Here is a 55,693-nt window from a genome sequence, read left to right on the forward strand (position 1 = left end):
TGGTGCCTGCATGTTTTGCTGCTCATAACTGAAATAACTTTTAAAAAATTATAATTATATATACAGAACGAGAGGAAGAAGAAGAATTAAAATAAAATACACTAAAATACAAATAAATGAGATGCATCACTCTATTTCTTTTACTGTTTTTCAACATAAATTATCACATTTTTAATTTATGTGTCACCACAAATCAATAAATAAATGAAATAAAACAATATTTTTCATACATTGTAAAAATAAAAAAGTTGAGCCAACTTAAAATTTAAGGCAACCAGCTTCAGCAGATTTTTGAGTTTCCTTTTTTTTTTTTTACAGTGTAAGAGTTAACAGAATAACCATTTTTGTTGTAGCATTTCTTTTTCTGTTAAAAATATGTGCAGTTTTAATGTATATAATTGTGAAAACTGTACAAAAATGTAAATTTACTGGTTGTATTATATAACATCACATAAATAAACATTAGATTGGGTTGCACCAACAAAAGTCATTTCTAAGGGCCAAATCGGCTAGAAATAAAAAAGATAAAAACAGCACATTCACAGTATAAATCAAATAATACAAAAACCATGGTTATTTTTTTTAATCCGTGTTTTAAATATGTTTGTGTGTCTAACAAAAACGTTTAGTTTTTCAAGATGCAAGATTTTTCGATTTGCATCTAAACTTAAGTTTTCAATTCTTTTTACACTGCAGCATTTCTCTAACGCAGCTTTCTCTGGTGCCATGCTAATGTCTGGCTTTGTAATATTCAGAAAGGTTAAAGAACATGCAGCAACCTGTCACAGAAATGGGCACATTTTCAGCCTCATTTAACATCTGGATACACAAGTCATGCCTCCATCTTTCCTGTTTCACACTCATCACAAGCACAGAGATAGGTTCTGACAGAGAGCACTCAGAATAACCACTGTTGTAATTTTCCATTCCTGAGCAACTTTTTTTTCTTTTTTTTGCAGTATTGTACAGCTAGATGTGAGGAAAATAGTTTGTTTTGACAGGTTGTTTAGACAGGTTCCGTTGGTTTGTTGCTTTTGCTGCACGTGTCCTCATTTTACAAAGAAGTGTTATGCATGTAAATAAGTTTATGCATGTTACAAACAAATTCAGTGTTCAGGCAAGAGCCATTTAGTCATCCTCTTTTATACTTATGTTGCCCGTTCATTAACGTTAGATCATTTCTCCAACTTTATAAAACATTCATTTCAAAACATTCAAACTTAAATTGTTAGATTTTTATTTTATGCTGTCCTGAGTTGTTCAAGACGGTTAGAAGCTTCCATGAAAGGATGTTGACTCATCAGGTGGAGGCCAGCCTAGAAATTAGTCACTAGTTCACACATTTTACCAAGCAGCAAGAGTGTCATGGTACAGTATGTTTATTTTCCTTAACCAAATAGCCTAATCAATTTATATTTCAGTTAAACTTTGATGGTTGCATACTTGTAAATTTAATTTAATTATGGCTTTAAACTGTCTTGGTTAATTTGTATAATCTTAGATTTTTCTGGAGTCTGAATGAATTGAATATTGACAGCAGTGACTCTTGGCATTTAACTTGAAATTTTGTGGTTACAAGCACATCATGCATCAATGAACAGCTTTGCATCTGATTATGTGCAGCTTATGTTACATCAGGAATGTTTTATGCCACTGTTTTTGTTTTTTAAATCTCAGTGTGTGTGTCTACACTAGGACACACTCGTTGTAACTTGTTTGCATCTATTACTACCCCTTGCTACTTCCTTGTGGATGCTGCTGCGACACTTTTTCTGTCATATTTCTTTTTGTCATTCACATAATCACTATCTTATGATTCTCAAAGTTCAGAGTAAGTAAATCTGCCATTTGTTTCATGCCAATTGCATTTTTGGTATTCACGCGTTCAATTTCTTGTATGATCATTGTACAATACTCATGTGTGCATGTATATCAACAGTGCCGTCATCAACCATGTGGATCCATCTGTAGATGATGCCAGGAATAGATTCTTGAGAAGAAACAAGAACCAGACCATCAGGTGGCCTGAGGAACTTCAAATTAGAGCGCTCTCTATCAGATAAACCCCAACCCTGGACATCTGACTTACCATTAAAGCACAGAAGGTGAGGCCTTCTGTAGATAAGGACTATTTTGATCATTGTACATGTGTGACTTTTAAATGGCTGTTCAATTAAGTTGTTCGTTTTTTTGACATGGACATGATATAACTCACAAAAAGTTGCTTTCTTGATCTTTGAGATACAGTGGTGCTATGCTCCACTGGATTTTCTGTTATGATCCCAGTTGTAGGATCTCGAAAATTCCAAGGACTGTGTCTTAGGCTAAAGAATACTGCTGTTAAAGACTAAACTGTGTTAAGTCCATATTGGGGATTATCTGTAATCAGTGAATTCCTCTCCTAATTTGTGCTGTGTTTCCAGACTTTTGGCGTTCAAAAAGTTTAATCCTATTTGCTCCACTACACTGACGTATTTTCATGGCTTTCATTTCTGGTTGGTCTGATTGGACTACACAAGTGGATAGTGCGAATCTCATACACACAAAGTAGTTTCATTGGCGGCAAAAAATGACCCTTCTGACAGAAAGGAACTAGCTGAAAGGAGCTGGTAAGGATTTCTAATTTGTGTAAATTTTTGGAGAATATATTACAGTAGTTGTGTAGTATTTTGACAAAAACACATTTTACGGTAGTAGATTTGCTGTAATATTAAGGAAACTTATGCTTAAGTAATTTGATTAAGTAATTAAATAATAGAGTTGCCATCCATTTAGAGTTAGTAAAAATAGTGAATTCAACTAATGTAGTTGCATTTATTTATTTTAAAATGATAATTTTTTAAAATACATTTTTAATTTGACATCCGTTTACATTTTTAAGACACTTCTGTGGTGTTCTTGTGTTTTCTCAATTGCATGCTCATGTTAGATGCCAACATATATATATAATGGGGCATCGCATATAATTTGTTTTTGTTATGTACTATTTTCTATTTTATAATCCTAACAGAAAACTGTATTTATTATTATTTTTATTAAATTATTTTTTAAATGATAATTACATATATTTATTATAAATGATCTAATCTAATATAATCTAAGAGAAAACCTTTTTGCATTTTTACAAATATATATATATTTGTAAAAATGCAATATAAATATCCCCAAAATATGGTTAAGTAAGTGCACACACAGTATCTTTACATATAGATTAGTCCATGTCTCCACAAGGCTGACTTTTTGTGAGGTACCAGGCAGAGACTGCTAAAGCAGAAAAGTGAAATCATTAAGCCCAGATGGGTTTGACCAATGATTGAGTGAACTCTTAATTAGCTGAAGTACCTCTGACCTGACCAGAAATAAGCAAAGAATCAGCTCAGATACAAAGACAAAGGCAAACAGTTCTGCCACACACACACACACACATTCAGAGCTAATTCAAGCAAGAATGCTCATAATTAGGGCAGCTGTTCTCATTCTTCAAATTATTTAGGAAGAAAAAAAAATCTGACTTCTTTGAAATGGTGACAGGGCAGGATCCTATCTACGGGGTTTAATGTCATGATCAGCAATGTGGAAATAAAAGCTCCCAATTCAGTTTGAAACTTTTTTTGCTAAGTTAATTTCATTATAAAAGCTTGCTCTACTATGGAAACTAGAGCCTCTGTTTTTTTATCCGTGTTCAAAAAGTGCTAGATAACGTCATTAGCTTATTTACAAGAGATGCAAGACATTATTTTGCTTTGTGACACAGCGATCTGTTCTCGTAGCTTCACGTGTCTGAATAAAACGCAATAAAGCTTGTTGCATCTTGTCATTGTAATTGTTGCTCCAGTAAGATAGCCCTGCAAATGTTTTCCAAGAACAGATGACTTTAAATGCCATCAGATTTCATCTCCACGTGCGAATGGTTTGCCGTTGTGTGCTTGGCTCATTGGTGGTTGGGATGACCTTTCAGACTGCGATGCTTCAGGACTCTGTCCGTGTGCACACACAACTCTTGCTTTGTATACCAGCTTCAGGAGATGATGAGGCTCGAGGCGCTGTACTCTGTCAAAACCTAGACAACAAAAAAAGAGCTTTTGTTCTGTGAAAAAAAAGAGGCCGGTTTGTTTCTGAGAAACAGTTTGTATTGGTTTGCTGGCAGGTTTATGGAGTTGTGTCAGTTGTTCATTCAGAGGTTTTGGGTTTGTAATGAAGCAAGATGAAACAGTTGACATGCAAAGTGCTGTTCAGTAATATATAAGCCTTTAGAACATACTCTATACTTAGTTAAAAAAAACTTTTCTAACTTTGAGTATTCCAGTAGCCGAAAAAGTCGCCCTGAGACATATACTGCACTTAATGTCCTCTTGGGCTGTAATGGAAATATGCGGTCTTATGGAAAACATGAGAAGCCGATACATATGATTATTAGTTCTTTTATGATTGCCCATTTTAGGAAATGTGTACCATTCAGAAACTGTTGTTTTACTTTTCTTGTTTTGAATTGCATTGTGGAGCATATTGTGTTAATATACAGTAATGCCTTTGTAAAATGACTGAGGATTTAATGAATATGGCAAGATCATAAACTGAAATAATTTTTAATGACATGCTGAACTTTAGAGAATGTATTATAAGCTAACCCTTACTTAATCCTCTATGCTACAGTATACTGTATATAGAAACATTTAAATTGCTAGCTATTTATAAAAACAACATCTACAACAAATTGTATAGTTGCTATAAAGAAGCCAATAATATTATGCTGTTTTAAGAATATTTTAGCATGTTTTTTTTAATAACACTATACAACTTTGATAAATTGTTGGATAATGTTGGCTTTTGAACAAAATCATCTATTTGTTTACATAAAATGAAAAAAATATTTGATATTATGCCAAATGGCAGTTCTGTACTATAGTCCAGTTTCAGTAATGCATTTCCTAAATGTGTAGGCTACTTTTTAGACTGTGGCATCAGATAAGCTATTTCAGTTATTTGTTTATTTGGAAGTTTGCAATAATTCTATTTATGCATGTTTTACACAACTGTCATGTGTTTCAAGGAACTGCACACAGCTAAATTCTATGGAAAGATGTAGAAAACAGTTTTTTGACAGCTTGTCGCAGAGTTGCCATATAGCATTTTTTTCTCTCCAATTTATACTTTTTAAATTATTTTAATAAATTTTATCTATCGTTGATAAAAAGATCTAATATATATAGCTCACTTTTGCCTATGAACTTACATTGTCCTCATTATTCACTTTCTGCAGATCTGCTGGATAATCTTAGACTTGTGAGCAGTGTATTATTCACTTTCATAAGAGTTACTAATTGCCTTTTATTTCTATATGAGTCTGACTGTAAAGTCATCATTCATTCTGTTTTTGGCCTGTGTGGACTCTCCGATCTCTGACACCGTGACAAATATTTGTGCTCTGAACACCCACATTATGGTACACTGTGTATTCAGTTTTGCCCTGGCCCACCAACTGTCATAACACGTGTATCTCGGAGTTTTATTGAAATTATATCAGACTTGACTTGGGACAGTAGGCCAGCTGCACACATAAGCAGTATTGTCTGTCATTTAAGCAAGTGCAAGTTTTGTCAATGGTCCAGTGTTGCTCCAACATCCTGGTCCGACTGTGGTACATTATTGCTAATGCCTCTTGCCACAGGCCCAAAAACACATTGCACGAATATGGCTGGAGAAAAGCTGCTCTTTTGTCTCAGACCCCTCCTCTTGAGCTGCATGTCTTCATCATGGCCCATTATGCGTAATGTGAATGTCTCTTCACTAAGGGCAAATGCAAATTCAGACTCCTCAGGTTTGCATTTACACACACACACACACACACACACACACACAAAGCAATACATACTTTGTGAGTTTATTTATTACAAACTAGACTTGCATATTCATTTTCATGCTTTCAGTGGCTCCAAAAGTATTTGGACCAATAAGCCATGCTTAATAATGTTTGAATGTCATTGCATTGGATAACAAAATATCAAACCAAGCATCTGCGACCATTAAAATGTTGAATATTTTTGCAATCCCTTTTAACCAAATTAACCAAAAGTCTGGCGTAGTTCACTTCTTATCTATGAACATTTTGTCCAGCCAGAAAGTGTCTAAATACAGTACTTTTTGTCTTTTATTTTAATAGTATATCTGTTGTTTTATAATGTAAATGTCTTGTGAATTTGCTTGTGAAGTGTTCTTATGCTTTCTATTTTTGTTTGACACACTCACGTTTTCATTGATGTATATGCACATGCATCAAACAATCTTGCACACATTTGTAAATGCACACATTTTCCTTTCCTCAAATGCTCTCTCATACATACAAAGTGTCTGTTGTCTTAAATGCGCTGGATGTTGGTCATGCACATTTTGTGTGGTTCAGATCATTCTACTCCCCACTTTCACCACTACATAAGTTGTCTGAACTTTGACCCCTTAAATGATATTTTACGGCCTTTAGGTGGACATAAAAGTTCAAATTTGCTATTAACATGGCTACAGATTTATTGTCAGTTATTGTCAGCAAAGTTTAGTGTTTTCCTTTTTCTTTTCTTTTCTTATAGGCCAGATGATATGTGAAAATAATGTTCACTTTTTCATAAAAGCATGAAACTTGGATGCTTTTATGTCTCTCTGTGATGTTACCACAAGGCATCACTTACTTACAGATCTCAAGCTTCTGGAGGGGATGTCGATTCGTAAGAGTGAGGAGGAAGTAGGAGGGTACTGAGCCTGTGAATGTTCTGTACGCAAACATAAATGTATTGAACTTGATGCAAGCGGCAACTGCTAGCCAGTGCAGGGAGATAAAGAAAGGAGTGAAGTGTGCCCTTTTGAGTTCATTGTAGACCAGTCGTGCTACTGCATTCTGAAACATTTGTCAAGGTTTGACTGTGCATGATGGAAGTCCAGTTAAAAGAGCATTGCAATGGTCCAACCTAGAAATGAGAAGGGCCTGGGCAAGAAGTTGTTCAGCATGCTCTGTTTGGAAGGGCCTGATCCTCCTGATGTTGCGCAATGCAAACATGCATGATTGAGCTGTCTTTACAATATGGCCCTTGAAGGTCAGCTGGTTACCGAATAATAATTTTTGATGAACCTAGCAGGATGATGAAATCATGCTGTAGAGTCGGAGTGGCAGGGAAAACGAGAAGCTCAGTCTTTGCCAGGTTGAGCTGCAGGTGATATTCCTTCATCCATGCCAAGATTTTTGTCAGGCAGCCTGAGATACATGCAGCTACTATTGGATTGTCTGGTTGAAATGAATGATAGAGCTGTGTGCCATCAATGGTAGAATGGTAGGAGATACCATGTGTTTGTATAATGGGTTCCAGTGATGTAGTATATATGGTGAAGAACTGATCCCCAAGGAAACCCTGTGGCCAGTTGATGTTCTTTGGATACCTCTCCTCCCCAGGAAACCCTGAAAGACCTACCTATGAGATATGATTCAAACCAGTGGAGTGCAGATCCGGTGATGGTAGACAGGAGAATATGATGATTTACAGTATCAAACGTGGCAGATAAATCCAGTAGAATAAGAACTGATGATTTGGAATCAGCTTTCTCTATCTGCAGGGCTACAGTGACCGACAGCAAAGCAGTCTCAGTTGAATGGCCGCTGCTGAAACGGAGAGGATGACACTACAGAGGAAAGATGGAAGAGTGAAAGGGAGCGTAGGTTTTGCCTAAAAGTGGTAGAGGAATTGGTGGCACACAGGTAGTTATATGTAGGTTAAAGGATTAGTTCACTTTTAAAAAAAACTTTTGCTGATAATTTACTCACCCCCATGTCATCCAAGATGTCCATGTCTTTCTTTCTTCAGTCGAAAAGAAATTAAGGTTTTTGATGAAAACATTTCTCCATATAATGGACTTCAATGGGACCCAAACGGTTCAAGGTCCAAATGACCGTTTCAGTGCAGCTTCAAAGGGCTTTAAACGATACCAGACGATGAATAAGGGTCTTATCTAGCGAAACGATCGGTCATTTAAAAAATAAATAAAAAAGTTTAAGTTTTATAAGCACAAATGCTCGCCTTGCTCTGTTCTGTGATGTGCGTTCGTGACGTCACGTAATACGCAATTACGTTGAAAAGGTCACGCTTCATGTAGGCGGAAGTACCGAGTCAGTGTTTACAAATGCCCATTTCGTGTGCGTATCCTGGGTGTTTTAATATTAAAAAGCCTAAAAGAAAATTTTGGATTTCACGTCAACCGTGACCTTTTCAACGTCATTGCGTATTACGTGACGTCATGAACGCGCATCACAGAACAGAGCAAGGCCAATTAAGTCAAGCTGGTTGCCTGATTTGTTAGTGCTTGTGGTGGTAAGCCATTTGAGATCAAATGAAGCTAGGAGTGGAAGTGGAAGTATGCAGTGCAAGGCTTCTCCAGATGGATTTCAAAGTCACCGAAGACTACAAGTGGACTGTCATCCACAGAGAATGAGGACAGAAGCCCATACAACTCCTCTATAAAGGATTATATATGACCAGGAAGGTGATAAATATTACAATATAAAATTTAACAGGAGCTGTTACCATAATACCATGAAACTCAAAATAATTTTTATTGCATAGGAAAGAGTGGGTTGAGTATTTCCAATTATTAGAAATGAGAAGACCAGTTCTCTCACACGCCCGGCCTGATGGGGCGTGTGAGAGAAAGGGAAGTTGTTAGAGAGAACAGCAGGGATTGCGTAGTCTTCTGGACAAATCCAGGTCTCAGTCAAGCCCAAGATATTAAGAGTAGACTGAGAAGCAATGGCCAGAATGAAGTTTGTTGACAGCTGACGGACAATTCCAGAGACCCACAGAAAATGACAGAGGTGCAGCAGAAGAGGTGCAGATAGGACACAGTTTAGCAAGATTGCATTGCTGTCTGCGTGTGATGTTAGAGCATTGTTGAGAGAGAACAAAAATGTATTGGAAACATACTACCTCCTACCTGACTCTATCTGAGAGGTAAGGAAAAATACACTTACTTAAGATGATATTTTTTTATATCTCTGAAATAAATGATTGTATTCTTGCAAACAATCTTTTATTGTACTACTGAATAAAATATTAGTTAAGCTGGTGTGTGGTGGGTGTTCTGGTGGGTGTTCTGGCACAATATGACTGATGTACCCAGAAAAGCGCTATATAAATGTAACGACGAATTAATAGTTAATTAATTAAAACTACCTTTTATTGTGCTATTGCATAAAATATTAGTTAATTATCAAATAAAGGGAAAAAAAGGACTTTTGTAAATGCTGTTATACTGTGATGCGCAGATACTGTTATTTCCTTCTCACATTGCTGATTTCACCATTAACTCTTCACCTGAACAGTTTATGTTTCAAAACATAGGGGTAGACATTCCCTTTTCTGTGTTATCATGGTTGGTTCAGGAGATATGACACAAAATACATCATTTAGTTATGGCGGAAAGTAAAATTGTCGCCATGGGGCAGGCGATGGCTCCATTTCTGAAAATGTTTAGGTCCGCAAACTATACAAGTGTACCAAGTTTCATGCTTTTATGAAATAGGGAACATATAACCTCAAATTTTGCACATATCACCTAGACTATTAAGAAGAAAATATATTCTTCCTCAGGCCAACCGAGATGTAGATGAGTTTGTTTCTTCATTAGAACAGATTTGGAGAAATTTTGTTTTACATCACTTGCTTACAAATGGATCCTAATACACACCACTCCAGTCCATTGATTACCATTTTGTAAAGTGAAACGCTGCATGTTTGTAAGAAACAAATCCATCAAGAATATTGCTTTCTCCAGTTAAAAATAACTATGTAATTGATTATAAATTGTTTTACTGCTATGGGCAGCAATGTTGTGATATTTCATTATTTAAAGGGGTGGTTGAGACAACAACAAACAAAAAACAGGCCTACCATTAAAAGCTGTGTTTGAACAGGTTCTGCACAATCCTCTTCGCTAATATCCTCTGCATCTCAATCGGGCTCAAATTGATAAGCAATATAGACGACGCCATTGTTTACAATACAACTGGAGCACGTGCTGCTGAGGTTTAAAGCAGGACGTTCTGACACGCGCTAGAGGCGGTTTAGCCAATCACAACACACTAGACCAGCTAACCAGTCTGAGCCAATCGTGTATTTCTGAGGGAGGGGCTTTATAAAAGCAGGAAATGATCAGCGCGTTTATCAGAGAAGGGACAGAGCATTGTGAAATAAAGGTAAATTATGTGAAAAATAATGTGCTTTTTTATGTTTTTTTATTTTTTAAATGAAGCATTAACGCATGTTAAACTGCACCCCATAAACAAAATCAAGCCTAGAAAAAAACCAGTCAACCACCCCTTTAATTCATTCATTCATAAAAGATGATGAATCAAAAAACAAGTCTGTTACATTCTAGCAAATCACACGTCTCAGACTGACAGGATCTCCTTTACTTCTTGTATAACAGCTGAATAGTTGCTAGAGGAGCATGTTCGAGAAACGGATGTCATATACTAGTACAGATCTTAAAAGAATAGTTCACCCCAAAATGAAAATTTTGTCATCATTTACTCACCCGCACATCGTTCCAAAACTGTAAAAGTTTCTATCTAATGTTGAACACAAAAGAAGATATTTTGAAGAGTTTTGAAGAACCAAACAGTTCTTGGTCCCCATTGACTTCCATATAGGGAGAGAAATATATGGAAGTCAATGGGGATCATCAGCTGTTTGATTACCAGCATTTTTCAAAACATTTTCTTTTATGTTCAACATAAGAAAGAAACTCATATGGGTTTGGAACGACATGTGGGTGAGTAAATAATGACAACATTTTCATTTTGGAGTGAACTATTCCTTTAAGCTCAGCTTCACTGTATTTATTTTTTTTTGTCTAAATATCAAGACATTACTGATGCTACCCCAAACTATGTACGTCTTCTATGTTTGATAACCATTTGCTAGTTTGCTGTTGTAGAAGGATGTCATACCCTTTTGCAGGAAAATGCTCTAAGGAGTTGATTCATCTCATTATAGATGTTTCAATAGATCTTCAAAAAGATTGAAATCAAGACTTACAACAAAGCCCTTTTGAGTTGCATTGCATTTCTTGCATGCAATTACAGTTTATATATGTAGGCTATACAGTTTATATACAGTAAGTGAGTTCAGTGATGTTTGTGAAATATAAACCAATATCATTCTCAATAACCAATAATATAACAACTTTTACAAATGTCAAATTTTACTTTAATAATTCAAAGAATTTGCACATTCAAGACCTCCTGTCCCAAAGGCAACTTATCAAAGCCACAGGTATTTTTAGACATGATCAAGCTAGACTTTATCAGACCCTCTTCTGATTCTAGGGGGTAAGTGGATCAGAAGCAGTCTGTTTTAGTATGGCTTTTAAGGGGCATGGCATTATGAGTGAGCATTTGCGTAAAGACACAGTATTGGCAGTATGAGACTGTAGCTCTGGTGAAAAAAAAAAATCCTATTGAAGCATTTAGCCAGTGCTTGAAGTAAATCATTTTATTTTATTATTTTATTTTATATAAGCTGAAATGCAATGTAGGATTAAATTTAGCAACAACATATTTTAGGTTATATTAAAAAATAAATAATAAAAAAATGAATAATTACATTTGTGTTTATAATAATTTTAAAGGATTTCATTATTGCTTTATGTATAGTGTTACTGCATGTATTTTATTGAACAGCACCCAACATACCCGGCACTTTAGCGACCTCGAGTCACCGATAAAATGTCACCAACTCCTCAAGAACACAGTTGACTATTGACTATTACCTCCCTCAGCCATTCTCTTATGGGAAGATGATAAAACTGTTTATGAATTTATGAATCTCTCCATAGACGCAGTAGCTGTAGGCATTTAGACAATACTGCTTCTCTTCAGCAGGAACGGTTTATTGAACCCTAACGTTTTAGGGCAAAGAAGGATAGTACAAGTGAGAGTAAAGAAAAGCACAAAGACTTCTCCTTATGTTATAAGAAAAAGAGCAGCATTCTTATAAGCCCTGACTAAAGTTTTTATGGTCTAGATGACACTGCTGTCTACAGAATCCACACGTGACTCATTTTATGATGTCTGGCTACCTTGGAACGCATACATAAACACACACAGGATCAGTAGAACCTATTGTTTCCCTGCATTCATTTGGTGCAAAAAAGAAAAAAGAAAAAAAAAAGTCACGTAATGTTGAAAGCAATGACTATTGATACTTGTAATTATTTTGCATTTGCCCACAGTCTTAATCTATCCATAAAAATCCTAGAATTATTTATTTTGCTGCAGGGACTATAAAAAACAATCCTTAGATTGTGGTGAAAAATATATAGTTTACCAGAAGGGAATTTACCATTTTCAGTGTATGTGCCATTATGTACATAATAGCAATAGGCTACATTACAATGTATTGTATGTACAATGTATTGTACAATACATGTACAATGTATGCATTAATAATAAATCATGCAGCTTGTTAATTTCCTATGGTTTTCTGTTTTTGAAAGCATCCCTTAAGTTAAATAGTGTGACATGTAATATTGATTCATAATTAGAATGGACACTAAAATTTACAAGGCCGAGATTGTTTCTCCACTAAACCAGGTTCACTGAGTAGTTTCAGTATCAGTATCTACACATGACTGATGATGCCACTAATGTGAGCTCTTCATCACAGGGATGTCTGAATCACCCCTCTGTTTGACTTCTAAAAAACTATTTAGCTTTTTAAGGCATCCAGAGGACTATGAAAACATTTAGAAGGGGGGAGGAGGGTTGAAAATAAAGAATGTAAATAAAATGACATGAAAATAAAGCTTTTTTAAAAAAAAATATAATTAAGATCAATAGGATTAGTTTTTTTTTATAAAACTGATGTGAAAAAGTAGAAGCCTATTTATGAAATATTGTGTGTCATCAAGCAGCACGCAGACTCAACCAGAGTAAAACAAGCAAAGTTTTACAAAAGTAAAATATTTCATTGTGTTTGGGGCAAATATCTGCACTCCTTGAATGCCGAATTTGTGGGCTGTAGCTAACTGCTGTAATCAATGTAAAAAAAAAATAGTTGTTTCAGCTTAAAATAATTAGTTACCCCACTGACTAATTTTTAGTTTAGTCATCTAAAATATTCCAGTTGTCCCATAAATTAACATTGAGTGCTTAAAATTTCAAGTTGACTAAACTAAAAATTTTAAGTCAGCGGGGTAACAAATTATTTTTGAAACTTTTTGAAACAATTTTTTTTACAGTGTATTCTCTAACCTTTTTTTTGAGTTTTGAAAGTTGGTGTGGACTCGATTAACTTGCCATATCGAGTTGCCATTTTTTTTCAGTGACATACTGTAGCTGTAATGCGAGAGGGGATTGTATCGCTTCTATCTTTTTTAGCCATTTAAATATCATTTAAAAGCAGAGCATGGCACTTCTTCTGTTCATCTGTGAATACTATGTCATGTAAATTAGAAAGATGCTGTTTGTTTTTGCACGATCATTTATTTTAACATATCAGGAGATAAGATTAGATTAGACTAAACAACAGGTCTGTGGTTTAACAGATTCAAATTATGAAATGAAAAGTACCTGAGGCACTTCCAAGAAATAGATCTTAATCTTTGATCAAACAGATCCCATGCTTATTATGAGCAGATCATAACAATTTTAATTTGTGTTTGGATCAGTTGGATATCTACTGTATGCATGTATGTGCTTTGTGCAAATGTGCAAAAGACACAAAAAATGGGGTAACACTTTATTTTGATGGTACCTTTTGAGCATTCTGTTGACTATAAGTAACTGTGCACCTACAAGTCAACTAACTCTCATTATAGAGTAGTAGTAGACTGCCTGCTTAATATCTGCTAACTCTTTATCGTGATGGTCTCCCAACAGACATTCTACTTACTATAAGTAAGTTTGCAAGTACATGTCAACTTGTACATGTACAACCCTAACCCTACCAGTCTACTAATACTTTACTAACATGTTGGTGCAATGTTGTTTATAATCAACAGAATGTGTTGAAGGGACCATCAAAATAAAGTGAAACCAAAAATGGTTATGTAAATGTTCAACAATTTTTGAAACAAAATTTAACATGTCATTTTTATGGTTGTTAGCATTTAAAAATTTTTCTATAAGCTCTTTTTTTTGTATTTCTGTGCAGATGTTTGAATCCAAAATGAGCTACTTAAACATTTTGAGAAGTGGTTGCTTGAGGATTATTGTTTTCATAACATATTGTATACCCAACAGCTCTTTATATACAGAAAACAGAAGGCGCTGCCTCTAAATGCCTTTGTCGGTCCTAAACCAGTGGTTCAACCGGATATGAATTGTACGTCTGTGAGATTGTTTGTGCGCACTTACATATGTGTGCACAATATTTCAACCTTTAAAAGCAAAGGCCCATCAGGCAACAAAGTTCTCTTTCCTTTCTTTCCCCCTTCAACATTTCAGAGATAACTCCATCTTAAACTGTCTTGTTTTTAGACTAACAGTGGCAGTGATTGTATGCCGGATGCTGAGAACAAACAATGTTTTATGCAGGATGAGTGGAACTAAAGATGAAACGTTAGTTAGCCGTAAGCCAGTTTTAGTTTAGACACCAGTAACCCATCGTTTCAATGGGCCTTTTGTGGAAATGGACTGGTGACGTCAAATGAACTCTATAAAGGCATAAATTCATCGTTTTGGTAAAAAAAACAATATGAGAACAGCAATCCCCTCCCAGCCCCTTAAATACATTTTCAGTCTTTTCTTTGGCATTGATATCTTCAACTGGCCGAGACGACTGGTCAATTTTTGCACATCATAAACTGAATCCACAAAGGGAATATTTTTTAAGCTAACAAATAATCTTGTTTAACATGTTGGAGATGCTTGAGTACAGTCACAACCAGGTGAGATGAAACTTGATCTAGAACAGACATAGTTCATATTATGTTTAAACTTATTGCTGGATTGATTGAATTAGTTATTGACTGTTTCTTCAATCGTCTTTCCTTAAATTTCCTTTCTCAGACTCATAGCTAAGCCTGCGCATTTTTTCCTTTTAAGCATGCTTGAAATACTTGTACACAGAGCACTTCTAAAAGTATTTAATGTATGCAGTGCATTTCGTCCAAATGTGAGCTTCGTTTCTACAAAAAATAGGAAGCATAATAGAAATGAATCGCTACAGAACACATACAGTAGCACATGTCTGAATGCCTTGCTGAACACATTGGCATCACCTCTCTGTTTGTGACTCAGGTGCAGACTCACCTGGAGAGCCCCTCCAAGTACCACATCCAGCAGACCCAGAGGCAGCAGGTGAAACATTACCTGTCCAGTGCACTGGGAGCCAAGCTAAGCCCACAGGCTAGCACAGGGCCCATCCCCAGCCAGTCCACGGAGCACGGCATGCCCCCTGGACCAGGAGCCAGCGCTCCTAATAGCCCTATGGCTCTTCTCACCCTCAACTGTGAGAAAGAGGTAATGCAAAGCTGGTATCACCAGTTATGTCAATCAGAGTTTCAAATAACATTTGACCAAATTATGTTGTCAAAATATGGTGAATGCAGTGACAAGATTCCAATGCAGCTTAGTTTTCCTAAAATGTATGTGAATAATGCCCATGGACAAATAATGAAAAAGGTAAGGGAAAACAAGAATCCCTCTTCGTATAATTTGTATTTTACCAAAGCATGAAGCTTTGGATATTTTTCTTATTAAAATATTTATAATATATATATATATATATATATATATACACACACATACATTCATACATATATTAAGATGAATTTCCAGGAATTTTTGGATGGTATTGTACGTCACTCGATCAAGGCTGAAAATTAGTATTAAGTAACTGCATGTCGAGGCCTGTTAGACATCAGAAAAGCAAGTTATGTAAGTTGCACAAAGTTGCAAAAAGTTTCTTAGTATTTCTTCTGAGAGTATCTGCCTTGTCTGTGAACAATTGATGACGGCATAGTAGAGCCTTTGATCTAAAGTACATCAGTGCTGCAACGGTTTCTAGGAAAGTAAAAATTGGCAGCTGGGAAAAAAAGCACAGATGTTCTTAGAAATTATTCATGTATGTGTCATATTATCATCTTTCATTGTTTTAATAATCAATCATCTTATCGGTTAAGCATTTTTATAATTTTTTATCCAGGTCATGACTTTATTACTAACTGAGGTGATGTAAACATATTATGCTCTTGTTTTATATAATATTTGAATTGTTACAGATGGACGATGTAATTGAAGACATCATAAGTTTGGAGTCAAGCTACAACGATGACATTCTAGGATTCATGGATGCAGGACTTCAAATGACTAATACGGTAAAAAGCCTAATATATGATCAGGATTGTAGTGTATCATGCACATTTATGTTCAAGGTTCATATAAGCACCTGAACAGTCAGCACATGAACTCAAATCTTTGTGGGTATGGCTAATCATTTTCCTAGATTCCAGTTTCTGCAAACCTGTTGGACATGTACAACAATCATGCTCTTCCTCCAGCTGGGGTTACCATTAACAACTCCTGCCCATCTAACCTACCGCACGTCAAAAGGGAATTATCCGGTAAAATTACATTATATTACCTATAATTAATGTTTATGAAAACTTTTGGTTACCATGCCAAAACCCACCATTCTTAGGAATAGTAAAAGTATCCATATTGTGTGCAGTTCCGAATGCACAATATCAATGAAATATATATTGTATTAAATAGTTACCCCAGCACCTGGCATGATGCACATAATGGACAAGCCTGGATCATGTGGCAACTTTGACACTTATCAAAGGCCCGAAGGCTTTCCAGTAGGTATGTTTCCCTTTCCTCAGCCTCTGAAGGCCCCAAGCATGAATAAAGAGATTTGTGAGAATGTACATTTATATCCAGAACATATTATTTGATTACATAAAGTGTCAACAAGTTTCACATTTTAAATTACATTCACATACAAAATAAGAACAAATATTTTCAAGCAAAATGCACAGTGAAAAATTGCCTGTGTATTTGATAAAGACAGTATTTGCACACAATATGGGCACTTGATTGATAAACACACGTGCACATTTGAACTTAATTTTTTAATTTTTTAGTTTTTAAATACTGACATTTTTACATTGAATTGAACATTTTCTAATACAGCGATACATTAGAATATACTGGCACACTAAGGATGAAAATTTTAACTCATGTTGTACATTTTTAAACAGTGAAGCTAAGTAATTATGAAGAAAGTTTTTTCAGTTAATATAATTGTGTGTTTCAGAAGCAGAGGTCAGAGCCTTGGCCAAAGAGAGACAAAAGAAAGACAACCACAACCTCAGTGAGTCTATGCATGAACATGTTGTTGTTTATTTTAAATGTTAAGTATAATATCAGAGAATATAATATTAATAATAATAATAATGTCTAAACTTTATTGGCTTTTCCATCCATGCAGTTGAAAGAAGGCGGCGTTTTAATATAAATGACAGAATTAAGGAGCTGGGGACATTAATTCCCAAGTCAAATGATCCGTAAGTCTAAAAAATATAAACATTGGTTTACAATTATATATATAATATATACTGTATTTATATATGCAGCCAATTTTATACCACTATAAATTTAGTAGTTACACAGATCTGTATCTCGTTTTTACAGAGACATGAGATGGAATAAGGGCACCATCCTGAAAGCTTCAGTGGATTATATTAGGAAACTGCAGAAAGAGCAGCAAAAAGCAAAAGAGCTGGAAAACAGACAAAAGAGACTAGAACATGCCAACAGACATCTCCTGCTTCGTATTCAGGTGAACCAAATAATAAGCAATAGCTCACAATACACACTGTGATTGGTTAAAATTTCTTGGCAACTAGTCACATGATCAGCTTTTTGTGGAGAAATATGTTTCGACATGCACTTTGACAAAACGCTTTTTTAATTAGATGGATGAACACCAAGCGTAACATTGCTTTGAAAGCATATAAATTATGCTCAGTGCTTTAGCTGCATGAAATTCAAGAGTTACACTCGAGTAATTGATTATGGGGAATTTCCCTCATTTTGACACATGGCATTTGGTTCACAATACCCCTACTGTTTACATACACAACTTTTCACGCACACATACATTTCTTAGTAATGTACTACTCCATGTTATGGTAAAGTGTGTGTATTTGTCATTTCTGGTTGTATCCAGGAGCTTGAGATGCAAGCCCGTGCTCATGGACTCGCCGTTGTAGCCTCTCCTAGCCTTTATTCAACTGACCTGGTGGCTCGAGCCATCAAACAAGAGCCTGGTATGGGGGACTGCACGTCTGATTTATACCCACATCTCCCCAGTCCTGACCTGTCCCGTCCCACCACTCTGGACCTCAACAACGGCACCATCAGCTACAATGACAGCCCCACAGAAGAAGAAGAACCGGGGGTCTACGACAGCCCCAACAAGGCCTCCACCAAGCTGGAGGACATGCTCATGGACAACACCCTGTCTCCAGTGGGCAGCAGTGACCCCCTGCTGTCCTCCGGCTCCCCCATCTCATCCAGCAGCAGCGGCAGCAGCAGTATGGATGAACATGAAAATGGCTGTTAGCATTGTGAACAAACTTTGATGAACCAAAGTTAGATGATTAGATGTTTCTTTGTATAAAGATATGTTACCTGAGAGTACCAATGTTACATTCAGACGGTTTCCTTTCAATCCAGATCACTTGTAACATGAAGAGCAAAATTACGTATAGTACTTATCTCGTATTTTAGAATATTATATATTTTTTCATTCATCATGTTGGAATTTATTAGTTAAGATTCACTGATTTTAACAGTTTGTTGATTTATGAAGGATTTCTCTAGAACAATATGAAGAATAGCTAGAATAAAACCCCCTAAAGTGTGATTTCTGCAGTTGGCTTGATGTTGTCCACAAATGCAACTTAATTTCTTGGGGTGTAGGTTTTCCAGGGGTGGAGTAAACAGTAACACATGTCTAGGCGTGCACAATTCAATTCACTTCTACTGTACAACTGTTAATTAACACCAAGAGCAACCTCAAAAACACAACTACAGACATATCTGTAGGAGAAACATTCACAGAGGTCTGGTAATTGTAGAAGCAATCTAATTTAGGACATCCAATCTTTAGCTATAACTCACTGAAATATTTTACTTTGTTCCTCATCCCACCATGAGAAAGCTGGAATTCTGAACACTTTAAGGTGATGATACACAGGGCAACTTTCTGAGCAATGTTGCCGAGCGATGTTGCTTGGACACTTTCCCATTGAGAATGAGCAACAAATCTGAATGGAATAGAAGAGAGAATAGATTTGAGCAATGAATGTTGATCAATCCTAAAATTAATTTTTCTTCTTTTCTAAACCTTTTTTTTTTTTTTTTTAAGCCTGGCTTGATTTATCAGTACATTATGTTCTTTTGCACAGCATGGTGGGTATTATTCTTCAGGCACTGTTTTTAATCAGTAATCAGTGATTACTGAATGTTCGATCACTTAGTGTTGGACAGTTTGGACAAGATAGATACTAACATTATCAGTAGAAGTATCAAAAATGATGTCAAAATCGTGATTGATAAAATCATACAAATTTTTATCACAATGATATGGGGATAGTGACTAATGACTTGCTACTGAACAGCTAAAGTACAATTCTCTTACAAGTCTGTTCTATATTCTTGTCTCTTCTACCTCATGTTATAGTTATCAGATGTCTACTGCAATTTTGTATAAGTCAATAAGGTCTCAAAAATGATTAAAAAAAGTTTTATTCATGCAGCAAATCATTGAAGAAGACAGGAGTGAAAATTTATATTAGATTATCTGATTCACATCTAGTGGTATTATTGTATTAATATCTATTATTCTTGTGTTTTTTAAGACTTATGAAGACATAAAAAGAGAAGAGAACATTCGTTGAATACCAGACCAATGGTGTCATGTATTCCACACAAATATGTGGTGTGTGTGATGGTTTTCATGATGCTGTGAAACATAATTCATCTTTCTCATCATAAGAGAGATTTTGTTAATAAGTGAATTGTTTATTATAAACTTGCATGCACTACATCCCACACATCAGCCAGACTTTTTTACATGTTAATAAATGATTTCATTATTAACCGAAATGTCCCTTTATCAAATATGAAATGATGGGAAATAAACCCTTAAACACAACTAAAGACAAATCTTCACATACCAAGTCAGCCTTCTTCTATTCACGGCCATTTACAAAAATGGCAATCATAGTAATGAGAAGCAATTGTTTTAAATGTAAAACACTTAAATGCCCATAATGTATACAAAATAAAAAGGAAACAAAAGCTGTCATAGAATAATACATGTGTATAAATTGTTAAAGCTAAGAGGCTCCCCTATACGTAAACATTGGCTGAGGTCTCATTGAAGTGAACCAGTGCTCAGTTCATCGCACCACTTCTCGTATGCCCGGAACAGAGTGCCTTCATCAGTGTCGTTGAAGATTTCTATGTGAGGAATGTGGAAAGAATATTTACTTTTTCGAAATCATGTGACTAACACTTTACACAATGTTAAAAATCATTTTTGGGTGCTTTAAAATCTTCTCTTTTTAATAACCTCAAGTCATGAATTTTGTACTTTTAAGATTTGCTTATACTTGCATTATAACGTGTGTGTGTGTGTATAATTCACAAAATAATTATTGATAATTATTGAGAAAAACTCAACATTTGTTTGTGCAGATAACATGTTAAAACATGTTTTTTAAATCCTTGCTTCAGCCTTTACAGCAGCCTCTACTTCAGACTCTACAGAGTCCGGGTCATATTTTCTCAGTCCTCAAGGTTTTCGAGGATGAAGGAATGTCTAACAACCTGACAATGCTGGCATCTAACAATGTGACTTGGGAAGTTATGCCAAAACATTGTGCCAAATTTGAGTTAAATGGCATTGTTTGATGTCAACAACAAAAAACATGGCCTGCCTCCCTTTTAATAGTTGATAAGCCAGTTTACCCTAACCATGCACAATTATATAGTTGGTTGTATTTAATGTTTTACATTTACCACTCTTAATCAGACCTAGACTAGCCTTTAAAGCATGTTAACCTTAAGATTGAAATATATTACCTGCTCTTCCGAGGCCTGTTGGTAAAGGCATTCTCACGAGCCCTCCAGAGTGTTGTAGTCTGTCACATAGAGATTTCTGAACCAAAGCAAAGGTGCAGTCTTGATGCCACACCGGCAGCTCCAGTCCCAGCATGCAACAGACGATCCTGAACTTCTCCTGCTCTGTGAGCAACCCCATCTCACACGCCACATACACCATGTAGGCCATATCGATATTTACTGCCTCACCGTGGAATAAAGCTGGTAGGACTTTCTAAGAATGAAAAAAAAGATAATTAAGTATTTCACATGCGGTTATTGCTGCATTTTGCATGTACTGTATACAGTGCAAAGGCTTTTTAACTTGGGAGAGACGCATTCAAATCTGAGAACAGTTTTCAGACAGTCAACATTCCTAAAATAATGTATCACTCACAAGCAAAGAATATTAAAAGCCTTGAGGCGAAACAGATCAATCATCAGTGAAAGACTGTAATTTTTAACCCCACCCAACCCTTTGGAAATAATAGAATATGCAGCTGATGAAGTGAAGATACCATCTCTAGTTCTGGGCTGATCAGGTGACCGAAGTCAACCAGTCTGTCAAGATCATCCTCCCACAGGTTTGGGGCCAATTCTTCTAACATGGTTTCTATGGCGAGACGTGTAGAAACAGAAGCAGGGTCAATGCGGTCGTCTTCTAAAACCAAACCGGACTGGAATTTGGAGTCTAAAAGAAACTGTCCCTGCGTTTCTAGAAGTTCAAACAGCCCTCTGTGCTTCATGAGAGCCATCTAGAACAATAAAACACAAATATAAACATAAACATAAATAAAAAAGACAAATAATAATAAAAACACAGCCTTGAAAAAAAAAAATTCTGCTCATTTGCAAAAAAAGCTTAATATTACATAATTCGATGATGCTGAGTTCGAAAATATCATCAATATATGTTCCAATACTCCATTTAATGTCAGAACATAAACACAAGTTTTTAAATAAAAAAACTTTTTTTTTTTTTTTTACTAAATCTGTCACTGTTTGGATTAAGTAAAACATCCACAGATGTAGCTGAAAAAAAACAGAGGCCTTGTTTACTTTTTCCTCCATCACTGGCCATAATTCGAACCTTGAAATCAGGATTAGACATAAAAAATATCTTTAGAATTATTCATACATGTGAGAATTGACTGATATTTATAAGCAAATAGTTCTAACCTGGTTCAGAGATAAGATAAGAATGATGTCTTAGTGGTAGTTTTTCTAGTGATTAAGGGATAATACAAGACTTCTTCACCTTGGTTGTCGAAAGCAAAAAATGCTATGTAATGCACATCCTATTTTGTGAAAAAAAACAGGCAGTATTTTTGGAATCGGCACCCCAAAATTAGAAAGAAACAAGTATTGGATTTCATTCGGCAAATATGATGCAGAGTGGTGTAATGATAAAACTTATAATAATAAATATTGCAAAAAAGGAAAAGAAAATTGTACCTTCAGCATTTCTGCAAGACCATTAGATATGTGTCTGCGAGAAATTGTCTGTATAAACGACCTGTCCAAGAAGGCAGCAACAGGTGCGATGTAGGTGCCTAGCTTATTTTTGCAATTTGCGAAATTCACGCCCGTCTTTGCTCCGACGCTAGCATCGATGTATGACAAAAGGGTGGTGGGAACACGAATGTATGGAGTGCGTCTTCTGTAGAGGGACGCTGCGAGACCCACGATATCCAGGCAGACCCCACCTCCGATGGCGATGATGGGCTCAGTGCGCCGATCGATGCCAAACTGGTGGACTTCCTCCAGGATCTTCAGGGCCATTTCCATGGACTTGTTCTCCTCCGTCGTGGGCAGGGGCAGGATCTGGTACAGGACGTGTCTGGCCTCGAGGTAGTCGGTGACCTGAGAACCATAGAGATTGTATACTACCTCATCCATGACTAAGAAGCGTTTTAAGGGCTTGGTGCTGGACCGTACGGCCTCAAGCTGCTGAGTGTCTCTGATGTGGCCCAAAAGCAGAGTGTCATTGCTGGGGTCAAGTAGGTTTTTGGTCTGAGTAACTGTATATGTGAAGGTGATGGGGGTGACCACTGTCCAGGTGGTGCCACTAGAGGAGGTGCTTTCGTAACTGCAACATATAAAGCTCATGACTCATTTTGTAGCTTGTTTTTGATTAAAAAAAAACTTTTATTAGTATTCATACTAATACAAATCTTTAAGCAGTCTGGCTAAAAATATTTTATATTTTCTAATAATTTCTTATATCTTTTTCTAATATTTTGGTGTAAAAGGCCCCATGGATGCATAGCAACACAAACTACTACAGCACTTTGCTGTAATACTGATACAACCTGCTTTGCATAAGCGGATGATTGTATTGGACATGTAAAGTGAGCTCATATTTGACTCCTCCTGTCTTACTGGAGGAATAGCCTATAGTATGGAAAAAAGAAATAGCCTATAGTATGAATGAACAAAAATTATAGCTCTATTAGTATATCCATTTACTAATAGCAAAATGATACAGAAGTTGTCATAAATTTCTTTAATGATCTTAAATTCATTAACATTTTTGCTCAAATATTGTTAATCCATCCAAATTAAACGTATTCGTTTTAAATATATAATACATTACATTTACATACATTATACAGTACATCAGATAAAAACACATCCTTAAGACCTGCAAATTCACGTATTTGATGTTTCTAAGTGGGTCAAATAAACTGATTACAGATGGGTGCAGTTTCTCAGGACAGTATGAGTTATTTGAAATCCATATGACCTTTAAAAATCATGACCCTAATGCATGTAGATTCAGCCTGACTTTAATAAAAACTACTTCCTTCCATTGTTTCCATAAACACACTTCATTGTTTCCATATAAAACACACCTCACATCATATTTTTAGAAATAAAATAAAGTTTTATATAAATGTTCGCAATACTTATTGATTTATACGCACATTTTGGCAGCTGACACTCGTCCTTTTATTCCTTGCTTCACATTTTGCCCAGCTTTGCGTTTCCACGTCCCCTTCACCTGCACCAGGCTGAATACGGTTTCCTTCTGTCGGTTGAGGTTTTCCATCGTCGGGTTCTCCAGAAATGGCTGGCTAGGAACAGCTGGCTGGCAAATTTCGGGTGTATTAACTGTTAAAGGTTCCTCAGGTCTCTCCATAAGTGAAGCGTCAATAAATAATGTCATGAGGTGCATCAGCAGGAATCTGGGAGGAGCTTGCGCGGAAAACTTATGAAAGATTCTCTCTCTCCAAAACCGTGATGTCTCACTGAATTTGAACTTACATAACTCACGTTCGCTTAAGGAACAGTTATATATGATGATCACGCATGCGCAAAACGCCCCGAGGCGGGTGGGTTATGAAATATTACTGGACGTTTCATGAGAGCTAAATGTTGGCCAGGTGCTGTTTTGTAAATGGATTATGCCATCGATTATGAAGTCAAGTGTATTTATTTATTTTTTCTTAAGCGGAGCACCAAAGTGCACTGTATGTGCTCCATTCCGAGAGCATTATGTCAATATCAATGTTTAAAAAACGCGACGAATTTTATTTGATGATAGATTCAAAGATAATGCATAGAGTGTGCAATGTTTCTGCTACTGTGTATTTTCATAGATGACAGTCATAAGGTTTACCCATCCTCTTTTTATCTCAGTTATTGGAGTTTTATTTCACACACACACACACACACACACACACACACACACACACACACATACACACACACACACACACACACACACACACACACACAAACAAATAAATGATTATTAATGGATACACCAAAATTAATCTAATACAAATAAAACAATAACAAAATAAGTAAAATAAGGTAAATACCACTGAAGTCATTGGTGTTTAAAGAGAAGCTGGTTCAACAGGTTTGACTGTTTGATAAGAGATCACGTGTACACAAAAAAGCGCAAGACCTCAGTTTTAACCTTTGCTACATATTCAAAAATGAAAAATTATGAATTATGATTTTTAGAATTACTGTATATTAGTACCATTTTTTAATTTTAAGTAGATATAATTTGTAATAATGCTGTCAGGAAATGTTATGATTTTGAGATGGAATGAGATCTTATGGAGTTTTAGTCAGTTACATTACATTACAGTTACAAAATATTTTGACTTTTGAACTTTGCATACCGCATGGCAAGTCCAGTTTAAAGTCACTTTGATGATTCCTTTACATCAAAAGGAAAAATTCAATGCCTGCAAATGCAATGCCTTATTTTGCAATGCCTTTACCATATTGCAAAATAATTTTACACTTTATCTTTGCATGCCCCATGTCAAGCTATACAACATACTTTGGAACTTTGGAATCACGTGCATGTTCTTTTTTTTTTCTTTCTCTTCCAGGGGGGTTGGTGGAGGCAGGCATGGAGGGGGGGAGGGGCAAAGTGTGAGATTCCTTTAGCAATATTTCATCCGATTTAAGACCTGAATAAAACAAGTTAATTTTTATTAAATTTTTTATTTTTTAATTATTAAAAAAAAAAGAAAGAAAAGAAGAAAGAAAGGAAGAAAGAAAGAAAGAAAAAAACATACAGTCAGTCATATTGCAAAATAATTTGACTTTTTATCTGTGCATGTCCCATGTTAAGCTATCCAATATTCAATACTTTGGAACTTTGGAATCACTATCATGTTTGCTTGTTTGTGAGGTTTCTTAATATTAATTAACATTTAATACTTGAATAAAGCAAGTTAATATTACAAACATTTCAAAAATGTAAGGCACATTCTCTCCACAAACATAAAATAAGTCGTTTTCAGAAGCGTTAATGATCAGTCTAAAATAATAAAATAATAAAATAACTTTCATTACATTATAAGTATACATGGGTTCAATAGTGACTCCCTGTGATTGTTTTGAAAAAGTAAAGATAAAAAGATTTAATGCATATCAATTCGTTTTTAAATGTTGTACATTAATGATATATTGATTTTTTGAAGTGATACAGCTTAATAATAATTCAGCTTTTAATACTGTTTTTATTTTCGAACACCCTTGTCAAGACAGGTAGCCAATCAAGGCAAACCCACAGCCCAGTGTGACAGTTAGCCTATAAGAAAACTATTTTGCAGTCATTTACATATTTGACACATTGAAACTTCATAAAACATAAGGTGCAAGTGTAATGCGTTACTTGCGCAATGGTTAGAGCTCAAACGGATGGGTTCGAGGGGCGTGTGGACTATAAGGGTCAAACAGCCTGCAGCAGCCCTCGAAACTCAACTCTCGCGCAGTTACGCAGTCTGTGCACGCACACGTGAGAAACGGAGCGGTGCACTGAGGGCGAATTCGTTACCTTGTGTAAGTTTGTGACGTGATCATTTGCATAAGGCTTATGCTTGTAAGCTCGGCTAACCGGGCTTGTGCAACGGGGAACACGGCCAACACAACCCTCCCAATTGTAGCTCCGAAGATTCGCAATGCAGGCAGAAAAAGGTAGGAATGAATGTTTACGTGCGTCACTTTGTATTCCCAAACTTTTTTACAGCTCTAAATGACAAGTCAAACTGCACATTTTCTGAAGTAACGTCAGTTCTGTTTGTTGTAGCAGATCTAAAACATGTTCAATACAAAGTCTTACAGCTATTACTTAGAATTTACACACAGCCAAAAATAACTTTAAACGCCACGAGTGCAATTCCAGTCAGGGTTAGTGTGTTACTAAACTCGGTCAGTGGTATCAAGTTGACAGAGCAATATCAACATTGGTCGTGCAGCAAAACAACAAGACGCATAGAAACAGAAATACTTCATGTTTAGCCTACTAAATCTTTCATGTGTTGTGTGTTTATTTATGGAAAATTAGAGGTTTGTGTAGAAACACACGTCGTTGAATTGAAGGGAAGGTGTTGGAGCGATTTGGGGGGATTTTCTGTGGTTCAGAAATATTCATTTTAATGTTAGGCCTACTCTGTCAAATCTATTAATTTTTGGACAGGTTTTGCAGACTAAACTTTATTATCTTGCTCAGAGGAATCTGAGCTGTATTGTAGAAACATCCCATGTAGGCTATTTCAAGTGGTAATTTCATTTAGGAAATATATCTTTAGGTAACCCTTTATTTTAAGATGTCCTTGTTACACATTACATGTAGTTACTATAATAATAACAATTAATTATGCATAATTGCATGCAGGTAACCCTACTCCTAACCATATAGTAAGTACATGTAGTTAATTAATATTACTCAGTACTTAAATGAATAATTACACTGTAACAACGACACCTTAAAATACAGTGTAACCTTACTTTATTTTTAAAATCAGTATAGAGTTTCTGTAAAAGCCTACAACTGAGGCACATCTAAATTTTTATAAAATCTTTATTGCTTTTTTTAAAACAGCAACAAATACACTAATGTTCAATAACAGGTAGATTTATAGTTATTAATGAAAAAAGAAGAAACCAGCTTTATGCAAAATGATACGATCACGCTTGATAAACAACCCTGCAAGTTAGTGGATGTTTTCTCACCTTGTGTTTCGTGGATCCCTAGCGGTTCATAACCGAAGTGCACGGGGCTCATGAGGTGGGAGAAGAAATTCCAAATTAAATTAAATGTTTTTATGGTCACCTGCCGCTTAGCAACAAACTGCACCCATTGTTTTTTATTTTTTTGTATCTTGTACTGGTTACAAGACAATGGCAAGCAGTGATGGGCAGTAGCATCGCTACAAGTAGTGACGCTACTAGTTTAACTACATTTCTCAGTAGCGTGGTGGTAGCATCGCTGCTTTTTGAATCAAATAGCTTTTCAGTAGTTAAGCTCTTTTTTGGATCAAGTAGCGCGGTAGCGTCAACAAAAGCGAACGTTACATTTTCCAAAGAAAACATTCTGAAACTCGAGCTCAAATCGGAAATATAACTGCTACGATCACTGATCCTGGATCAGTAAAAGTGACTCCACAGACACTAAACCTTGTAACTCCATTGGCTCCTCAAACCGTCAGTCAAATTATTGGAGAAGGGTCTGGCTGCAGACTTGCACTTGCACTCTCAGACCATAGACTGTAAAAAAAGATGGACGACGCGTCTCCGCTTCCTTCCATTATAGAAAAGTGAAGCGAATACATCTCAGTATGGCCGCTGCCATTGTGAGTAAATGACGTCATTTGGAGCCCGAGTCTGTGCAGTAGAGATTTGTTTGGAGCCCGAGTCTGCGCAGTAGAGTCGTGAGGCGGAGCCGCGGAACCAAACTCCCGCAGACCCAATCAACCATAACGACACGCCCCGTTTTTATAGCATCAAATCACTAGCTAAAATCAAACTTACCACAAAAACGAACAATTGAACATATATCAGCGTGATAACAACTACCTTAAATGACCAAAATCATATTTTGGAAAATTGTATTGGAAGTGTAATTAATTTTTTTGTTATGACTCAAGTCCCATTCGTTTACATGGAGAGGGCGGGGTTTATGACCTGTACTGCAGCCAGCCACCAGGGGGCGATCAAAGAGCCTGCAGCTTCAGTTTCCAGTTTGAGTGAGACACACCCGTCTCAGACTTGCACTCTCAGACACTTGCACTTCCGCGGGTGACGTCACTTGCAGTCTTTTTAATTTTTTAAATTTTGTTCTATTTATTGATTATTTTTTGTTTGAATCTCTCAACATTTTACAACAGTAGCCAGGTGGTGAAGACAAGAAAAAATTTACTAAATTACAATGTTATTTGCAATAGCCACTATCTGCGACGTCACTTGCGTTGCCAATGGAGACGAGACGCTGTGGTGCTTAAACGATTAAAACTAATCTAGTTCAATAACGAACAGGATCCTGCAAGTCATCTGTAGGAGAAAAAGAAAAGACCCGCAAATCCGTGGCTATAGAACAGCAGAATATGAACGCAATGCGCAAAGTTTCTCATTAAGCGTTTTCCTCCCGTAGAAAACCATAAACACTTAATATGGCTTAATCTATTAAAATACATGAAGTGCAATTAAAAGATAAAATTCGATGTATAGTTATTATTAAATGTACTACAAGGCAAGCAGACTGCCATGAACACAATACGCAAATTTTAACTTGTCCTCCCATACAGCAAAACACTTAATGTGGCATAATGGACTAAACTTAATATAATAATAATAATAATAATAATAATAAGGGACTTAAGGGTATTCTGTAGTCTTTGACAAAGATGATAAAGACAATACATTAGCCTATAAGTCTTGTTGACACAAAGATGCAGACCAGCAGATATGAACGTGCATTATGAAATGCATTAAGTGATATTAAAAGGACGCATTATGTTAAATTGCACGTTAAACATTTTCCTCCCATAGAAAATCATTTTAAATACAACACGTAATATAGTTATGGTTGCTGTAGCTTAGCTTGCTACATTTCCCAGGGCTGTAGCTTTAGTGTAGTGAAGCTTCATTTAAAGAAGGGTAACTGTTAGCTTAGCTCACTACATTTTCCAAGTAGCTTGCCCAACACTGATGGCAAGTAACATGATGATGCACAATGCGTTTTTCAAAGGCCACAAGGTTATGTGATGTTATGTGGGCTGTATGATTAATACATTCTACAGACATGGTGTGTTATGTAATCAGTTTTCTACCAGGTAGTACATCAGTAATACATTTTGTAGCTGTATTGTATAGGTGTACCTCTATGAAAATCAATCACATACATACATACTGCTAATTTACTTATCCTTCTTTTGAATATTAGTTTCAGACACTCCTGTGGAGTTTGTCGTTGAGTACCTGCTGAAGGCTAAAGAGATCGCAGAGAATAATGCAAATGTTCCCGCTGAGCTGCGTGATAATCTACAGAAGGCCCTGGACATCACTTGTGGATTGGATGATTACCTTGAACAAATGAGCAGCAAGGAGAGTGAACCGTTGGCTGAGTTGTATAGGTAACTATTCACCTGAAACTCTGTGTGGGCTGCAGATTATTAGTTTTGTGAATGATATACCTTTGTTTAGGGTGTGTTTGTGGTTACACTGTGTTTATCCTGGAAGTGTTTGTGCTGTGCAAGATTATTTTGGCTGCCAGTCACATGTAATTATACGTTATTGTAATGTTTTATGACGTGTATGTATATGCAGTATGCACATCATAAATCTGTTTATTTATTTTCTGAAGGAAATCAATTTCTCATGACTGGAATAAGGTACATGAGGATGGAAAAACCTTATTCAGGCTTCCTGTTACATGCATCACTGGACAGGTAGAAGGTATACATCTTTAAAACACAAATCTTTAGTTTTGAAAAAAAATTATAATTTTAGATTAATTGCAACATTTAGTGAATATTTTAATTTATATATTGTGTACTTTATGTTTGATGTGTTCATAGATGCACACAATTACTCCGTTCATAAAACAAAAGTACTGTTGAAAAGTGGGGGGTCTGTTAAAGAAATTAATACTTTTATTCAGCAAGGATGCATTAAATTAATCTAAAGACATTTATAATGTCACAAAACTGCTATTTTAAGTATATTCTATGCATTAAGAATCCTGAAAAATATAACTGTTTCCACAAATATATTAGGCAGAAAACCATTTTCAATATTGATAATAATATGAAATGTTACCTGAGCACCAAATCAGCTTTGAATGATTTCTGAAGGATAATGTGCATTCGCAGGAATAAATTCTGTTGTAAAATATATTAAAATGTAAAATAATTTATTTTAAATTGTAATAATATTTCACAATATTACAGTTTTTCCTGTATTTTTTTTTGTTCTATTCTATTAATCTTACAACTTATTTATTATCTCTCTAGCACAACTGTTTATTTAATTTAATTTTTAATTTTTTGGTTTATTTATATTTACATTTGTTTATTTTTATTCTCATCTTATTTTTTATTGTTTGTGTGTTGATGTCTCTGTGTACTGGAAGCTTGTGACACTAAAACAAATTCCAAGTATGCACAAGCATACTTGGCAATAAAGCTCTCTCTGACTTCTGATTAAATAAATGCAACTGTAAGAGACTTCTTTAAAAAACACTGAAAAATCTTACAGACCCTAAACTTTTAAACAGTAGCATATATGTGCAGAATGTTCTTTAAGACTGACTATTGTCATTCTGTAGGTCAGGTATTGAAGATGCTGGTCCATATGAGCAAAGCGAAGAGGGTCTTAGAGATAGGAATGTTCACAGGATACGGAGCCTTGTCAATGGCGGAGGCCTTACCAGAGAATGGCCAACTTATTGCCTGTGAGCTTGAGCCTTACCTGAAAGACTTCGCACAACCTATATTTGACAAGTCTCCCCATGGTAAAAAGATAACTGTGAGGACAGGACCTGCTATGGATACCCTAAAGGTGGGGGAAAACAAGTCCCACCTACATCTCTACAGGCATTTGAGCTGTTAAATGTGTCCTGTCTATAAATGAATTTTGATTATGTGATTATTTTGTTAAAAAAAAGCGTACTATGTTGCAGGAATTAGCTGCCATGGGAGAGCAGTTTGACATGGTTTTCATTGATGCAGACAAACATAACTACATCAACTATTACAAGTTCCTCCTGGACCATAACCTGCTGCGGATAGATGGTGTTATATGTGTAGACAACACACTGTTTAAAGGGAGAGTTTACCTCAAGAACTCAGCAGATGATTTTGGAAAAGCCTTACAAGATTTTAATCAGTTTGTCACAAATGATCCTCGAGTAGAGCAGGTGTGCATGTTTTTCTCGCAAACATGAGCTTTTATTCACTTTATAAAACTTATGTTCTACAATCAACAGTTAGGCAACCCAGACAGTTCTAGGACTGAATTTGAGTTGTCTGATCCCTGTTTATAGGTCATTATTCCTCTGAGAGATGGCCTCACTATAATACGAAGAGTGCCCTACACACCTAAGGCAAACACACAGATGAAGGTATAGTGTACTTAAAATATTTGTATCAAATATTGATCGCTTAAGTGTGTTCAAATGCACATTTATGCTAATTAACATGTCTAATATAAAGCTTCAGTACAGCTGTCGATCAGAACACTGATGATCTATGCTTCATAGAGTACAGTGACCTATGATGAGGTGTTCCGAGGAGTTCAAGGAAAGCAAGTGCTGGACAGGTTACGTTTGGATGGAAAAGTATCCTATGTGACCGGGGCCGGTCAGGGCATCGGCAGGGCCTTCGCACATGCTCTCGGAGAGGCTGGAGCCAAAGTCGCCATCGTAGACATGGACAAAGGAAAGGCAGAGAATGTGGCCCATGAACTGACTTTGAAAGGTAAGAGGTACTTTCATGTTGCTGTACCTCAGGTAGTGTTGTCGCTGTTAACTAATATTAAAACTGCAACTAAAACTATAAAAAAATTGTTTTCGGGATTTTAAAGTAAAAAATAAATATTACATTAAAAACTTAAAGTTAAATAACTTAAAAATTAGAAATGGCAACTATGTTAAAATACAAAAATAGCTAAAACTAAAATCTAAAAACATAATTACTGTATTATTACTGAAAACCAAGATTAAAATGAAAACAGAAAATATAAAAATAAAAGATAATCCAAAATATTAATAAATACTATATTAGTATATAAATAATGCTAAAATAACAGATTTTAGGGGTCCTACAGACATACTGGATTTGATAAATAGTGCACTAGTTTCACAAACTGCAGCAGGCTATTATATTTATATTTACAATTATATTTATAATGCTTACACTCCTTGATTTAACCAGCAGATGGTGCACTAGTATCATAGAACCAAACTGAATGAGCTGTTTCAAAGCTGTTCAGACTTATATTTTATTTTAACATAATTTTGTGTGTGCACTGCAAAAAATGACTTAGTATTTTCATATTTTCTTGTACAGATATCAAAATGCTTCAAGATAAATTTACCTGAGAAGCAAAATTACTTAAAATATTAAGTCTAGTTTCTGGCGGGAAAAAAGAAAAAGAGATCAAAATTGTTTTTGTTTAAAGCAAGAATAATTATCTGCCAATGGGTAAGAAAAATAATCTTGTTTTCCTTTGAATTAAGATTATTTTTCCTACCCCATTGGCAGATATTTTTGTCTTGTTATAAGCAAAAACTGACGACTTTTTTTTCAGACAACAATGCTTCGACATTTTGCTTCATTTTGTGTGTTTGTGTATATATATATATATATATATATATACTGTATTCATTTTGTATAGTTTATATGATTGAGGAAGTGTTTAAAACTGGGACAAACCTTTACATCTTAATATAATAAAGTGGTCTTTGTCTGTTCATGTGCATGTTGGACTTTGTCTTATCTTTTTTCTTATGTTTCCATGTCGTTCCAGGCATTTGCAGCATGGCTGTGTACGCAGACATTAGCAAACCAGAGGACGTTCAGAAGATGATTGATGACATTGTTTCAAAATGGGGCACAATTCACATCGCTTGTAACAACGCAGGCATCAACAAGAACTCGGCTAGTGAGGACACTAGACTAGAAGAATGGGACCAAACCTTTAACGTTAACCTCAGAGGGACTTTCATGTGTTGCCAGGTACCACTTCATTTATATCTTTAATTTGTCATTAATTCCAGCTGAGATAAACCATTTAGTCTAGGCATTCCTGAAAAAATTATTGTTAATAATGCGGCATGCATTTACAAATAATTTCATAGTCCCACAGTTAGTCAGCATCATGTTGTCACCAGATAAGAGCCTGAACCCAGGTTCAAATCCCCACCTAACATATAACAAACCAAGCAAAATTGGCATTGAACCTGACAGCCATTAATCACCTTGAATGTTTGTTGTATGTAAAAGAGCAGCTTTAACATTTTGTCACGTGGGTTGCTATTACTTGTAATTGCCCAACTTTTGCAGATTCTAATTGCTTTTGTATATTAGCAACAACTTTTCCATTAGTTTCTGACATTTCCCAGGAGACGGAATAAAAGCTGTGATAGGGGAAAAGAGAGGTGTGAAGGAAAGTGATTTCATACCTACAGCATTAGAAGACATTAAATCCTGCCAGGCACCAAATAAATCAGAGTAAGCTGTTTTACACAAAACCGAGAGGTGATGGAGATGCCTCACGCGCATTAAAATGAACGCCGGGAGTTTTTGACACTTTTTGTCTCTCTGCTCTTCCAGGGATTGTTATTCCTCTCCCTGTAGACTGTAGACGTGGAAGTCTGATTAGTGAAGGTGTCAATACTGTGACGTTCTTCTGAAAGCACATTTGTCTCTTCTCTCCCTCAAATTACTGCCTCAGGCGGCCGGTCGTGTCATGCTGAAGCAAGGATACGGCAAGATAATCAACACAGCTTCCATGGCCAGTTTAATAGGTGAGTGATGATTTTTATGCCGCCATAAGCTGAGATATTACACTGTCTCTTCCCTCTGAATTTAATACTCTCATCAAACGTAAGGGTGGGGTTTTGGAAAGAGAATATCAAACAAGTAAAATAGAGAAAGAGAAAGAAAACTTGACTGGTTTTTGTTATATGGTATAGATACGTACACGTCAATGATAAAGACAAAAAAAAAATCTAGGTTAAAATATGTGCCAAACTCTTAGAAATGTCACGTTGGTTTCATATGGTTTAAAAAAAAATCATTATATTCAAAGTTTCAGTATAAAAAACATGTTACCATCAATTAAAATGTAATAACATTTTTCTTAATCATTGTAAAAACGTACATTTACATGTATGCATATTATCATTAAATATATAAATAAATAATAATAAATTGAAAACTTATTTATATAGAAAGAAAGAGACAAAGAAAATTACCTTGAAATGTATATTTAATGAAATAATAAACCTTTCCCCCCCCCTAAGACATAATATAAGTTAAACCAAACTACTTGAAAGGTTTTCTTTTCAATAATTTTGTTCTTTTAATGAAGCTTTTTCATCATTATGATTTCACTGTTGTATCACCCTGACATTTTTGACTTTATACTACATCAAAATGAATTTTAATACACAAATTAAAACGTGCTCTTCATAGAATCATCTTTAGTTTTGTACGCAGGCTGCACTGCATAGCTTTTAACTCAGTCAAACTACTGAAAGCTGCTAAATTATAATACATCTTAATAGATGTAATTGTGTGTGTGTGTGTGTACAACCACCTAAAATTCACTGACCCTTTTATTGTTTGTTCAACTAGAGCCCATAACCGTATTGCCCCTCACAAGCCTGTTTTTGCATCATTATAAACATGAAAACTGTGTAATGCTGTTGAAAGGCTGTAAATTGCAACTTGTGGTTCAGTCTCGTGTAAAGGGACTTCCTGGTATGCCGCCGGTCCCGGTTAGGGTCTGTAAAAAAACAGTTTTATGCAGCACGCTATAAAGGAACGTTATATGCTAAGCAGTGTAGCACAATTCCTCCAACAGGTCACTTGCTGTGCAACAGCAGCACTCCATCAACAGTGTAGTCAAGTAGCCAATAAACTTGTGTACCATATGGACGCTAGTCCCAACTGTGGGTGCAATCTGTAACACAGAAGCATGCTGCTAAAGGAAGTGGAGAGAGAGAGAAAAAGAGAAAAGGAAGGGGGACTAGAGGGCAAGGGAAAAAAGTGATCAATTACTCCCATTACATACAGTCCTTCAGGAATTTTCTTTATTGGCCTGGACATCTGTTATAATATTGTCATAATGTGTAATCAGATGGGGGCTGTTGTAGCCAAGTTGGGGAATACATCTTGAAAGTCCAATTAAAATGCACAGTGACACTGCCTCTGTCCATCTGGTGAATAGCATTGTGTTTTCCCCGCACTTCTTTCTCTTCTGCACTCCCTCCAACGTGGATGGGCATTTTTTAAATGTATTTTGGTAAAATTTGTATTATTTATGTGGGTTTGTAGTTTCCTGCTTTACAGCTCGTGGATATAACCTAAAATGGAAGATAGGTGGCATTGCGCACTTACACATGAAGTGATACCTGAACAGACTGGCTGTTAAAGGGCTAGTTGACCCAAAAATACAAATTCTGTCATCAATTATACATTCACGTGTCAAGGGGGTGGGCTATATCACCAAAATATTCTATCACTATACGAGTAATTTTATTTTACAGTAACATACATAACACAATATAGTTATTTTTGCTTTAAATAAGGTCTTTATGATATCAATTTTTGATACCATATAAACTTTTTTACAATATGTTTTATTGAGTCTTTACTAAATTTTAACGCGTTAATTTTTTAACGCAAATTAATCATTTGATAAGGTTTGACCCGAACGTCTTGCCGTCAACGCAGCGCGGAAGGTAATCTATCATTGCCTGCGTCCCAATGTGGTTGGTGGTGGTTGAGGAGAGACCCCCCCCACATGATTGTAAAGCGCTTTGGGTGTACAGCAATACACAATAAAGCGCTATATAAATGCATCATTCATTCATTCAATGTGCACACTATCCATTCTAAATTCTTTGTGATATTAGTAATTTTCAATACTATTTAGGGCAGATAGGGTGGATAGTATGCACATTGGGACACAGGAATTATGTGGCGCTGGGCTCGACAAAAGTGAAGCGAACACGGAGAGACACAGCGAGTGTGTCCGAGAGATCTGTATACTCATATGTGATAAGGGTACAGCGAACCAGTGTTGGCAGGGTCATGGTTTTCCTGCACAATTGGGCTATTTTGAAAATAGCGTGAAAAATTACAGAGCCGTGGGTTGCGGATTTTTTTTGGGCTACTTTTATAATGTACCGCGGCCGCCCAAAGCATACACGTGATCGCAAAAGGGAGTTAATACAAACACTCGATGGTGGTTTAAAGTGAGTTCGGAGTAAAAATGTACTATTAATCTCATAAATTGTCTTATGTAGCATGATGCTAATGTTAGCTCTAATGCACCTGCAGAACAGGTCCAATTCTTCTACATAATGCATTTTATCATAATATTTCATGTAAGGTTGCAAGAAAATGTTTTGTATTTATTTAGAAATACTTTTGATAATAGTTGGGTAAATGTATACTGGGATTGAAGCGATGTGGCTTGGTAAACGTTTTATTGCCAGTATAAAGGCTGATAATGGCTGAAAAAAACAAAAGAATAATAAGGATTATGTCTCATACCTGGCGGAGATGTGAAAGGTTCTGTTTCCTTAAACTAGTTTGTCATGCATTTCTTTATTTCAACACATTCACAGGTAAATCCTAGTATTATAAATTTGCAATTAATCGTGATTAATCGTAGTCCATGACTGCGATTAACGAGATTAATGTTTTTAATTGATTGACAGCACTAATTATTATTATTAATTGCAAGCAATAGGACAAAAAAAAAAACTACAGCATAAATAAGACGTTACATTGTATAAAGTAAATGTATAAAAGACTGCATATTCTTCACAGTGTAAACTAAATATATATTTCTTCTTATTAAAGTTACAATAGTGAATTAGTCAAGAGCAGTGAGAGATTTTCTCTTTTCTTGTTTGATTAACATGAATGACAGACAGCAGGAATATGAGACTGCTGTCACTTTAAGAGCTACCCAGATCCAATTCTTGATCCAATTCGTGACTTCACGTGTAGACTACTGTAATGCCCTTCTAACTGGTGTTTCCTCTAACTTGCTACATAAGCTCCAGTTGGTTCAGAATTCTGCAGCTCGTGTTCTTTCTAGAATGCCTTCTACCGAGCACATTTCTCCAGTTCATCAGCAATTGCACTGGCTTCCAGTAAAGTATCGAGTTGAATTCAAGATCTTGCTACTTACTTGCAAGGCAATTCATAATCTTGCACCCCAATACCTTACTCAACTTCTTCATGTTTACACCCTTTCACGTGTGCTCAGTTCTTCATCTTCAATTTCTCTTGTGGTACCTCGGATTCGACTAACTATCATGAGTGCCAGATCTTTTAGCTATGCTGCCCCACGTCTATGGAACTCCCTTCCCCTTGATGTTCACAATAGCGATTGCCTGCTGACTTTTAAAACACGTCTTAACTTAAGATATGTCTTTTTATACAGACCTTTTTAGAATGTTTTATCGAGTCTTTACTGCACTATAGTAGTCCGAGTAGTGCGTTAGATTGGCCAGGAACACAAAATCCTCGGTGTGGTCCTCGAGAGAGCGGTCCCCCTGCTTCAGCAGGATGACGAGGACAGCAGGATCATTCATAATCTAAAAATAAAAACTGGAAAAAATGGGAAACAAAACGAGGGAAAAACACGCCGCTGTACTTCTGTTTTGGTCAGTTATTCTGTTTCGTGTTGTGCAGAGGAAGGCTCACGACGAAGGAGAAACATCTAAATTCACACATTTAATAATAGTCCAAGGTGAGAATACAAGGAAATCTCAGAAGCATGTAGACATTAACAATAACCGACAAACTCAAACTCAAAAGACAGGAACTAATATAGTGCAGATAATGAGGACTCGACAGGTGAACTCAATAACTAATTAAACAGAATTGGCAAAACTAGGTCACAGGGGAAAACACAGACATGTAACACAGAGTTTAGCTCCAACCCTGAAAAACCCTGGGGAAAAAATACCTAATCGCATCCTGAAGACCTTGATTAGCTGGTTCAGGTGTGTTTGGTTAAGGTTGGAGCTAAACTCTGCAGGGACACTGGCCCTCCAGGATCAACATTCCCCACCCCTGGTATGAAGTAATCAAATGTATGAAAAACTGCATATTCTTCACTGTGTAAATTAAATATATATTTCTTCTTATTAAAGTTACAATAGTGAATTAGTCAAGAGCAGTGAGAGATTTTCTCTCTTTTCTTGTTTGATTTAACATGAATGACAGACAGCAGGAATATGAGACTGCTGTCACTTTAAGAGCTACCCGGCTCCAATATACCGTTACATGTGGTTTCTTTCTCAGCTGTTTGCTATCATTTAAGACCTAAATTACTGTGTTTATAATTTCAGTTTCTTTTCTCTGTGGAACACAAATAGAAAAGCATATTCATTGAATATGACAAAAATCCTGTGACGGCATTCCACAAAGCATCTCCACATACGGTATAAATAAAGTCATATGGGTTTGGCCCAACATGATGCTGACTAAATTATAACAGAATTACCTTTTTTTGGTGGGTGAACTATCCATTTAACCCTCACGGGCCTTGGATGAAAAAAAAATCAGGATCTGATGACATCACTTTGGCCTGCAACACCTCTGAAATTTCCAGATCAGAGCGAAGCTTTGTTTCTTTGCTCTTAAAATGTGAAATGAAAATCTGGATGGATGTTAAATGTGATTTAAGATATGTTTCACTTTGCTTTTTATCCTCTCCAGCCGACTGCTCTTTAAAACTACAATACTCTTTAAAACATCAATGCCGCTCTGAGGCATACAGTAAAAAGGCATGTTCTCTTGCCACATTTTCTGCTAGGATTAATACATGTTGGCCTTTTTGTGTTCTGATAAGACGGACCTTAAGGCGTAAAGCTTATTTGTAGGCAAAGAACGGCCTCTTTTTTGAATAACAGCAGCTTCCCTCGAAACCCAGGCCCAGCGCAACCTGACAATTGTCCAGTTAGCATTTCTCCTTTAAAACAAACGAGGGGCCCGGAGAGCACGAACCCATCTCCACAGGACCGGCCGCTGCCTTCGCACAGCTGTGCCGTATTTATCATCTCGCTCCCAACCATGGCAATTTGGCAGTGAGATCACCGGGTGACGAGGTTAACTACTAAAGTTGCATGTAACTTGGAGCCTCCCTCATGATGATTAATCAAGCCAGCCCCTTTTCCTCCGCATCGCATGCAGCGTCAAGCATCTGTGATGGTCAAGGCAAACAAATGGCGTTTTGCCTTTGTTCCTGAAGATGATGCACATCGAACATCCCAAGTAATTAATTTTACATCGCTTCATCTGCGGGGTCCCAAAAGCTAATGAAAGTGTTTTCATGTCACATTGGAGTTCAAGACCCTCTCGCTGAGTTATGAGGGGAATGAAGTAATCGGGCCTTGTATTAATCACATGTTTAGGTCATTATAGAGTATGAAATGGATTTTAATGTGTGTTTAAAAGTTGAAAAGTTGGTTTAATTCATTTCAATTTATTGATGTAACACTTACAGCAATTGCTTCAAAGCGGGATCTAACATGATGTACTCATTGCAGATGCATAGCAGGTTCTTCAGGGAAAATGCACAAAAATATTGATGGCTCATCTTGCACACAGAGGTGTATATAAATGTTTTGTCCAATAAATGTCAGCTACCTGAAGGTGACTTATTAGGAAGAAACAAATCAGGATTTTCTCCTGTGACATAAACTAAATACTTTTGGCTACACTCTTAAAAATAAAGCCTCCAAAAGGTGTCTTTTTCAGTGATTTTTTTTTTTAAAGTGGAAAGGTTTCATGGATGTTAAAGGTTCTTCATGGAACTATATATACTAATAAAGAGCCTTTATTTTTAAGAGTGTAATCAATAAAGGATAGTCTGTTCGATATATCCCACCACATCCTCCTGCTTCAGTAGATTGTAACAGTAAGGTTTTGATGTAAAAATCCAATTCATTTTCTGTGACAAATGGATTTTTGATGACAACACAAACTCTTTATTAAACATGTTTTTTTTATCCCTGTGGAGAAAATCAATGGGAAAAACGCCTCTGGACTCAAGGCCACTGAAAAAGTGAACCATCACAATTGTCCAGTATAGGAAATTTGACTATTTTATCAAATAATGTAATGGAATTTCACTTTTAAAATGACTTGAAATTACTGATAAGTTTTAAATGTCTTGTTTCCTTCTCAATAGTGCCGCATCCACAGAAACAACTGTCCTATAACACATCCAAAGCTGGGGTGGTAAAGCTCACACAAACCTTGGGCACAGAGTGGATCGACCGAGGCGTTCGAGTCAATTGCATCTCCCCGTAAGTGTGACAGACCAGAGACTGTGCTGTGTGGGATAAGTCAAGATTTCACTTTTTTTTTCATTGCTGCTAACATGATTATTTCCCACTTTCCCACTTGCAATCTTAAGCAGAGTCACGTGCTCTGGTTCTTCCCAGTATTATGTTTTCGAATGTAACACATGAATCAATGCCAACTTTTTGTGCAAACAAAAAAAAAGGTCTTTCTCTCTTCATATGTGCATTGCACCAATTAAGCAGAGAGGACTGTTTTGATATTTAAGTGGAAACTTAATTTGTTTTGACAGGGTTAAAATGCATATTTTCCACAATGGGCCACACAATTGAGACTCAGTTACTAAATTACAGTGTGAAACAATGCAATCCGGCTTAATTGGATGACGTCTAGAGGGATGAGTAGAGCAAACAATTTCTTTAATTGTTATATTCAATTAGGGATTCAAATTAGCCTCTTCAGCAGAAGTGTCAGCAAAACAATGGCAGCCTTGTTTGTATCTATTTGTCAGCGCAGTTCTTCTGAGGAAAGGAAGAGCAAGAGGAAGCGTGCGCGTGTCGCTTGAAGCCGAGCATCCCCAAGCCCCCGTGCTTCCCACAGCAAATCCGCAACACGCGCACGTGCTCTTTATTCATTTCTATGTAGCGCCAGCTTGTTTTCTAATTTTAATTTGCGAGGAAGCAATTCTTTTCTCTCTGTCGAACCCCCACCCCTCCCCTCAAACACAAGGTCTCTCAATGGGCCCCTGATTTCTGTGAAGTGACGGTTGGTAAATATGCATACGGGCAGGGGGGACCACAATTAGCTTATGTGAGGTTGACTGCCACCTGATTTCATTGGCAACTTTAGCTGCGACAGTGATAAGCCGCATTATCTGCAAAATTGGCAGAGGGAAAACAGTAAGCCTTTGATTGCCAGGACGGGTTCCCAGATAAAGCAACGCTGAAGAGAAATATAATTGAGATTTAAATATGCTAACCAAAGGTGTCACATGCTACTTCAGTGCCTCTAATTTAGCTGCGGTGTTGGATTTGTTATCAAGTCGAATGGAATCTATTCGTAAATGGCGCAGAAGGCTGTTGGGGATTTGGGCTGTCAGTGAGTGTGTGAACAGACAGGCTGTATTTCCCATGCGGCCACCCCGGCATGAAGTACATTTGCTCCAATTTGGAGTGCATTTCCTTTAGTTAGGGACTAAAATGCCACTCAAGTGTGAACAGTTTCAAAATCACAGTTGATGTGGAGAGTTGGTAAACCAGTTTAACACATGCAGCTCTTTTAGTGCTGCATATAACATAAGATATACTCATTATATATTACAGTCATAATGAAATGGCAATCACAACAGCAACCCAATTCGTTTGAAAAATAAAAAAGGGCAAGAATTGATTTTATCCTTTGGAAATTGATTGGATTGTGTGGATTCTGTACCAAATGGAGCCAGACCTGAATATGATTGTCGCCTTATTACTGGGACATTTATTCGAGTCTCTACCATGATGGTGACCATGAAGTGAATGGTGAAGGAAGCTTACCCTAAAAAAGTTATAGTCTACTTTTTTTTTTCTTTCTTTTTTATTAAAGGGGTCATATGATGCGATTTCATGTTTTCCTTTGTCTTTGAGTGTTACAAGCTGTGTGTGCATATACAAGATCTGTAAAGTTGCAAAGATTAAAGTCTCAAACCCAAAGAGATATTCTTTATAAAAGTTAAGACTTGTCCACGCCTTCCTAAAACGGCTCATTCAAACACGCCCCACATGTCTATGTCACGGTGTGGGAAGATTTGCATAACACCGCCCAAATGTATACGCAATTAAAGAGGACGTGATTTTTATTCTCGCTGTAGCAAAGTTGCTGCCGCCGGCGCCATATCCTGGAGGCGCTGTGTGTTTCATTGTGAAAGAAAAAAGTACTTTGTTTGGGCTTCCAAATGAGTACACAACTAGAAATCAGTGGTTAAGTTGTATTTACAACACTGTTCCAGAACAGTACAACGCAAATTTTTGAGTGTTTGCAGCGCATTTAACAGAGGACTGTTTCCTGATACTGGGAGAGAGTAGCCTACAATGTGAACACTATGAATGGCTGTGAACACTATAAAGTGGGGCAATTCCAACGTCGCAAGGACGGTCTGGTGCTTCTGACTCACAGCCTGTAAGTACGTTTCGATATTTAAAGAATTTGCTATTGACTATTCAAATGTAAGTTTTGAGCTGTGTAGAGTAGTGTTTATTTCTACGATCACAAATGCAGACATGGTGTTATGTTTACACGGCGCCATATGCAATGCAACGTGTAAAAAGACAATATAAATCATTATAATCAGTAATTATGTTCCCACTGGATGGAACAAATGCCTCATTTATAATGGGTTTTATTGTTTTTATGTCGTCGCGCCAGGACACGGCATCACAACATGGTAAAGGGCGTAACATTTCCGTCACACACTTGAGGTATTCGGCCAATCACAAGGCACTGGATATAAGGCCAATCAGAGCACACCATATGACCCCTTTAATGTTGAGTCAATTCATGTCTGTCTATAATTTTAAATAAATTTATTAGAACATGCTGCATTTTAGGGCTGCCCCCGACTAAAGATATTCCTAGTCGACTAACACTCCTGCATTTTAGCGATTAGTCGAATAATCGTTCATTTATGATATTAATATAATAACTTGCGTATATACAAGGAAAGGTATACAGTCCAAGTTGAAGTTTAACACTTCCATATGACAGAAAATGCTAAAGCATGATATTAGCGCGTTCAAAATGAAAATGAAGCGCTTAAAACAGAATAGTAAAGCGTTTAAAGTAGGGGTGTGCTCAAAATATCGATTCTTAGATACATACCGATATAATAAAAAAAGATACAGTATCGATATTCTAGCCCTTATTATCGATACTCCGCCCAGCCATTAGGGGGCGCAGCGGCGCCCGCGAGTTTCAAAAAACTCATGGAAAATGTTAAAGCAAGATGTAGCATTTAAGTGATTTCATAGTGAAATATGTTATGGCAGTACATGGTGTCACAAAAAAGAATTATAAGAAGATTTAATAAGAAGTTAAGAATAATAAGAAGAAGATTTTATGCTTGTGTGAGCTCAGACTGTACCCTTGGAAAGTTAAATGTTGACTTGTGGTAATTTCCAGATTAATACAATTTGTGTACAATTAATCAGAGCACTTAAAGTTGCAAATATTTAAGCAAAATGCACTTTGTTATAATGCACTTTTGTCTTCATTAAATTGAAGAAAAATGCAGAGTTCTGTTTGTTGAGTAAATGTGTTCAGCATTAACTAATTGGCTCTGGCCCATGTATTTTTATTGAATCGTATCGAATCGTGTCACATTGTATCAAATCGTATCGAGACAGCTCTGTATCGAGGTACGTATCGAATCGTGACCTGTATATCGAGGTATGTATCGTATCGCCAGGTTCTCCAAGGTATACAGCCCTAGTTTAAAGTATACAGCGCTTATGGACACAAAAATCAGTGGCCGGAATGTTATAGGCTAATTATAACATTAAAAACAGCAATCAGACTGCCTGTGCATTTTAATAATTTATTATCAAAAATACAAACTGTAACAGTTACATGTCAAACAAACAAAAAAAAAAAAAACAGTTTTGAATAAAATAAACTAAAATTCGTTCTTTAAAATAAATCAAATAAACTTATTAGTAACTTAGGCCTAGTACAAAACAAGGCAAAAAAAAAAAAAACAAATAAATACTGTAGCAAAAACGCTGTTTGGTATAAAAATACAGTGGAAAATTTATATAATTTTTATATTGTTCAAAAGGAAAATTAACAAAAACGAACAATTTAATAAATGCACATGGCACATCGCACAACGCCAAAACTTAGAATAAAAAAGAAGGCAAACAAATTAACAGCCTAAGTATTTGATTAAATTGTTTAGAACAACTATATTTAAGACAAAATGTGGAACAAATAATTTAAAGAACACTAATACAAATAAAAAATATCAGAGCAAAGCCGCAAACTGTCATTAAGACGACGGATGAGTCTTGACCTGAAACAACAAATTGCAAACATCAGACTAATTTTTCTAACAGAATAAAAAACAACTTCTGCATTATATAAAAACGAATAAATAAAAATATGTATTTATTTATTTGTATAGCCTACCCGTTATAAAAAGCCTTTTTTCTTTTTTTTTTTTCTTTTTTTTATAGCCTAAAGGATAGCAAACAGAAACACTACAAAAATGAAATTAAGCATTCTTACCTAAGCTTTCAATTCGATTTTATTTTTTTTCATATTATGTGAGAGGAACACCAGCTTGTCCACAGTTCGTTCTTCTTTTTCCTGACATAATTATTAGCATCAGCCAGACACCTCTCCCACAAGTGCGCTTTGGTATACCGCGAGGCACGAGATCGCGTTGATCTCTCGTTGCTTTGATGTCATACACCAACTGCGCAGCCCCTGAATGCGTAATTTCACGTGATTTTTTTTTTGCGACTAACCGACTAATGAAAATGTATTCGACCAAGCCCTCTTCATATCGACTAACGTTTAGTCGACTATTTGGGGGCAGCCCTACTGCATTTATTTGACCAAAAATACTGTAATATAGTGAAATATTATTACAATTTAAAAAATGTATTCCTGTCATGGCAAAGCTGAATTTCTTAACAGCTATTGCTTCAGTCTTCAGTGTCACATTCAGAACTCATATTGATTTGGTGCTCAAGAAGCATTTCTTAATCTTATCACAGTTGAAAACAGTTGTGATGCTTAATATTTCTGTGGAATTCTGTGATGAATAGAAAGTTCAAAAGAACAGCATTAATTCAATATAAAATTTGAATGCATTTTATTTTAGTTAATCACCATTAGTCACATATATTTTGATATTTGCTGAACATCAATTAAAGACCATTGGTGAAATGACTGCTGTTTTATAGGAGTTATAGCTGTATGGCTTAGTTGACACTCTAATAAGTAGTTTTATTGTTGCAAATAGATTAGATTTTATGAAAGATCATGAAAACAAAAATGCACATAAGAACAGAAACCAGGTTTTAATAAAGTAAATTTGGCACAGTTTTGATTTCATGCGGACTTTAAGACTTCTGAAATTCAGTTTGGAGTGTGCCAATCAGACTATCCATCCATCAAAGGACACTGAACCAGTGTAAACACCATCAGAGCTGTTCAGCTCAGTACTGAGGTCCTTAAAGAACAGCCAACTTCATTTTATGTCAACGTGACTGCTATAACTGAAACAAGTGGCCCTGAAACAACATTGTCTCTCTGCCTCTCGTGTCTGATCTGTCTCTGTCGGTCTCTCTCTCTTTCTCTACAGTGGTATTGTTGACACCCCTCTCATCCATTCAGAGAGTCTGGAGCCTCTAGTTCAGCGCTGGCTGTCAGATATCCCAGCCGGACGACTGGCTCAAGTGACAGACCTCCAAGCTGCAGTGGTATACTTGGCATCTGACGCCTCTGACTACATGACAGGGCATAACTTAGTCATAGAGGGTGGTCAGAGTCTGTGGTAGAGAAAGTTTGCCTCTCAAATTTGGTAATACACTTTCACCCAGTGTTCCTAAAGGATACTGAGTCACTAACTTGATTTTAATGATGCAGCACATTGGTGAAGGTATGTACTGTACATTCAAAGTAATCAAAGGGTCCAAGAACTTGTTTAATGTGTAGTGTCTCAGTTGTAAGAAACTCTACTTGTGCGTTAACTAGTGCATTTTGTACAAGGTTTTCACATTTGAACACTTTTACAAATAAACACTGCCTTCCACAATGTTTTTGCATTGTTTTCAGTGTATATTTTAATGTTTCACATATTTATTTTGTTGTAAAAAATAACCCCAACCACTGCATTTTTTGTCTTGTTTTCCAATACAAATATCTAAACTTTCTTAAATCAAGATATATTTACTTGAGTAGCAGAATGACATGCACTACTGTAAGATTTTGTTTTCTGAAAAAAGTTTTTGCATAAATATCTACCAATACAGTAGGGAAAAAAATCTTATTTTTCCTTTAAATTAAGTTCATTTTTCTTACCCCATTGACAATTTGTTTTTGTTTTAACCATAAACTCATGTAATTTTTATACATTTTTCAGATAAGATTTATTATCTGATGTCCTTTTGATTCTCAAGTAAATGTATTTTGATTTAAGAACATTTAGATATTTGTACTGGAAAATAAGACAAATACTAAGAAAATGTATTGCAGCAGATATTAAAGTTCAGCACATAACTCATCACATATTTGTGTTATTACTTTTTGAAGTGTTCAGATTTACAATTTTGGCTTGGAAATGACATGAGCTGTTATTGAGCACTGGTCAAATAAGAGCAGCACAACTCTTCTCCAAATGTAATCACAGCTAAATTTGTGTCCTGATTCAGATGCATCATAAATAACTTTTACAGTGCATTTGTAATGCTACGTACCCCAATACTACCTGCTATCACACTCGTTCAGGTCTATCCACCCATGTTCAACCTTGTGTATAACACTACTGGTCTCTTTCACCATCAGCAGTCGTGCATGATCCTGTAAGGGCCTCTCCCACAGCATCTTAATTGCTCTCTGTTCTGTGTATATGCTGAAAAACAATACTTGAATGAAAAGGCCAGTGGAGAACTTGACCCCAGTCACTGCAATTATTCTAAAGGAGTGGCCAATTAGTTCCATTAGTAAAGCAATAGGATAGCAGGTATGCACATAAATGTCTATAATTTCATGCCATCAGCTCAGATACTTGGCCAGATATTTACATAATTAGTACTGTAAATGAGGAGATTGGTGTTGGAGAGCTTCACTGTTATGTTAGATCGACCATTCTGCCACTGATCTGAAGCCCAGCATCATATTAACTGTCAAGATATACACTTTTAGATCCAAGAATACAAAATATGCATGTTTGGATGAGTTTAAAGTCAGAAATACTACTAATCAGGGCACAATTAGTATTTAATGGCAAAGTTATATTAAACAGATATACTGAGTAGCTTTAAAAATCAGCGAGACTTAATGAGAATCAGTGATTAGATTAAAAGTGTGATTCAGTATCTGTCCACAAAGTGGAAGCATGGAGTCAGAAAGCTTCAGTTCACCATGTGCTTCTTTTTTTATACCAGCACATATCACTGAAGAACTATCAAACTGTCACTGCCCATTGTCTACATTCTGTACATAAGGAATCTGCAGTTTATCTCCTTTTGGAAAGAAGATGTTTAATATAAAATGCTGCTAATACTATTTAAAATAAAATTAAAATTTAGGATGTTAGGTTAAATGTTTGCTTTAGTATTCAATCTATTGATATTTAAAGATTTGTTTTAATGCAGTTCACAGGTGACCTTTAGATTTAGTAGTAAAATGCACTGCACACTTCAGTGTGTAAAAGGTTATTTTTCATCCTAATTTGTTTGATAATTAATAAATATTATAATAGTATTATAACAATACAACTTAAATTATATATTAATCATATGTTTATGTGTGTACAAATTAACAGATTTTATAATATATAATAACTTAAATTATATACATTTATTATTACTAATATTATATAACTATTATACAAAATATTACCTATCTATCTGAAAGTATGGGGCTGCACTGCAAAAATATTTGCTTTCTAGTATACATATCTAAACGTTGAATCAAGATGCATTTACTTGAGAAGCAAAATGACTAAAGATAGTCAAAGTTTGTTTTTTTTTTTCAGATTTTTTCCCCCAGAAAACATCTTAAACACTGCAATATGTGCTATATTATGTTTACTGCTGTAAACTATTTCTAAGCTCTCTTTGAAGACCTCGTTTTCCCTGAACCTCTTGTGCCGTAGGTTTTTTTTAGGCTTGGGTAGAAGCAGCTCTCTTCAAACCTATGTCTGCTCCATGATGTGTAAGTGGTCTTGAATACATTATTGATGACCTCCTTGAGCTGCAATTACTGTCAGGAGCATGGGCACAGCTGTTGTGCTAAACACGTCTTCAGCGGAAAAAGAAACTTGTGCTTATACATTCCTATGCATTCTTCAAATGAACTTTGATTAATGTATATATACTGTATATATATATATACACACACACATACAGTTGTGCTCATAAGTTTACATACCCCTTGCAGAATATGCAAATATGTTAATAATTTTAACAAAATAAGAGAGCTTATGAAAATTACGTTTTTTTTTTATTATTATTTAGTACTGTCCTGAATAAGGTATGTCACATAACAGTTGTTTATATATACTCTACAAGAAAAAATGAATAAAAATTACCCCGTTCAAAAGTTTGCATACCCTTGAATCTTAATACTGTGTGTCGTTTCCTGGATGATCCACGACTGTTTTTCTGTTTTCTGAAAGTTGTTCATGAGTCCTGGATTGGTCCTGAGCAGTTCTCAGGACCTGCTCAGGACCAACTGCTTGCTGTTCTTCAGAAAAATCCCCCAGCTCCTGCACATTCTTTGGTTCTCCATGTTCTGCATATTTGAACCTTTTCCAAAAGTGACTATGATTTTGAGATCCATCTTTTCACACTGAGGACAACTGAGGGACTCATATGCAACTATTACAGAAGGTTCAAACACTCACTGATGCTCCAGAAGGAAAAACCATGCATTAAGAGCCGGGGGTGAAAACTTCTGAACAGAATGGAGATTTGTAAATTTTTCTTATTTTGCCAAAATTGCATATTATAGTACTAAATGAAATATATATACACACACACACACACACCATATACAGATAGATAAAATTTGTAATAAATTAAATATCAAAATGTAATTATATTAATTATATATATGTTTATTTTAAACAGTTTTAAGCCTTATACTTATTTTAATGATTTAAAAAAAAGATTTTTAGATTTGTTGTAAATTATTATCATATATAGACATTAGGCATCAATCTTAGTCCATATTAATAAGCTGTCTAGAGTGATTTTTATTCTGTTTTATATTATAACTTGAGTATACAAATGTCAGGCACACACACACATTCATATTCGCACAGATGCCACCGCACTGTAACCTTTCTATGCTGCTAAACAGTTGACATTTGAGAGTCCTTGCTTCAAACTTGGGAATAACTGTGAGTTGTAATTACATGCATTTTGAAATGAGCAATTATCGATAAACCCAAGTTACTCAACCCCAAGGGGCTTGCCATCACGGCAGTGCTAGATGTTTTTTTCTGTTTATGAAATTTGATTTCATCCAGTTTCTTTTCAGTGACAAAATAGCTGACCATAAACAGGTTTCTTCCTCAGATGACTTTTAGTTTAATTTCCAACTGTTTGTGAGTGTACAAGTGTTTAATTCTGACGTGTAAGCTCTGTTTATGTCCTGTTTGTGATCTCATGTCTTATTGATGATCGCAAACTTGTGCCGTTTGCTCGGATCAAACTCACCTGCTGACATACAGGACTTCAAAACACATTACAGTGCATAGAAAGGCACACTTCCACTAAATAATAAAAAGGGCAACATTTTGTCAACGTACCTCTCGATTCTATTCAAATAGAGGCAGAAACCCAGCCACAGAGATGTGCATCATTCATGCAGATGACTCGGAAGTGTACAACACATCATTCTCGCAGATGAAGGGCCTGTTTGACTGTAGCTGCCTAACATTAAACCTCATGAATTACTGATTCACAATTTTTATTTGAGAGTTTGCATTTCTAAGTCACAACAAAACCAATGAGTTGTTTTATAAAACAACTGTGAACATCATAAATGATAAAAGTTGGATTTCATTGATGTGCTGTCACAGAAGTCATGTCAAAAAACATTTGATTAACATTGAAATACTTTGTTTTATGCATCATATCTTCTTTTTAAGGTATGTCAGTTCACTTGCAGTTATCCTAACAACTATTTTTAGTTACGTATAGCTGCTTTCTACTTAAATGAGGAAAGGCCAAATTCTCTGAAAATATTTCTCAATATCTATGTTTCTATCCACCTATTATTATGCGCATTTTGGAATATCGCATAAAAAAACGCTGGATGGAAACGGGCATAAAAATATATGTGCACAATTTAAAATTTTTATCTGAAAAAAAAATTTATCTGAAAAGAAAAAATGTGCATAAACTAATACGATGGAAACAAATTTACCAAATAAATTCCATCATGTGCATCAAAAAAATCACGTGACTTTGCAAGATGGAATGGGATAACTTTAACCAGCAGACCAATCGTGTACTGAAATGGTTTTGTGCTCCAGGTTCACATATATATTTATGTATATATAGGATGTTCTGTTGTAAGCCTACTTAAATTCTGATAATGTCTAATATTAAAAATGTTAATATTTATTTACAGTGCAGTGATAAATATACTGTAGTTTGTTTGAACCTTTGAAAATAAGTTTTAGCCACTTTGCTTGTGATTCTCAAATCAAAAAATTTCAATATATTATAAATAGCAAACTAATAACCTTAATGACACTATTACGTTTATTTTTTGGTTGAATTTGCTGCCTTTTATACAGATGACATTGTCTTTTGTATTATATAACCTACTTTGTGCTATACAGAACACTATATTGGCACTTTTAAACTTTTTAATAAAGAAAATTCCACATGAAACACTCATGGCCTTTATATATGAATGTAATATACTTCATCCAAACATCAGTTTTCTGCAAAATCCATTTGTTTCTACTGATCCTTCATTCTCAGACACCTTTTTTTTCCATTATGTACTGTATATTTGTCTTCGACTGCAGCTTGTCTGCTAGTTAAAAATGGGGGGAAAAAAGTACATAGTACAACCAAGTTTGTGCATGACATGAGTCTAAACACAAAGTTATGAGTTTGTTGAGCTGAGGTTGTTTTGCCATTACATAAGCTATAACTTCTGGTGATTAATGAGGTGGCCTATTACTTAACACACTGTTGGTATACTTGTTTTCTCACACTGACAAGCATGTTCCTTAGGGGAGAATTCTATGGGGAGCTGGATGCATATGTGTTCTGCCATTTTGATGAATGAAAAAGTTGACTCGTATGGAGGAAAATTGTTGTCTCTCTTCAAAAAGAGTTGCCGGTGGCCCCTAAGGGACGTTTGGAGAACAAAGGAGAACAACACGACAAATATGTCTTAGAAAACCATTCAGGAGGAGTTCAATAATGTATAGTCAACGTATGGCATTCGGTATATGTTAGCACAGCACTATAAATGTGACCCGTAAGTTGCTGTGGTGTCTTTCGCTTTCAACTGTGCTATAAAGAAAGCACTAAAATGCACTTTCAGCACATCCAGTTCTTGTTTGTAATGCAAAAAGTGATGCATTTTCCTGTAGAAGACCTCCATTATGATAAACCGGACAGAGACTTGGTTCCACCGGCTCTTAAAACACCAGGGGAGGAATCCTGTCCTCAGAGTAGAGTCGTAAATAAAAACCTCATTTCAAATTCTATTAATCTATTAATAGATGCTCCTCACAGCCTTGTGTTATTGCTGGAACCTCATTGCTTAATTTATGCACGTCCAGAGAAAGCTCATTTACATTCTATAGACATTCCATATTCTACTCGTGCGTCCAGAGAAATCATTTCAAAGGCAGATTCAGCTGCTGATGGAACATATTCATTTGAGCTACACAACAAGGAACACAATTCAGATTAGAATTGGCATTACTACTGGGTTTAGATTATGATCTGCTGTGAAGATGTTGGTTATGTAATTTGCTGAAGAAAACCAAAAATAAGCATTTTAAGCATGTTTCATTTGAACACAATGGCTTGCGGTGTTATTTAGAGCTGATTTTGTTTATATCGTCTCCTTTGGGGGTTATATGTCATGCAGACATACATATAGCTCTATTGATACTGCTGCTTGTGAATCATGCATTACAGGTACTCAATAATAATCGTGCAGATCACTTTTGACATCTGGCTGTTGGTGACGGAAGCTTTGTTCTGTGGTCTGATTTCACATGCACCACATCAAAGGCTGATGTTTCTCTCTCTAGGAAAGGGCTGAAGGATGATTTTACTGACTTTTCCTGCAAAATTGTCTATTAGAAGTGGCCTTGAGAATCACATGCACTTTTAGTTCACTGAACTGACAGTTGAAAAGGTTTTGCATCATTTCTTTTCTCTCCTTATGAAAACATGGTTTCCACCTAAATGCAATAGTTATTACTGTAAAATCACACTAAATAAGAATTGTATATAATTTAATTATATAAAATGTTGTATTTTACATAATTACTATTAAATTGCATATCAAGATTGGTTAAAAAAAAAAGTTTTTGAAATAAGTCCCTTATGCTCATCGAGACTGTACTTTTTAAATAAAATTAATAATGAATATGAATAAATTAATTAATTAATTTAAAAAACTGTAATATGGTGAAATATTATTACAATTGAACATAACTGGTTTCTATTGTAATACATTTCAAATGTAATTTAATCCTGTGACAGTAAAGTTGAATTTTCATCAGCAATTAGTTTTTTTGTGTCACATGATCCTTCAGAAATCATTCTAATATGCTGATTTGCTGCTAATAGCTTTTGCTGCTGAAATAGTTGTGCTTCGTAATATTTTTGTAGAAACGGTCAAATATTTTGTTTTTCAGATTTTAATAATTGCATTATTTGATTAATAGAAAGTTCAAAATATGTGTATGTATGTATATATATATATATATATATATATATGCAGGTGCTGGTCATAAAATTAGAATATCATGAAAAAGTTGATTTATTTCTACCATTCAAAAAGTGAAACTTGTATATTAGATTCATTCATTACACACAGACTGATATATTTCAAATGTTTATTTCCTTTAATTTTGATGATTATAACTGACAACTAATGAAAGTCCCAAATTCAGTATCTCAGAAAATTAGAATATCAATTAAGACCAATGAAAAAAAAATTATTTTTAGAAATGTTGGCCAACTGAAAAGTATGAACATGAAAAGTATGAGCATGTACAGCACTCAATATTTAGTTGGGGCTCCTTTGGCCTGGATTACTGCAGCAATGCGGCGTGGCATGGAGTCGATCAGTCTGTGGCACTGCTCAGGTGTTATGAGAGCCCATGTTGCTCTGATAGTGGCCTTCAGCTCTTCTGAATTGTTGGGTCTGGCGTATTGCATCTTCCTCTTCACAATACCCCATAGGTTTTCTATGGGGTTAAGGTCAGGCGAGTTTGCTGGCCAATCAAGAACAGGGATACCATGGTCCTTAAACCAGGTACTGGTAGCTTTGGCAGTGTGTGCAGGTGCCAAGTCCTGTTGGAAAATGAAATCTGCATCTCCATAAAGTTGGTCAGCAGCAGGAAGCATGAAGTGCTCTAAAACCTCCTGGTAGACGGCTGCGTTGACCTTGGACCTCAGAAAACACAATGGACCAACATCAGCAGATGACATGGCACCCCAAACCATCAATGACTGTGGAAACTTTACACTGGACCTCAAGCAACGTGGATTATGTGCCTCTCTTCTCTTCCTCCAGACTCTGGGACCTTGATTTCCAAAGGAAATGCCAAATTTACTTTCATCAAAGAACATAACTTTGGACCACTCAGCAGCAGTCCAGTCAAGACGCTTCTGACGCTGTCTCTTGTTCAAGAGTGGCTTGACACAAGGAATGCGACAGCTGAAACCCATGTCTTGCATACGTCTGTGCTGCAGTCCACTCTTTGTGAATCTCCCCCACATTTTTGAATGGGTATTGTTTCACAATCCTCTCCAGGGTGCGGTTATCCCTATTGCTTGTACACTTTTTTTCTACCACATCTTGTCCTTTCCTTCGCCTTTCTATTAATGTGCTTGGACACAGAGCTCTGTGAACAGCCAGCCTCTTTAGCAATGACCTTTTGTGTCTTGCCCTCCTTGTGCAAGGTGTCAATGGTCGTCTTTTGGACAACTGTCAAGTCAGCAGTCTTCCCCATGATTGTGTAGCCTACAGAACTAGACTAAGGCTACGTCCACACGAAGACGGGTTTCTCAGTATCTGATCTTTTTTTTTGCCTCAAATTCCGTAAACACGGAGTCGTCTCAGGAAATATCTGCGTACACACGGAATCACTGAAACCGACTGAAAACGATGTAGTACACATGCCAGACCAATATGTGGCGCTGTAATTCTGCCACAGAGATACACAAAAAACAGAGAAGAAGACTTGGACCATGTGCGTAAACCTTGCGCGCTGAATATAAACTAACACACAAAGCAGAAGATTTTGCTTTAATAAAACTAATGAGCTCAGTAGGTTCTGCAGCACGAACACAGGCACGTAGTCTGACATTGTTGTTGTTGTTGTCGCTGTTATGTGACGTAGCGGTGTCTGATTAGGGGCGAGACGTGGGCTGATGACGTCATCGTTTCAGAAAATATACGGATTCGCCGTCCACACGAAAACATGAAAACGGCGGTTTCAAATTTATCCACCCTGGGACCCGGTTTCAAAAATGATCGGTTTCACTCTTCGAAAACGCCGGTTTCGTGTGGACGAAACGCCTATACGGTAAAAAATGTATGCGTATACAGAGAAACGCGTCTTCGTGTGGACGGGGCCTGAGAGACCATTTAAAGGCTTTTGCAGGTGTTTTGAGTTAATTAGCTGATTAGAGTGTGGCACCAGGGGTCTTCAATATTGAACATTTTCACAATATTCTAATTTTCTGAGATACTGAATTTGGGACTTTCATTAGTTGTCAGTTATAATCATCAAAATTAAAGG

At 36.0% G+C, this 55,693-nt stretch overlaps 3 protein-coding genes across 3 annotated transcripts; 2 read left to right on the plus strand and 1 right to left on the minus strand.

The window, feature by feature from the left end:
• Nucleotides 1-15,283: 15,283 nt before the first annotated feature.
• Nucleotides 15,284-18,611, plus strand: mitfa (melanocyte inducing transcription factor a; the record flags this gene model as incomplete). The annotated part of the gene is made up of 8 exons (XM_079376994.1): nt 15,284-15,499; nt 16,261-16,356; nt 16,485-16,602; nt 16,754-16,846; nt 17,301-17,357; nt 17,475-17,550; nt 17,678-17,825; nt 18,216-18,611. Exons 1-8 carry the CDS (start codon nt 15,428-15,430, stop codon nt 18,609-18,611), a joined length of 1,056 nt encoding a protein of 351 aa, XP_079233120.1. The 5' UTR covers nt 15,284-15,427.
• Nucleotides 18,612-19,415: 804 nt separating this feature from the next.
• On the minus strand, nt 19,416-24,425 carry LOC306845441 (2-epi-5-epi-valiolone synthase-like). The gene is made up of 5 exons (XM_079378244.1): nt 24,085-24,425; nt 22,613-23,246; nt 21,676-21,912; nt 21,140-21,392; nt 19,416-20,515 (listed from the first exon to the last, which is right to left on the minus strand). Exons 1-5 carry the CDS (start codon nt 24,333-24,335, stop codon nt 20,430-20,432), a joined length of 1,461 nt encoding a protein of 486 aa, XP_079234370.1. The 5' UTR covers nt 24,336-24,425; the 3' UTR covers nt 19,416-20,429.
• A 1,876-nt stretch (nt 24,426-26,301) lies between these two features.
• LOC306845440 (uncharacterized protein) lies at nt 26,302-47,232 on the plus strand. Its single transcript, XM_079378243.1, has 11 exons — nt 26,302-26,605; nt 29,853-30,042; nt 30,273-30,364; nt 31,236-31,468; nt 31,590-31,826; nt 31,953-32,030; nt 32,169-32,385; nt 33,437-33,645; nt 34,364-34,436; nt 40,853-40,970; nt 46,310-47,232. Exons 1-11 carry the CDS (start codon nt 26,590-26,592, stop codon nt 46,503-46,505), a joined length of 1,659 nt encoding a protein of 552 aa, XP_079234369.1. The 5' UTR covers nt 26,302-26,589; the 3' UTR covers nt 46,506-47,232.
• Nucleotides 47,233-55,693: the final 8,461 nt, after the last annotated feature.

This window comes from Barbus barbus (assembly GCF_936440315.1).
Source record: "Barbus barbus genome assembly, chromosome: 25".
NCBI classification, from domain to species: Eukaryota; Metazoa; Chordata; class Actinopteri; order Cypriniformes; family Cyprinidae; genus Barbus; species Barbus barbus.

Bases quoted from the DNA above. Each gene is read 5' to 3' on its own strand.
- LOC306845440 (XM_079378243.1), top strand. The intron at 30,043-30,272 runs GTAACTATTCAC...TATTTTCTGAAG, and splicing joins CCGTTGGCTGAGTTGTATAG to GAAATCAATTTCTCATGACT. The intron at 32,386-33,436 runs GTAAGAGGTACT...ATGTCGTTCCAG, and splicing joins CCATGAACTGACTTTGAAAG to GCATTTGCAGCATGGCTGTG.
- LOC306845441 (XM_079378244.1), bottom strand. From the start codon at position 24,335: ATGCACCTCATGACATTATTTATTGACGCTTCACTTATGGAGAGACCT. The intron at 23,247-24,084 runs GTGCGTATAAAT...TATATGTTGCAG, and splicing joins CGAGTGTCAGCTGCCAAAAT to TTACGAAAGCACCTCCTCTA. The intron at 21,913-22,612 runs GTACAATTTTCT...TTATTGTTCTAG, and splicing joins GTCTTGCAGAAATGCTGAAG to ATGGCTCTCATGAAGCACAG.